Raw genomic sequence first — 72,089 nt, 5'->3', positions numbered from 1 at the left:
TTTTCTCACTAAATGAAATATGATACAGAATTAGCGAACTTTGTGCTCTGAAAAAAGAAAGCTAATTCCCTACCTAAGTAAATATCATCATCTCTGACCGACGTGTAGGGGTGCGAGTGTCAACCGGTGACGAGAACTGCTGCTGAGGTCCCAACTCAGCAACGTAGTCCGTGCTAGAGGAACTATGGCCCTCTTTATCCTCCTTCGGTCGGATTGCAGAAGATAGGGTGCTTTGACCCGAAGACAAACCAAAGTACCAGGGTAGCCAAAATGATGATCTGTCTGAGATTGAGAAATATCCTAGGGACAAAAGGTGGAAAGCACGAGTAATAACACGGAGGGAGGGATGACCAATTAAGAGAATGACTGAGGCCTTCACTCACCACGTAATCCAAAGTTATCCAACACTCACCATATGCTACTCTCGGAATGCACAATACACACAGCACCATATAAATATTAAAAGTAATGAAAATATTGAAAAGCAACTGTATCAAAGCCACGTACGCTTACCAAAATTGATGTTCTGGTACTAGTACCTAAGTGAAGCTCCTAGGACAGGCCCCCATTAAATGTGACAGGAAAGTGTAGGAGTGTAGTAAGTGTAGATGTTCGGCAGTCCTCCAATGGCTGGTGTCAATGCCTAGTCACACTTACAAAAAACAAGATAGACTGCTTGGCTGTTTATCTGTGGTAAAGTAAGGGAAGACACGCAAAACATATAGTATGAACAATGAAACTTTAATATAGAAAACAAATTAAAAACAAAGACAATCCCTTGGCTATGTACAGTGCAAACAAACAAGTCAAAACATATAACATAAATGAAGAATAGGGATGACGTTACTCTACAATAATATAAAGACAAAGTGATTAAACAGGTGCTGAGAATATAGTGCTAGCTGAGAAACATCCACCTGATAGCGTATATCAGTTAGTTGTTCACGGCTTGAGAGCACAAGGATATTCTGACTTCAATGGCTGGTTCAAGCCCAGACATCGACTTGTAGAGGGCGCTGAGGTGCAGAGGTGCAGGTGTGCAGTCGGCGAGTCACCAATCAGAAGCAGGCAAGCTGAGAATGGTAGTTTGCTGGTTGATGATGGAGCCGGCATGGAGGGAGTCTTGGGTACGTTTGCCTCCTGGTCAAAACGTTTTGTGCTACTGGTAGACGTATCTTGAAGGTAGCATCTTATTGTTGTATAATATATGTAACTTTATGTAGAGAAGAGCAGGCTCAAACTCTCTTGAAAGAGATTATCGTCACAATATATTTATATATATATCAAATCGTTTTGATATTATTATATATATATATAATAATATATATATTATATATATATATATATATATATATATATATATATATATATTAATATATATATATATATATATATATTAATATATATATATATATATATATATATATATATAATATATATATATATATATATATATAATATATATATATATATATATATATATATAATATATATATATATATATATATATATATATATATATATATATATATATATATATATATATATATATATATATATATATATATATATATATAATGTTGTTGAATATGACCGAAAAAGTAAGATTAATAATTCTAACACGATTTTTTTCAATATTTCTTATGTTTTTCTTCACTGTCGGTGGTAATGAAAATAACAATTCCCCAAAATTCATTTTTTATTAATGATCTGACGCCTGAATGCGTTTCGTAGTTCGTATTACATTTTCAAAGACTTAATTTACACACAAATTCATCGTACTTATACTCAATTGGATGAGGTGATATGGTACAAAAGTTTTAGGTGAGGTGACAAACACAAGACAGAACACGAAACAATGGGTATAAGTTAGATATGTGAACATAAGAATGGAAGTAACTGCAGAAGGCCTATTGGCCCATACTTCCTCTTGCTGCTTCCATATTGGTTCGGGGTCTTGAAGTGGGTAGAATATAGTTCTGCATTAATTGGCTGTTGATTGCTTGTGTTGACTTTTTGATGTGTAATGTCTCGCTGATGTCAAGCCGCCTGCTATCGCTGAACCTATCGATGATTTCTGTGTTGTTAAGATTTCTCTGGTGATGGTCTGGTTGTGAGAAGAGATTATATGTTCCTTGATGGAGCCCTGTTGTTTATGCATTGTTAGTCGCCTGGAAAAATACGTTGTTGTCTTGCCTATATACTGAGTTCTTTGGGGCTTACTGTCCCCAAATAGGCATTAGCCACATAGCGTTGTTGTTCAAACAAAATTCGTCAGTGAATCACTTATTCAGGAAGTGTTTGAACGTCAACAGTTGTTAGTCATGTGTAAACCGTTTAACTTTCATAAATACGGGATTTGGCGAGTGGATGGAATGGATTTTTGGCTTTTGTTTTTGAGGAAGGGCTGCTGAGAGACATAAGTACAGTTGGAAATGATCGACCGTCAAGTTTGAAGCAAAGTTTGCCTTCACTAGTTTCATCCTCGAAAAGGTCGTTGATATATTCTTTCCTTGGGGTAAAGTTTCCAAGCTGAGCAGGAGTTTCCTCTGTCAAACTGTCCCGAGGAAAGATTGCACTGATATAATCTGCTGGAGCCACCACCACTTGCATACGTGAATGAAGATTCCGTTTTATTTCCAATCCTTTTCCGCAAGAAATATTTTAACTTCAAGCTTTATTTGACCTTTCAGTCTCGTGTTCCGGTCAGTGAAGTGCTGGAGGCATATATCAGGATATTAACTCGCATATTCCCTGCACTGTAGGCTACCACAAGCCCATCATCACCCAGCAAAAATCAGTTATCAGAACTATTACAAACTCTGTCTTCAGACAACCCACACATCCTCTGTTCAAATCCCTAAACATCCTAAATATAAACTCACTTCTCGATTACAGGTAAACAAGTAAACAAAAACTTTATTCCTGAATTCAAATTGTGTATTGAAACTACTCTTCCTCTATAGAACCCATTAACATCACACTAGAAATAAATGTGTGTCTGACATTTCCAGACAGACAGACAGACTACATCTATAACATGCCATTCAAATTAAGTGACCCAATATATGGAATTCCCTTCCTAATTAACCAAACAAAAGCACACCCTATTGTTTATTCAAAAGTAAAATAATGAAGTACCTAACGTCATCACACAGAAATGTACTTTCCTATCAAGAGATGCAACTACATCAGCATAATTTCCTTTATCACCACTTTATATTCATATTGTAATTATCTGAATTGAAATTATATTATGTACCTATCGCTTCTTTCTAGTTTTAATTTCACTGCCAATTCTGTGTTCAACTTTAGGACCTGCAGGAAACGTAGTGCGTGTTGGTGTCTTTGCAGGAGTGTGCCCTTAATCACCGACCGTCTGTGTTCTCTCGACCCATTGTTCCTCCTTGTATATATATTGGGGAAATGTCCGACGCACCATCAGGCTCAAAGAAATGTTAAATAAGTTCCGGCTGCGTTGAGCGGCTTTACAGTGAGAGATAATTTTAAGTTGGCTTATTGTATTTCGCGGAAGTTTTGAATAATTCAAGAAAATAAACATATATATTTTTATATTCCGTGTTGTACATAATTCGGGTTTGATCTTATATAGGGTTATGAGTTGACCAGACCACACACTAGAAGGTGAAGGGACGACGACGTTTCGGTCCGTCCTGGACCATTCTCAAGTCGAATCCACTTGAGAATGGTCCAGGACGGACCGAAACGTCGTCGTCCCTTCACCTTCTAGTGTGTGGTCTGGTCAACTTACTTTAGCCACGTTATTGTGACTCATCGCCAACTTAGGGTTATGACGCAGGAGAGCTCCTAAGCACATTCACACAGTATGCACAGAGCTCCTAAACTCAACCAGTGAGGTGGTAGAGGGCAGCCCATCCTCCTGTTTAGATAGTACTTATTGTGACTATCGTTTATAGTCAGAATTCGTACGTTCTTAGCTTTTAGATAGTAGTATACTGACTAGTAAGGAATTCTTTTAAAATAAATAAAACTAAAGCACAAACTTAAATATTCCTAGGCCTAGCATAGCACACATGTACTGTATTAGGCCTCGGATATCGTGTATTACGCCTAGGGAGGTTAGGATACGTTAGTTTAATTTGTCAAAGAAACACAAGTACAAAAATAGTTTTCCGGTTTGTCCAACTCAATAGTGCCGATTTCTACTTTTTAATTTCGTTGTACGTCGGTATATATATAATCGTCTTCATCCTTACGACAAGTACTACCAAAACTGGAGGACGGGCTGTAGAGGTACTTGAAATCAAGGTAGAAAAATAAACCTAATTATTATTTTAATATATAAACCACGAGATGGACCGGTTGAGGAATTCACTCAGCAGATGCACAAAATAGAGAATTTCCTTGATAAGCCAGCAAACCCAGTACCTGTAGTCATTGCGCGAATTCGCCTTGGCTATAGACACATCTGGCAGGTTAGTGAGGCTGAGCCACTACCAGAATACTCAGATTGTAAACTCTGTGATAAACCTTTAATGCATTCACTAGAACACTATATTGATGAATGTGAAACCGCAAAGGACTTTAGACCTCCTGGCCTCTTGTACCACCAACTGTGTTACTATTTTATTAACTTAGGTGTTCTGGACGACATCCTAACAATTTACCCAAAATTTGCTTGTCCATTTTAAAAAATGAACAATTTTTATTTATATTACTTCTAAGCTGCTTCACTTATGAACCCATCCCTGCCCTTGTGTGGCAGTGTACAGTAGAAAGTTGTTTTCACATATCCATACATTAAAACATTGATTATAACCATGATATATATGTGCTTCAGCCTACAGTTTAGACCTATTGTCTTGTGTATGACTCTCTGTCCTGCGTGACAGTGAATACCAGCATTATCCTCACTTTAAAAAGACTATCAAAATCCTCTGATTAAGCAAAATTGTAATTAATTTTGTCAATAAAGATGTTAATAATAAATAATAACCAGATATTATATTCCTTGGTGACTTCAATCTACCCAGTTTAAGATAGAGACAGGACAGACAGAAGAAGACATTGTAGCAGGAAACCAACCTGGAAATAATCAACCACAGGTCAGAGAACTACTGAGATTCTGTGACAAATTCTCGCTCAACCAACAGATTACAGAACCAACTAGGAACGAAAACACACTAAACCTGATCTTCACAAACAATGACGAATTAATCAGACATATTACAATTTCAGATACTACATACTCAACCTACAAGCTCATTGAAATTCAGACTAATATTAATACCGTCAGTAAGCCCAATACGATCATGACACGAGAAGGGTTATTCAATCAATTCAGTTTCAACAATAAGAGGATTGACTGGGAAAAAATAAATATAGACCTTGTAAACATTCAATGGGAGACGGTCTTAAGCGACAAAACTCCCACACAAGGAATAGTCCAACTGACAGCTGAAGCATACAAGGTCTGCCTGAAGCAGTGTCTGTGAGGAGGGGCAGAAAGAGGACCACTCTAGAAAGAGAACGCAGACGACTGTACAGGAGAAGGGGAAAAAACACGGAAATACTTGAACAGACACGACTATTACAAGAAAATAAAAAAAATCTAAACAAGGAGATCTAAGAAATAGAGCAGACACTGAAGCCATCATACGAGTCTGAGGAAATGGAACTAGAACAGAAAGCTATGCAACAGATAAAGAAAAATAAAAAATATTTTTTCACTTTGCAAAATCAAAATAAGAAACGTCACCAGTATTGGACCTATACTTACAACTGAAGGTTCGTTCACAGAGGATAACAAAGAAATTAGTGAAATCCTTGAAGGTCAGCATGAGGCTATGTTTAGCACGCCAATAAACAACACGAAAGTTGAAGATCCAGACAGCTTTTGTCATAAATGACATGACGATATAAACATAAACTCTGAAGACTTTGAAACCGAAATTGACACCCTACCCACACACTCAGCCCCTGGGCCTGACTCATGGAGTTTACGATTCTTTATGAATATTGAAGTACCAGTAGCGCGCGCGCTCAGTGTAATATGGGGAAAGAGCCTGGATACAGGGGAGATACCAGCAGCACTTAAATCAGCACATATAGTTCCTCCGCGCAAGGAAGGTAGTAACGCTTTGGCAAAAAATTATTGCCAGTTTCACTATCATCTCCACTACCACCACCCCCCAACCCACCACTACAACAACAACCCAACTTACCAGTACCACCACACTCCAACCCACCACTAGCACCACCACCACACCCCCACCCACCACTAGCACCACCACCACACCCCCACCCACCACTAGCACCACCACCACACCCCCACCCACCACTACCACCACACCCCTCACCCACCACTACCACCACACCCCTCACCCACCACTACCACCACACCCCCCAGCCACCACTATCACCACACCTCCCACCCACCACTACCACCACACCCCTCACCCACAACTACCACCACACCCCTCACCCATCACTGCTTGATACCTGGTTGATGGGGTTCTGGGAGTTCTTCTACTCCCTAAGCCCGGCCCGAGGCCAGGCTTGACTTGTGAGAGTTTGGTCCACCAGGCTGTTGCTTGGAGCGGCCAGCAGGCCCGCATACCCACCACAGCCCGGTTGGTCCGGCACGTTTTTTTTTAAAACAGTCTAGTTTTCTCTTGAAGATGTCCATGGTTGTTCCGGCAATTTTTTTTATAGTCGCTGGGAGGACGTTGAACAGCCGCGGACCTCTGATGTTTATACAGTGTTCTCTGATTGTGCCTATGGCACCTCTGCTCTTAACTGGTTCTATTCTGCATTTTCTTCCATATCGTTCACTCCAGTATGTTGATATTTTACTGTGTAGATTTGGGATCTGGCCCTCAAGTATTTTCCATGTGTATATTATTTGGAATCTCTCTCGTCTCCTTTCTAGTGAGTTCATTTGGAGAGCTTTGAGACGATCCCAATAATTTAGGTGCTTTATGGCGTCTATGCGTGCCGTATATGTTCTCTGTATTCCCTCTATTTCAGCAATCTCTCCTGCTCTGAAGGGGGAAGTGAGTACCGAGCAGTACTCAAGACGGGACAATACAAGTGACTTGAAGAGTACAACCATTGTGATGGGATCCCTGGATTTGAAAGTTCTCGTAATTCATCCTATCATTTTTCTGGCTGCCGCAATACTTGCTTGGTTATGTTCCCTAAACGTTAGGTCGTCGGACATCATTATTCCCAAATCCTTGACATGCTGCTTTCCTACTATGGGCACATTTGTTTGTGTTTTGTACTCTGTATTATGTTTAAGGTTCTCATTTTTACCGTACCTGAGTACCTGGAATTTATCACTGTTAAACATGTTATTTTCTGCTGCCCAATCGAAAACTTTGTTGATATCTGCTTGTAGTTTTTTAATGTCTTCCGCAGAGGTAATTTTCATGCTGATTTTTGTGTCATCTGCAAATGATGACACAAAGCTGTGAATTGTATTTTTGTCTATATCTGATATGAGAATAAGGAAAAGCAGTGGTGCAAGGACTCTGCCTTGAGGTACAGAGCTTTTAACTGCGCTTGGGCTCGATTTTACTTGATTGTTACTCTTTGTGTTCTGTTCGACAGGATATTGAGTATCCAGCGTCCTACTTTACCAGTTATTCCCATTGACCTCATTTTGTGTGCTATCACACCATGGTCACATTTGTCGAATGCCTTTGCAAAGTCTGTGTATACTACATCTGCATTTTGCTTTTCTTCTAGAGCTTCTGTGATTTTGTCATAGTGATTGAGTAACTGTGACAAACAGGATCCTCCCGCTCTAAATCCATGTTGTCCTGGGTTGTGTAGTCCATTATTTTCCATAAAACTAGAAATTTGATTCCTAATCACTCATTCAAAAACTTTTATTATGTGAGATGTTAGTGCAACTGGTCTATAGTTTTTTGCCAAGGCTTTACTACCCCCTTGTGCAGCGGAGCTATATCTGCTGATTTAATTGCAGCTGGTATCTCCCCTGTATCCAGGTTCTTTTTCCACACTATGCTGAGTGCTCGCGCTTCTGGTACTTTACATTTCTTAATGAATATTGAATTCCACGAGTCCGGCCCAGGAGCTGAGTGCATAGGCATATTGTCAATTTCTTTCAAAGTCTTCCGAGTTCGTGTTAATATCCGTTATATTATCTGCAGCTTGAATGTCATTCATAAAGAAGCTGTCTGGGTCATCAACTTTCATGTTGTTTATTTGTTGTCCTCTGTGTACGTACCTTGAGTTGTAATTAACGGTCCAATACTGGTGGAGGTTTATGATTTTGATTTTGCGTATGTGAAAAAATGTTTCGAATTTTTCTTTATCTCTTGTATAGCTCTCTGTTCCAATTCCATTTCCTCAGACTCGTATGATTGCTTCAACGTTTGTTCTATTTCTTCGATCTCCCTGTTTTGGTTTATTTTTCTTTCTTGTGATAGTCGTGTCTGCCTAAGTATTTCCGTTATTTTTTTCCTTCTCCTGTACTGTCGTCTGCGTTCTCTTTCTAGAGTGGTCCTCTTTCTGCCCCTCCTCACAGGCACGTGCTTCAAGCAGACCTTGTATGCTTCAGCTGTCAGTTGAGCTATTACCTGTGTGGGAGTTTTGTCGCTTAAGACTGTCTCCCATTGAATGTTTACAAGGTCTATATTTATTTTTTCCCAGTCAATCCTCCTATTGTTGAAATTGAATTGATTGAATACCGCTTCTCGCTTGTTGGGTCTCTTAGACCAACTACCGTTTTTTACGCTAGTTCGCACTTCAATGAGCTTATGGTCTGAGTATGTAGTGTTTGAGATTATGTCTCTGATTAGCTCCTCATTGTTTGTGAATAACAAGTCTAATGTGTTTTCGTTCCTAGTTGGTTCTGTGATCTGTTGACTGAGCGAGAATTTGTCACAGAATCTCAAAAGTTCTCTGACCTGTGGTTAGTTATTTCCCGGGTCGTTCCCTGCTATGATATTTGTGTTTGTTATTCTCCATCTTAGACTTGGTAAATTGAAATCTCCAAGGAAGATAATATCTGGTGCTGGGTTTGCTAGATTATCACAGATATTCTCTACTTTGTGCATCTGCTCTGTGAATTCCTCAACCGTTGTATCTGGCGGTTTATATATTAGAATAATAATTAGGTTTATTTTTTCTGCCTTAATTCCAAGTACCTCTCCCACTTCATTAGTTGAGTTTAGTAGCTTTGTGTATACCTGATCCTCTTTAATATACCCTACTCCATTTGACCTATTTCCGCAATCACATCTATAAATTATCATTCTATATACCATTACCATTCACATCCATTACCACCACACCCCACCCATCACTCCCCTTCCCCCGCCACCCACATCCACCGCCACTCACCCATATGGAACAGATTAGTGTCATTAGAGATTCGTATGAATGTGGAGCAGGCGAAGGAAATTAGCATAGTGAATTTTAAAGAAAGCATGAATGAAGTCGTGAGAGGCAGTGTAGAAATGTAGGAAGATGCGTAAGAAGAGAGAAGACAGAGAGATAAGAACAGGGAGAGAAGAGGCAGAGAGATAAGAACGGAGAGAAGCAGGTTCTCTGGGAAGGCAGATTCAAGAACTACAGGAGAGGGTAGAACAAAATCAATAAGCTTTTATTACCTAAAGGTAATACTTGAGAGGAGTGACGAACTCCGCATTGCAACCTTGATAAAAGTAAAAGAACTGAAGGAAATATATTTCAAGGGCAGCAAGTGTGAATGGGTTACAGAAGAGAATAGAAACAGAGGAAGAGGAAGAGAAGGCAACACGGAAGTATGTAGAGAGGAGAGAATTAAACAACTAGAGAATGAACCTGAGACCTGAACCTGAGACTTGGAGAGTAAGACCAGATAAAAACCTTCACCGAGGCAGCAAAACGGTTCAGAGGGAAAGAAGATAATTAAGGTAAGAGTGTTAGATGCCTGTAAACTACCCAAGTGATGACATGTACTAGACAGGAGTTGGGGAGGGAGAGATCAGAGAGAGAGAGAGAGAGAGAGAGAGAGAGAGAGAGAGAGAGAGAGAGAGAGATCAGAGAGAGAGAGAGAGAGAGGGAGAGAGAGAGGGAGAGATCAGAGAGAGAGAGAGAGAGAGGGAGAGAGAGAGGGAGAGATCAGAGAGAGAGAGAGAGAGAGAGAGAGAGGGAGGAACAGGTGTAGATGATAAAGATGAGAGAGGGAGAGGGAGAGGGACCAGACGGCATCTACACCACACTGGGAGAGAGGGACCTAGGAGTGGACATAATCCCGACACTCATACAGCAGCCACACTCACACACCAGTCACACACACACACATCAGCCACACACACACACACACCAGCCACACACACACACACCAGCCACACACACACACACAGGAGCCACACACACACACACACAGGAGGCACACTCACACACAGGAGCCACACACTCACACACAGGAGCCACACACACACACACACACACACACACACACACACACACACACACACACACACACACACACACACACACACACACACACACACACAATCTTATATCTTGTAAAAGGTAGAGGGTAAATCTTGCCTTACAGGCTTGATAGAATTCTATGATCAGGTGACAAAGATTAAGCAAGAAAGAGAAGGATGGGCGGACTGCATTTTTTTGGACTGTCGGAAAGCCTTTGACACAGTACCCCATAAAAGGTTGATGCATAAGCTGGAGAAACAGGCAGGAGTAACTGGTAGGGCGCTCCAGTGGATAAGGGAGTACCTAAGCAATAGGAAGCAGAGAGTTATAGTGAGGGGTGAGACCTCAGAATGGCGTGAAGTCACGAGTGGAGTCCCACAGGGCTCTGTGCTTGGACCTATCCTGTTTCTGATATACGTAAATGATCTCCCAGAGGGTATAGACTCATTCCTCTCAATGTTTGCTGACGACGCCAAAATTATGAGAAGGATTAAGACAGAGGAGGACAGCTTGAGGCTTCAAGAAGACGTGGACAAGCTGCAGGAATGGTCGAACAAATGGATGTTAGAGTTTAACCCAAGCAAATGTAATGTAATGAAGATAGGGGTAGGAAGCAGGAGACCAGATACAAGGTATCACTTGGGAGATGAAATACTTCAAGAGTCAGAGAGAGAGAAAGACCTGGGGGTTGATATCACGCCAGACCTGTCCCCTGAAGCTCATATCAAGAGGATAACATCAGCAGCATATGCCAGGTTGGCTAACATAAGAATGGCCTTTAGAAACTTGTGTAAGGAATCTTTCAGAACATTATACACCACATATGTCAGACCAATCCTGGAGTATGTGGCTCCAGCATGGAGTCCATATCTAGTCAAGCATAAGACTAAACTGGAAAAGGTTCAAAGGTTTGCCACCAGACTAGTACCCGAGCTGAGAGGTATGAACTACGAGGAGAGACTACGGGAATTGAACCTCACTTCGTTGGAAGGCAGAAGAGTTAGGGGGGACATGATCACCACATTCAAGATTCTCAAGGGAATCGACAGGGTTGATAAAGACAGGCTATTTAACACAAGGGGCACACGCACTAGGGGACACAGGTGGAAACTGAGTGCCCAAATGAGCCACAGAGATATTAGAAAGAACTTTTTTAGTGTCAGAGTGGTTGACAAATGGAATGCATTAGGGGGTGATGTGGTGGAGGCTGACTCAATACACAATTTCAAGTGTAGATATGATAGAGCCCAATAGGCTCAGGAACATGTACACTGTTGATTGACGGTTGAGAGGCGGGACCAAAGAGCCAGAGCTCAACCCCCGCAAGCACAACTAGGTGAGTACAACTAGGTGAGTACACACACACAGGAGCCACACACACACACAGGAGCCACACACACTCACACAGGAGCCCCACACTCACACACAGGAACCACACTCACACACAGGAGCCACACTCACACACAGGAGTCACACACTCACACACAGGAGCCACACACACACACACAGGAGCCACACACACACACACAGGAGCCACACACACACAGGAGCCACACACACACAGGAGCCCCACACACACACACAGGAGCCACACACACACACACAGGAGCCACACACACACAGGAGCCACACACACACACACACACACACACAGGAGCCACACACACACACACACACACACACAGGAGCCACACACACACACACACACAGGAGCCACACACACACACACAGGAGCCACACACACACACACACACAGGAGCCACACACACACACACAGGAGCCACACACACACACACACACAGGAGCCACACACACACTCACACAGGAGCCACACACACTCACACAGGAGCCACACACACACACACACACACAGGAGCCACACACACACAGGAGCCACACACACACACACACACAGGAGCCATACACACACACAGGAGACACACACACTCACACAGGAGCCACACACATACACACACACACAGGAGCCACACTCATACACAGGAGCCACATACACACAGGAGCCACTCTCTCACACAGGAGCCACACACTCTCACACAGGAGCCACACATTCTCACACAGGAGCCACACACTCTCACACAGGAGCCACACACTCTCACACAGGAGCCACACACTCTCACACAGGAGCCACACACACACACAGGAGCCACACTCACACACACAGGAGCCACACACACACACAGGAGCCACACACACACAGAGGAGCCACACACACACACTGGAGCCACACACACACACACAGAAGCCACACACACACACACAGGAGCCACACACACACACAGGAGCCACACTCACACACAGGAGCCACACTCACACACAGAGGAGCCACACTCACACACAGGAGCCACACTCACACACAGGAGCCACACTCACACACAGGAGCCACACACACACACACAGGAGCCACACACACACAGGAGCCACACTCACACACAGGAGCCACACACACACAGGAGCCACTCTCTTTCACACAGGAGCCACACACACACACACACACAGGAGCCACACACACACACAGGAGCCACACACACACACACAGAGGAGCCACACACACACACAGGAGCCACACTCACACACAGGAGCCACAGTCTCACACACACAGGAGCCACACACACTCACACACAGGAGCCACACACACACACACACAGGAGCCACACACACACACACACACAGGAGCCACACTCACACACAGGAGTCACACACACACACACACACACAGGAGCCACACTCACACACAGGAGCCACACTCTCACACAGCAGCCACTCTCTCACACAGGAGCCACTCTCTCTCACACAGGAGCCACACACACTCACACACAGGAGCCACACACTCACACACAGGAGCCACTCTCACACACAGGAGCCACAGTCTCACACAGGAGCCACACACACACACAGGAGCCACACTCACACACAGGAGCCACACTCACACACAGGAGCCACACACTCACACACAGGAGCCACACACACACACACAGGAGCCACACACACACACACAGGAGCCACACACACACACACAGGAGCCACACTCACACACAGGAGCCACTGTCTCACACAGGAGCCACACACACACAGGAGCCACACACACACACAGGAGCCACACACACACACAGGAGCCACACACACACACAGGAGCCACACTCACACACAGGAGCCACACTCTCACACAGGAGCCACTCTCACACAGGAGCCACTCTCTCTCACACAGGAGCCACACACACTCACACACAGGAGCCACACACTCACACACAGGAGCCACACACTCACACACAGGAGCCACACACTCACACACAGGAGCCACACTCACACACAGGAGCCACAGTCTCACACAGGAGCCACACACACACACAGGAGCCACACTCACACACAGGAGCCACTCACACACAGGAGCCACACACACAGGAGCGACACTCACACACAGGAGCCACACTCACACACAGGAGCCACACTCACAAACAGGAGCCGCACTCACAAACAGGAGCCACACTAACACACAGGAGCCACACTCACAAACAGGAGCCACACTCACACACAGGAGCCACACACACACAGGAGCCACACACTCACACACAGGAGCCACACACACACACAGGAGCCACACACACACACAGGAGCCACACACACACACACACACAGGAGCCACACTCACACACAGGAGTGACACACACACACACAGGAGCCACACTCACACACAGGAGCCACACACACACACAGGAGCCACACTCACACACAGGAGCCACACTCTCACACAGGAGCCACTCTCTCTCACACAGGAGCCACTCTCTCTCACACAGGAGCCACACACACTCACACACAGGAGCCACACACTCACACACAGGAGCCACACTCACACACAGTTGCCACAGTCTCACACAGGAGCCACACACACACACAGGAGCCACACTCACACACAGGAGCCACACTCACACACAGGAGCCACACACACACAGGAGCCACACACACACACACAGGAGCCACACACACACACACAGGAGCCACACACACACACACAGGAGCCACACACACACACACAGGAGCCACACTCACACACAGGAGCCACACTCACACACAGGAGCCACACACACACACACACAGGAGCCACACTCACACACAGGAGCCACAGTCTCACACAGGAGCCACACACACACACAGGAGCCACACACACACACAGGAGCCACACACACACACACACTGGAGCCACACTCACACACAGGAGCCACACTCTCACACAGGAGCCACTCTCACACAGGAGCCACTCTCTCTCACACAGGAGCCACACACACTCACACACAGGAGCCACACACACACAGGAGCCACACTCTCACACACAGGAGCCACATTCACACACAAGAGCCACAGTCTCACACAGGAGCCACACACACACACAGGAGCCACACACACTCACACAGAGGAGCCACACACACTCACACACAGGAGCCACACTCACACACAGGAGCCACACTCACACACAGGAGCCACACTCACACACAGGAGCCACACTCACAAACAGGAGCCACACTCACACACAGGAGCCACACTCACAAACAGGAGCCACACTCACACACAGGAGCCACACACACACAGGAGCCACACACTCACACACAGGAGCCACACACACACACAGGAGCCACTCACACACAGGAGCCACACACTCACACACAGGAGCCACACACACACAGGAGCCACACACACAGGAGCCACACACACACAGGAGCCACACACACAGGAGCCACACACACACAGGAGCCACACACACAGGAGCCACACACACACAGGAGCCACACACACAGGAGCCACACACACACAGCAGCCACACACTCACACACATGAACCACACACACAGAGGAGCCACACACACACAGGAGCCACACTCTCACACAGGAGCCACACACACACACAGGAGCCACACACACAGGAGCCCCACACACACACACAGGAGCCACACACACACACACAGGAGCCACACACACACAGGAGCCACACACACACACACACACACACACAGGAGCCACACACACACACACACACACACACACAGGAGCCACACACACACAGGAGCCACACACACACACAGGAGCCACACACACACACACAGGAGCCACACACACACACACACACACACACACACACACACACAGGAGCCACACACACACACACAGGAGCCACACACACACACACACAGGAGCCACACACACACACACACACAGGAGCCACACACACACTCACACAGGAGCCACACACACTCACACAGGAGCCACACACACACACACACACAGGAGCCACACACACACACACACACACACACAGGAGCCACACTCATACACAGGAGCCACATACACACAGGAGCCACTCTCTCACACAGGAGCCACACACTCTCACACAGGAGCCACACATTCTCACACAGGAGCCACACACTCTCACACAGGAGCCACACACTCTCACACAGGAGCCACACTCACACACACAGGAGCCACACTCACACACACAGGAGCCACACTCACACACACAGGAGCCACACTCACACACACAGGAGCCACACACACACACACAGGAGCCACACACACACACTGGAGCCACACACACACACACAGGAGCCACACACACACACACACAGGAGCCACACACACACAGGAGCCACACTCACACACAGGAGCCACACTCACACACAGGAGCCACACTCACACACAGGAGCCACACACACACACACAGGAGCCACACACACACAGGAGCCACACTCACACACATGAGCCACACACACACAGGAGCCACTCTCTTTCACACAGGAGCCACACACACACACACACACAGGAGCCACACACACACACAGGAGCCACACACACACACACAGAGGAGCCACACACACACAGGAGCCACACTCACACACAGGAGCCACAGTCTCACACAGGAGCCACACACACACAGGAGCCACACACACACACACACACACACAGGAGCCACACACACACACACACAGGAGCCACACTCACACACAGGAGTCACACACACACACTCACACACAGGAGCCACACTCACACACAGGAGCCACACTCTCACACAGGAGCCACTCTCTCACACAGGAGCCACTCTCTCTCACACAGGAGCCACACACACTCACACACAGGAGCCACACACTCACACACAGGAGCCACTCTCACACACAGGAGCCACAGTCTCACACAGGAGCCACACACACACACAGGAGCCACACTCACACACAGGAGCCACACTCACACACAGGAGCCACACACTCACACACAGGAGCCACACACACACACACAGGAGCCACACACACACACACAGGAGCCACACACACACACACAGGAGCCACACACACACACACAGGAGCCACACTCACACACAGGAGCCACTGTCTCACACAGGAGCCACACACACACAGGAGCCACACACACACACAGGAGCCACACACACACACAGGAGCCACACACACACACAGGAGCCACACTCACACACAGGAGCCACACTCTCACACAGGAGCCACTCTCACACAGGAGCCACTCTCTCTCACACAGGAGCCACACACACTCACACACAGGAGCCACACACTCACACACAGGAGCCACACACTCACACACAGGAGCCACACACTTACACACAGGAGCCACACTCACACACAGGAGCCACAGTCTCACACAGGAGCCACACACACACACAGGAGCCACACTCACACACAGGAGCCACTCACACACAGGAGCCACACACACAGGAGCGACACTCACACACAGGAGCCACACTCACACACAGGAGCCACACTCACAAACAGGAGCCGTACTCACAAACAGGAGCCACACTCACACACAGGAGCCACACTCACAAACAGGAGCCACACTCACACACAGGAGCCACACACACACAGGAGCCACACACTCACACACAGGAGCCACACACACACACAGGAGCCACACACACACACAGGAGCCACACACACACACACACACAGGAGCCACACTCACACACAGGAGTGACACACACACACACACACAGGAGCCACACTCACACACAGGAGCCACACTCTCACACAGGAGCCACTCTCTCTCACACAGGAGCCACTCTCTCTCACACAGGAGCCACACACACTCACACACAGGAGCCACACACTCACACACAGGAGCCACACTCACACACAGGAGCCACAGTCTCACACAGGAGCCACACACACACACAGGAGCCACACTCACACACAGGAGCCACACTCACACACAGGAGCCACACACTCACACACAGGAGCCACACACACACACACAGGAGCCACACACACACACACAGGAGCCACACACACACACACAGGAGCCACACACACACACACAGGAGCCACACTCACACACAGGAGCCACACTCACACACAGGAGCCACACACACACACACAGGAGCCACACTCACACACAGGAGCCACAGTCTCACACAGAAGCCACACACACACACAGGAGCCACACACACACACAGGAGCCACACACACACACAGGAGCCACACACACACACACTGGAGCCACACTCACACACAGGAGCCACACTCTCACACAGGAGCCACTCTCTCACACAGGAGCCACTCTCTCTCACACAGGAGCCACACACACTCACACACAGGAGCCACACACACACAGGAGCCACACTCTCACACACAGGAGCCACACTCACACACAAGAGCCACACTCTCACACAGGAGCCACACACACACACAGGAGCCACACACACTCACACAGAGGAGCCACACACACTCACACAGAGGAGCCACACACACTCACACACAGGAGCCACACTCACACACAGGAGCCACACTCACACACAGGAGCCACACTCACAAACAGGAGCCACACTCACACACAGGAGCCACACTCACAAACAGGAGCCACACTCACACACAGGAGCCACACACACACAGGAGCCACACACTCACACACAGGAGCCACACACACACACAGGAGCCACACACCCACACACAGGAGCCACTCACACACAGGAGCCACACACTCACACACAGGAGCCACACACACACAGGAGCCACACACACAGGAGCCACACACACACAGGAGCCACACACACAGGAGCCACACACACACAGGAGCCACACACACAGGAGCCACACACACACAGCAGCCACACACTCACACACACAGCAGCCACACACACACATGAACCACACACACAGAGGAGCCACACACACACAGGAGCCACACTCTCACACAGGAGCCACACACACGCACAGGAGCCATACATACACACACACACACACACAGGAGCCACACACACACACACAGAAGCCACACACTCACACAGGAGCTACACACACACACAGGAGCCACACACACACACAGGAGCCACACTCACACACAGGAGCCACACTCTCAAACAGGAGCCACACACACACAGGAGCCACACACACACACACACACACACACAGAAGCCACACACACACACACACACACACAGAAGCCACACACACACACACACACAGGAGCCACACACGCACGGGAGCCACATACACAGGAGCCACACTCTCACACAGGAGCCACTCTCTCACACAGGAGTCACACTCACACACAGGAGCCACACACACACTCACACACAGGAGCCACACACACACAGGAGCCACACACTCACACACAGGAGCCACATACACACACACAGGAAGCACACTCTCGCACAGGAGCCCCACACACACACACACAGAAGTCACACTCACACACAGGAGCCACACACACACACAGGAGCCACACACACACACAGGAGTCACACTCACACACAGGAGCCACACACACACTCACACACAGGAGCCACACACACACACTCGCACACAGGAGCCACATACACACACACAGGAAGCACACTCTCACACAGGAGCCCCACACACACACACAGAAGTCACACTCACACACAGGAGCCACACACACACACAGGAGCCACACACACACACAGGAGCCCCACACTCACACAGGAGCCCCACACACACATACACACACACACAGAAGTCACACTCACACACAGGAGCCACACACACACACAGGAGCCACACACACACACAGGAGCCACACTCTCACACAGGAGCCACACACTCACACACAGGAGCCACACACACACACACAGGAGCCACACACACACACAGGAGTCACACACACACAGAGGAGTCACTCTCACACACAGGAGCCACACTCACACACAGGAGCCACACTCACACACAGGAGCCACATACACACACACAGGAGCCACACACACACACACAGGAGCCACACACACACACACAGGAGCCACACACACACACACAGGAGCCACACACACACACACAGGAGCCCCCCACACACACACAGGAGCCACACACACACACACAGGAGCCACACACACACACACAGCAGCCACACACACACACACAGGAGCCACACACACACACAGGAGCCACACATACACACAGGAGCCACACACACACACACAGGAGCCACACACACACACACACACAGCAGCCACACACACACACATGAGCCACACTCACACACAGGAGCCACACTCACACACAGGAGCTACACTCACACACAGGAATCACACACTCACACACAGGAGCCACACACACACACACAGGAGCCACACTCACACACACAGGAGCCACACACACACACACACACACAGGAGCCACACTCACACTCAGGAGCCACACTCACACACACACACAGGAGCCACATTCACACACACACACAGGAGCCACACTCACACACACAGGAGCCACACTCACACACACACACAGGAGCCACACTCTCACACAGGAGCCACACTATCACACACACAGGAACCACACACACACACACAGGAGCCACACACACACAAAGGAGCCACACACACACAGGAGCCACACACACACACAGGAGCCACACACACACACACTCACAGGAGCCACTTACACACACACAGCAGCCACACACACACACACACAGGAGCCACACACACACACACACAGGAGCCACACACCCACACACAGGAGCCACACTCTCACACAGGAGCCACACTCACACACAGGAGCCACACACACACACAGGAGCCACACACACACACACAGGAGCCGCACACACTCACACACAGGAGCCACACTCACACACAGGAGCCACACTCACACACAGGAGCCACACACACACACAGGAGCTACACACTCACACAGGAGCCTCACACACACACAGGAGCCTCACACACACACACAGGAGCCACACTCTTACACAGGAGCCACACTCTTACACAGGAGCCACACTCACACACAAGAGCCACACTCACACAGGAGCCACACTCACAGGAGCCACACTCACACACAGGAGCCACACTCACACAGGAGCCACACTCTCACACAGGAGCCACACTCACACAGGAGCCACACTCACACACAGGAGCGACACACACACACAGGAGCCACACTCTCAAACAGGAGCCACACACACACGGGAGCCACACACACACACACACACACAGGAGCCACACACACACAGGAGCCACACTTTCACACAGGAGTCACACTCACACACAGGAGCCACACACACACGGGAGCCACATACACACACAGGAGCCACACACACTCACACACAGGAGCCACACACACAGGAGCCACACTCACACACAGGAGCCACACTCACACACAGGAGCCACACTCACACACAGGAGCCACACTCACACACAGGAGTCACACACTCACACACAGGAGCCACACTCACACACAGGAGCCACACACACAGGAGCCACATAAACACAGACAGGAGCCACACTCACACACAGGAGCCACACACACAGGAGCCACATAAACACAGACAGAAGCCACACTCTCACACAGGAGCCACACACACACACAGGCGCCACACTCACACACAGGAGCCACACACACACACGGAAGTCACACTCACACACAGGAGCCACACACACACACAGGAGCCCCACACTCACACAGGAGCCCCACACACACACACAAAAGTCACACTCACACACAGGAGCCACACACACACACAGGAGCCACACACACACACAGGAGCCACACTCTCACACAGGAGCCCCACACACACACACACACACACACACACACAGGAGTCACACACACACACACACACACACACAGGAGTCACACACACACACAGGAGTCTCACTCACACACAGGAGCCACACTCACACACAGGAGCCACACTCACACACACAGGAGCCACACACACACACAGGAGCCACACACACACACACAGGAGCCACACACACACACACAGGAGCCACACACACACACAGGAGCCACACACACACACAGGAGCCACACACACACACAGGAGCCACACACACACACAGGAGCCACACACACACACACACACACACAGCAGCCACACACACATGAGCCACACTCACACACAGGAGCCACACACACACACAGGAGCCACGCACACACACACAGCAGCCACACACACACACCGGAGCCACACTCACACACAGGAGCCACACTCACACACAGGAGCCACACTCACACACAGGAATCACACACACACACAGGAGCCACACACACACACACAGGAGCCACACTCACACACAGGAGCCACACACACACACACAGGAGCCACACTCACACACACAGGAGCCACACTCACACACACAGGAGCCACACACACACACACACACACACAGGAGCCACACTCACACACAGGAGCCACATTCACACACACAGGAGCCACATTCACACACACACACAGGATCCACACTCACACACACACACAGGAGCCACACTCACACACACACACAGGTGCCATATTCACACACACACAAAGGAGCCACACTCACACACACACACAGGAGCCACACTCACACACACACACAGGTGCCACACTCTCACACAGGAGCCACACTATCACACACACAGGAGCCACACACACACACAGGAGCCACACACACACACACACAGGAGCCACACACCCACACACAGCAGCCACACACACACACACAGGAGCCACACTCTCACAAAGGAGCCACACTCACACACAGGAGCCACTCACACACAGGAGCCACACACACACAGGAGCCACACACACACACACAGGAGCCACACTCACACACAGGAGCCACACACACACAGGAGCCACACACTCACACAGGAGCCTCACACACACACAGGAGCCTCACACACACACAGGAGCCACACTCTTACACAGGAGCCACACACACAGGAGCCACACACTCACACAGGAGCCTCACACACACACAGGAGCCTCACACACACACAGGAGCCACACTCTTACACAGGAACCACACTCACACACAAGAGCCACACTCACACAGGAGCCACACTCATACAGGAGCCACACTCTCACACAGGAGCCACACTCACACACAGGAGCCACACTCACACACAGGAGCCACACTCACACACAGGAGCCACACTCACACACAGGAGCCACACTCACACACAGGAGCCACACTCACACAGGAGCCACACTCACACACAGGAGCCACACTCACACACAGGAGCCACACACTCACACAGGAGCCTCACACACACACAGGAGCCTCACACACACACAGGAGCCACACTCACACACAGGAGCCACACTCACACACAGGAACCACACTCACACACAGGAACCACACTCGTTATCTTCTTGAGGTTATCTTGAGATGATTTCGGGGCTTTAGTGTCCCCGTGGCCCGGTCCTCGACCAGGCCTCCACCCCCAGGAAGCAGCCCGTGACAGCTGACTAACACCCAGGTACCTATTTTACTGCTAGGTAACAGGGGCATAGGGTGAAAGAAACTCAGCCCATTGTTTCTCTCCGGCGCCCGGGATCGAACCCGGGACCACAGGATCACAAGTCCAGCGTGCTGTCCGCTCGGCCGACCGGCTCCCTACACAGGAGCCACACTCACACTGAGGGGATATGATCACAACGTGTAAGATAACGTTAGGGAGTACTCGTACCCAGTGTGGGGTGGACAACAACACCTCACCCACCAACACCACCACAACCACACCCCACCACCCACCACCACCCACCACCACCACCCACCACACCCCACCACCCACCACCACCACCACCCACCACACACCACCCACCACACCCCACCACCCACCACACCCCACCACCCACCACACCCCACCGCCCACCACCACCACCACCCACCACACCCCACCACCCACCACACCCCACCACCCACCACACCCCACCACCCACCACCACCACCACCCACCACACCCCACCGCCCACCACCACCCACCACACCCCACCGCCACCACCACCACCACACCCCACCACCCACCACCACCACCACCCACCACACCCCACCGCCCACCATCACCACCACCCACCACACCCCACCGCCCACCATCACCACCACCCACCACACCCCACCACCCACCACCACCACCCCTACCACCCCCCCCTACCACCCCCCCACCACTATTCTCACGGTAATCAGGTCGTGTAGGAACAAACTGCGGCTCTTGCTCGTTCTTTTCCACCCGTCTTCCTCTCTTGTCCCACCTTCCCTCACCCCCACCTTCCCTCACCCCCACCTTCCCTCACCCCCCACCTTCCCTCACCCCCCACCTTCCCTCACAACCACCTTCCCTCACCCCCCCACCTTCCCTCACCCCCACCTTCCCTCACCCCCACCTTCCCTCACCCCCACCTTCCCTCACCCCCACCTTCCCTCACCCCCACCTTCCCTCACCCCCACCTTCCCTCACCCCCCACCTTCCCTCACCCCCCACCTTCCCTCACAACCACCTTCCCTCACCCCCACCTTCCCTCACCACCACCTTCCCTCACCCCCACCTTCCCTCACCCCCACCTTCCCTCACCCCCCACCTTCCCTCACCCCCCACCTTCCCTCACAACCACCTTCCCTCACCCCCACCTTCCCTCACCCCCACCTTCCCTCACCCCCCACCTTCCCTCACCCCCACCTTCCCTCACCCCCACCTTCCCTCACCCCCACCTTCCCTCACCCCCACCTTCCCTCACCACCACCTTCCCTCACCCCCACCTTCCCTCACCCCCACCTTCCCTCAACCCCCACCTTCCCTCACCCCCACCTTCCCTCATCCCCCACCTTCCCTCATCCCCCACCTTCCCTCATCCCCCACCTTCCCTCGTCCCCCACCTTCCCTCACCCCCACCTTCCCTCACCCCCCACCTTCCCTCACCCCCCACCTTCCCTCACCCCCCACCTTCCCTCACCCCCCACCTTCCCTCACCCCCCACCTTCCCTCACCCCCCACCTTCCCTCACCCCCCACCTTCCCTCACCCCCCACCTTCCCTCACCCCCCACCTTCCCTCACCCCCCACCTTCCCTCACCCCCCACCTTCCCTCACCCCCCACCTTCCCTCACCCCCCACCTTCCCTCACCCCCCACCTTCCCTCACCCCCCACCTTCCCTCACCCCCACCTTCCCTCACCCCCACCTTCCCTCACCCCACCTTCCCTCACCCCCCACCTTCCCTCACCCCCACCTTCCCTCACCCCCACCTTCCCTCACCCCCCACCTTCCCTCACCCCCACCTTCCCTCACCCCCACCTTCCCTCACCCCCCACCTTCCCTCACCCCCCACCTTCCCTCACCCCCCACCTTCCCTCACCCCCCACCTTCCCTCACCCCCCACCTTCCCTCACCCCCACCTTCCCTCACCCCCCACCTTCCCTCACCCCCCACCTTCCCTCACCCCCCACCTTCCCTCACCCCCCACCTTCCCTCACCCCCCCACCTTCCCTCACCCCCCCACCTTCCCTCACCCCCCATCTTCCCTCACCCCCACCTTCCCTCACCCCCCACCTTCCCTCACCCCCCACCTTCCCTCACCCCCCATCTTCCCTCACCCCCACCTTTCCTTTCAACCCGTTTGCATTTCATGAATTATTGACGACGTATTGACTGAATTGTTGCTGTCGTTATTGATAGGTTCAGTATTCACCTAGTTGGCTAGTTTTTCACCTAGTTCACCTAGTTGGCTAGTTGTTCACCTAGTTGTTCACCTAGTTGGCTAGTTGTTCACCTAGTTGTTCACCTAGTTGGCTAGTTGTTCACCTAGTTGTTCACCTAGTTGGCTAGTTGTTCACCTAGGTGTGTTTGCGGGGGTTGAGCTCTGCTCTTTCGACCCGCCTCTCAACTGTCGATCAACTGTTATTAACTACTAATTTTCCCCTTACACCACACACACACACACACTCCAGGAAGCAGCCCGTGACAGCTGTCTAACTCCCAGGTACCTATTTACTGCTTGGTAACAGGGACATTAAGGTGAAAGAAACTCTGTCCATTGTTTCTCGCCGTCGCCCGGAATCGATCCCAGGACCACATGATCACTCGTCCAGCGTGATCCAGTTCACCCAGTTCACCAAGTTCACCCAGTTTACCTAGTTCACCCAGTTTACCTAGTTCACCCAGTTCACCTAGTTCACCCAGTTCACCTAGTTCACCCAGTTCACCTAGTTCACCCAGTTCACCCAGTTATCACCTAGTTCACCCAGTTCGCCCAGTTATCACCTAGTTCACCCAGTTCGCCCAGTTATCACCTAGTTCACCCAGTTCGCCCAGTTCACCTAGTTCACCCAGTTCGCCCAGTTCACCTAGTTCGCCCAGTTCGCCCAGTTCACCCAGTTCGCCCAGTTCGCCCAGTTCACCCAGTTCACCTAGTTCGCCCAGTTCACCCAGTTCGCCCAGTTCACCTAGTTCGCCCAATTCGCCCAGTTCACCTAGTTCGCCCAGTTCACCCAGTTCACCTTGCAGGTCGGGCGTCTGTTCCTAAGCCCCGGCCTTCATTTCTTCAGTGCAGTGACTCGTTTCAATCTTTTTCTTATATTTACATGTAAAGTTATGTATTGAATTGGTTTCGACGATTTCCTCATCTAGGCCTTGGGTCATTCCACGTGAATTCACCAAAGGCCTCCCACTCGACCCTTTCTAAATCTAATGAAATTTTGTAATAAAGTAGCCCTGGACCCCTAATGAAATTGTGCACAATATTAGAGCTCAATCTGCTTTGGTTATTAAATAATAGGTCCATGTTCAATGGGCTCTCATCCCGTTAATGCGTTCATATCGTATAAAGGGCCAACTTTGACCCTCTATCAAATCACGTGTAGTGCCCAGAGAGGTGTGAAATTTGGCATACCAGGACAACGTTCGGTGCGGAATACAGCAGTGTAATCAAAAATGTAGTTTGGGTGGCCATTCAGCTACCAATCCATGCTAAAATCACTGCCAAATTTTGTCGTGAGAAATTTGGATCCCAATTTTGAGACCACTTACTCATCACCTAAAGGTCTAAACGCCAAGATCTTTAGCAACGATGTATAACAAGCACAATTCGAGGAGTCACTTGCCAAGGAATCGGAGGCAAAGAGACAGAGAAGGAAAGTCGGTAGCCAGGAAGACAGACCAGAATCGGACTTTGTGCTCGGTGTGGGATGGACTGCCACTCTCGGATTCATCAGTCACACCAGACGCTGCACCAGGATTGACAACTAGGGCGCAACTCCATAGTCTCCTGACACTGAAGGATGCCTACTACTATAACAAGCACAATATTATGCAGTGATACAAGAGGAACTCTGTTGTATCTATATGTCCAGAGGTGGCCCACTTGAAAGTTAGCCAAAATATATTTTATGTGCAAAACTAGCCAACTTTCAAGGCAAAATGTCTCAATATGCGTCATTCCCAATTTGGTTTTGAATGACACCATTGGATAGAGCAGATTTTTCTGTACAAGAGTAATTTTTTTTTTACGTTGGGATCTGAATTCCTAGTTCAGCCAGAGAACTCTGAAAATTTCATACCATGGTGCGATATCGAAAAAATCTAATTATGATTCTCCATCTTTGTGCACTGATCATGACTGCTAGCAAATTGATATCCAAACTGATTGGAAAATTTGTAAGCTTCATTTGGTAGAACATTTTTGGGTGGGATTCAGAATTATTATTAAACAATCAGTGCTATTTTTGGTTCCTGTTCTATATTTATCTTTACATCTTTGTAGTATCGTGTCAGCAGGTCAAACATTGATGTTTACTTACTTGTGTTTTTACCTGCAATAAAGACACAAATAAATAAAAAGCAATATTAATATTAATGTATTACAGGTCTCACTTGAAATTACTGTATTCAGTTAGTTAAATAATTTGATTTGAATTCGATTACAGATACGTCATGAATCAGGATTACATTGGTTTATTGCCATGTGCTATTGCTAGCCATGAGCGTGGCTCTTCTGAATGTCACTTGACAACCTACACTCCCAACAAAGGCTTGAAGTTTCTAAAACAGTATAGTGCAGAAGATCAAACACTGATAGCAAGGCGAAGTGAACTGAACTTGGATGGAGAATCTCAAGTATGCCTCCATCACAAAGCTTTACTGTTGACGAAATTTGAATTTTTGCCATAAACTTGCTGCAATCCCTTCAAGAAGACATGCCATATAAAGCGAAAAAATTTGCGACCAATCACAATAGCTACTGCAGAGAAAATGTCAGATATGCTGAAAGTCAGTATTAGGCCTGGCCAAAAGTTGTGCACATCATGCAGAAAGGAATTCGACAGTGAGCAGGTAAGTGAGTCCAGCTCTGCTGACTCTGATGGTCCTGCTGATAATATGGAAATCTGTGAAAGTGTAAACACAAGTTTATCAGTATTAGGCATCTTACCTATTAAATATCAACGAGTAAGGGATAAGCATGGTTATGCAAAGCGTAAGATTAGCCAAGCACAGGAAATAATTGCCAAACAGATTGCTACAATTGGAAATATTGATAGCCAAAACCTGTTGGTACCAACCTCTAGCCAACAGTGCACAAATTGCCAAGACTTCAATAAACTCATTGAAGAAATGAATCTGAAGTTCCATGTAGCAAAGCGCCAAGAAAATATACAAACCCTAACCCTCGTGCCACAAAGCTGGCCTATCAAAAAGACAATGGAGCAATTCAAAGTTTCAGAATACAAGGGAAGCTAGGAAGCTGAAAGAAGAACGAGGAATATTAGCAATTCCTAAGAAAATGGAGGGCAAGTCAGTTCCTGAGGAAGTGAAGGAAAGGGTAGTACAGTTTTTTGAGGGTGAAGAATTTAATCGAATGTGTCCCGGAAAGAATGGAAAGAAAAAAAGCCATGATCAGTGCACAAAAAGATTGACAATCATAATTTGATTTTTTCGATATCGCACCAAGGTATGTCATTTTCAGAGTCCTCTGGCTGAACTTGGAATTCAGATCCCAACCTAAATAAAAGTTACTTTTGTACAGAAATTTTTTCTCTATCCAATGGTGTCATTCAAAACCAAATTGGGAATGACGCATATTGAAATATTTTGCCTTGAAAGTTGGCTAGTTGTGCACATAATTTTTTTTTTGGCCAACTTTCAAGTAGGCGACAACTAGACATATGGATACAACAGAGTTGCTATTGCATCACTGCATAATATTGTGCTTATTATACATCGTTGAAAAAAATCATGGCGTTTAGACCTTTTGGTGATAAGGAAGTAATCTCCAGATTGGGGTCCAAATTTCTCGCGACAAAATTTGGAAGTGATTTTAGCATGGATGGATAGCTGAAAGGCCACCCATACTGCTTTTTCGATTACACTACGTTATTCTACACTATATTTGACCTGGTATGTCACATCTCACACTCCTACAGGTAATAGAAGTGATTTAACAAAGGGTCAAAGTTGGTCATTTTTGTGGTACTTGCGCATTAACGGGACGAGAGCCCATTCAATATGGACCTGTTATTTAAGAACCAAAGCAGATTGAGCTTTAATATTTTGCAGTGTCATTGGGGGTCTAGGATTATCTTGCTACAAAATTTCATGGCATTTGGAGAGGGTCGAGTGGGAGCCATAGGTGACTTTTTGGTGATTTGAGATGGAATGACCCCCTTACCACATAGGGGGGCCTGACGACTGAGTGGACAGCGCTCGGGATTCGTAGTCCTAAAAACCGGGGATTGATCGCCGATGAAGGCGGAAACAAATGGGCAGTTTCTCTCACTCTGATACACCTGTTCACCTAGCAATAAATAGGTACCTGGGAGTTCGACAGCTGCTACAGGCTGCTTCCTGTGTACTTACCTAGTTGTGCTTGCGGAGGTTGAGCTATGGCTCTTTGGTCCAGCCTCTCAACTGTCAGTCAACTGATGTAACAGGTTCCTGCGCCTATTCGGCTCTTTCATATCTACATTTGAAACTGTGTATGGAGTCAGCCTCCACCACATCACTGCCTAATGCATTTCATTCGTTAACTACTGACACTGAAAAAAATCTTTCTAATGTCTCTGTGGCTCATTTGGTTACTAAGTTTCCACCTGTGTCCCCTTGTTCGTGTCCCACCCGTGCTAAAGACTGTCTTTGTCCACCCTATCAATTCCACTGAGAATTTTGTAGGTGGTTATCATGTCTCCCCATACTTTTCTGTTTTCTAAGGACGTGAGGTTCAGCTCCTTTAGCCTTTCCTCGTAGCTCATACCTCTCAGTTCCGGGACGAGTCTGGTGGCATACCCCTGAATTTTCTCTAACTTTGTCTTGTTTTTAACTAGGTATGGACTCCAGGCTGGAGCTGCATATTCCAGGATTGGTCCCAGGATAGGTGGTATACAGGGCCCTGAAAGTAGCGTAAATTGAGATGTAGACCGAGCGCCACACCTGCTTTAGGTGTGCAATTACACACCTAAAGCAGGTGAAGGCGGAGTATACATCTCCGGGGGTTTGGGGGGAAGGGTCCCGCGGCGCGTGTGTGTGGTGCCGCGCGGGTTTTGTGTGTCGCAGAGGAAAGCTGGGCGCGGCAGGTGTGTCTCTCGTGGGGTGGGGGGGGGGGGGTGTGTCTCTGGAATAAAAATGTAAGTATAGAAGCGTGTTGAGTAGTTGTAAGGTAAATATGTGTGAGTATGTAATGTAGAGTTAAGCATGTGGATATATATCTATATAAATAAAAATGGAAATGTTCGTTTGCGCATAACCGCTAATCTCTGAAAGTTCTTCACCAATTGCTTTGAAATTTTCACACAACGTTACATTCGAATAGGCGCGTCTTTTTATATATGTACTATATACATGCCTCACCTGGGACAGGAAAAAACATTTTTTTTTTTTTTTTTTTTTAAAGCACCATCTGTTGGGCGTAAGAGCAAAACACGCTGTAATCTCCAAAAGCTTTACACCGATTGCTTTGAAATTTTGACACAACGTTTGCATTCGAATAGGCGCATGATTTTATATACCTACTATATAGATGCCACCCCTGTGACAGGTAAAAACATGCGTTTTTGAAAAACGGCGCCATCTGTTGCACATAATAGCAACATGCACGCTATACTAAATATGTCACGAATTCCATTTCGATGTTTCCAATTGCATTGATAATTGTTTTTCATAGATTTCGATTTATTATATTTTTTATGTAATTATTTTGTGTGATATTGTTGGAATTGAGCTGTGTTGTTTACCATACTGTTCATTTCGCAAGTATAAGTATAGAGGCCACACCTGTGCCAGGTAAAACTGTGCTTTTCTTGAAAAACAGTGCCATCTGTTGCATGTAGGTGGTTATCTTGAGGTTATCTTGAGATGATTTCGGGGCTTTTAATGTCCCCGCGGCCCGGTCCTCGACCAGGCCTCCACCCCCAGGAAGCAGCCCGTGACAGCTGACTAACACCCAGGTACTTATTTTACTGCTAGGTAACAGGGGCATAGGGTGAAAGAAACTCTGCCCATTGTTTCTCGCCGGCGCCTGGGATCGAACCCAGGACCACAGGATCACAAGTCCCGCGTGCTGTCCGCTCGGCCGACCGGCCGACCGGCTCCTAGGTGCAACACACATGCTATACTAAATATGCTACAATTCCATTTCAGTGTTTCTGATTGCATTGATAAATTGAAATTTCATAGATTTTGATTTATTTTCATTTTGATTTAATTATTTTGAGTGAATTGCATTGGAATTGAGCTGTGTTGTTTACCATACCGTTCATTTCGTGAGTATATATATATTTTTTTTTTATATTTTCATTTCATTTTTTTAACTGTTTTCTTATATTTCAGTGATGGGAACATCAGATCACTTCAAGTTACCAATTTTCTGATGGGAACATCAGACCATTTGGGAAGGCATCGGACGAGGGAGTGGGGAATGGTGGGGATGACGAGGGGACGGAAGTGAGAGATGGTGGTGAAGACGAGGGGACAAGGGAGGGGGTAATGGTGGGGGAAGGACGGGGGGATGGAGGAGTTTGGGATGGTGGGGGACGAGGGGATGGGGGAAAGGAGAATTTTGGGGAGGACAAAGAGACAGGGGAGTGGGGAATGGTTGGGAGGCTGAGGAGATGGGTGAGGGGGGAATGGTGGGGAGAACTGGGGGACAGGGAAGGTTACTGTGGCTCAGCAATGCACACGCGTTGCTGTGCCACAGCAACGCATGGCCAGCTACTGCTAGTAGTTAAATAAAGTATGCAGGATCGAGAAGGCTATGTTGAGGACGGAGTAGGGGGGGGGGTGGCCACCATGGGAAGGCATACCTACGAGGCCCTCGCTCATTTATTTATTTATTTGTTAGTGTTTCATTTTTTTTTCTTAGGAGTCGGAGATCGTTTCCCCTGTTTTTACTGTGCTGGAGGTATTGCGAACTTTGAACTCTCAGATGATCCCTGGACACTTCATGCACGATATTATCCCCAGTGTACGTACCTCAATCTTATGAAAGACCGCGCTTTCATTAAGAGAGCGGTCCCATTTTCCCCTCCTCGGGTAACAAAGCCCGTAGATGACACTTTGATTATTGACCTCATGCAAGGACTTGGATATTTCAACGGGATGGTTAATACAATCAGCTTCCCATTCACTACTATGAGAGCAGCGCTAAGCGAATATGTAAAGTTCTCAAAGGATTTATTACCGCTCATTGGAGAAACTAACTGTGCAGAGCTGGTGATGTGTTTTTTAGACAAACTGGATGAAGGTGAAAGACCGCTCCTTGATGTAAAAGATGAATCCCGCTTAGAACTGTTAATGAGTCAGGGGGTTATCTCATCCCGTCCTATTCCTACAGTCGTGGAGGTAGACGAGAGTGTGGGCGCACCCGCAGAAGATAATAGAACAGTGTCTGCATGATGGCCTCGTTACGTTATGAGGTGTAAAACTCACACTAGCATTGATTTGATTTGTTATAAGAAGATTGAAGACTAGTATACGACAAGGTTCGTTACTCTTAAAAATTACTTGGGGAAAGAACGATGTTTGCACATTTTTTAATTATTATTATAAACTGTCGTTGTAAATGTCTTAGTGTTTAATAAAATAATAAAATTATATATAAAATGGGTTTACACACTTAACTACTTGTTTGTTCTGAATACCGAGACATGCATGCAAGTGCCAAACCTCAGAGGGGGTGTGAAGTGAACGTGGGGGGGCTTGGGCTGGAGCGCCCGCTTCTCTGATGTAAACACACTAGTAGCCTAGAGGATGTATACTGTATACTCCAGATATATGAGTAACCGCTCTCAACCACCACGTGTTGAACTCCTACAACTCAGAAGAAGAGATCTCTTATGACTGATAAGGTGGCTGACAGGCAACTATGAAAGCTGAGGTGGCGAGAGGAACAGTTACACTCACCTACTTCTTTACTGTAAAAAAAACCTAATAAAAACAAAATGTGGAACTGCCTACCCGACATCCCTATTTTTTAAACTAACACAAATAAACAGAATGTGTGTGCTCCTACCTTATTATTATTATTATTATTATTATTATTATTATTATTATTATTATTATTATTATTATTATTCTACTCAATGGTATAAAAACACCTTTTTTCTTACACCTTTTCCTTTACCTTTTCTGTCTTTTTCAACATACCACAGACATATTGCTTAAAACACGAGTGTAACCTGATCACGTTCATTTAACGACACCATTTTCCATTTGTGGCTGTAATGCTTGTGGCTGTATAGCACTTGTGGCTATACAGCGCTTGTGGCTATACAGCACTTGTGGCTATACAGCACTTGTGGCTATACAGCGCTTGTGGCTATACAGCGCTTGTGGCTATACAGCGCTTGTGGCTATAACGCTTCTGGCTATAATATACAGCGCTTGTGGCAATATAGCACTTGTGGCTATACAATGCTTGTGGCTATACAGCGCTTGTGGCTATATAGCACTTGTGGCTATACAACGCTTGTGGCTATATAGCACTTGTGGCTATACAACGCTTGTGGCTATATAGCACTTGTGGCTATACAACGCTTGTGGCTATACAACGCTTGTGGCTATACAACGCTTGTGGCTATATAGCACTTGTGGCTATACAACGCTTGTGGCTATACAGCGCTTGTGGCTATATAGCACTTGTGGCTATACAACGCTTGTGGCTATATAGCACTTGTGGCTATACAGCGCTTGTGGCTATATAGCACTTGTGGCTATACAGCGCTTGTGGCTATATAGCACTTGTGGCTATACAACGCTTGTGGCTATATAGCACTTGTGGCTATACAACGCTTGTGGCTATACAACGCTTGTGGCTATACAACGCTTGTGGCTATACAACGCTTGTGGCTATACAGCGCTTGTGGTTATACAGCGCTTGTGGCCATATAGTGTGTGTGGCCATATAGTGCTTGTGACTATATACCGCTTGTGGCTATATACCGCTTGTGGCTATATAGCACTTGTGGCCATATAGTGCTTGTGGCCATATAGTGCTTGTGGCCATATAGTGCTTGTGGCCATATAGTGCTTGTGGCCATATAGCGCTTGTGGCCATATAGTGCTTGTGGCCATATAGCACTTGTGGCCATATAGTGCTTGTGGCCATATAGTGCGTGTGGCTATATAGTGCTTGTGACTATATACCGCTTGTGGCTATATAGCACTTGTGGTCATATAATGCTCGTGGCCATATAGTGCTTGTGGCCATATAGTGCTTGTGGCCATATAGTGCTTGTGGCTATATAGTGCTTGTGGCCGTATAGTGCTTGTGGCCATATAGTGCTTGTGGCCATATAGCGCTTGTGGCCATATAGTGCTTGTGGCCATATAGTGCTTGTGGCTATATAGCGCTTGTGGCTATATAGCACTTCTGGCCATGTAGTGCTTGTGGCCGTATAGTGCTTGTGGCCATATAGTGCTTGTGGCCATATAGTGCTTGTGGCCATATAGTGCTTGTGGCCATATAGCACTTGTGGCCATATAGCGCTTGTGGCCATATAGTGCTTGTGGCCATATAGTGCTTGTGGCTATATATACCGCTTGTGGCCATATAGCACTTGTGGCCATGTAGTGCTTGTGGCCGTATAGTGCTTGTGGCCGTATAGTGCTTGTGGCCATATAGTGCTTGTGGCCATATAGTGCTTGTGGCCATATAGTGCTTGTGGCCATATAGCACTTGTGGCCATATAGCGCTTGTGGCCATATAGTGCTTGTGGCCATATAGTGCTTGTGGCCATATAGCGCTTGTGGCCATATAGTGCTTGTGGCCATATAGCGCTTGTGGCCATATAGCGCTTGTGGCCATATAACGCTTGTGGCCATATAGTGCTTGTGGCCATATAGCGCTTGTGGCCATATAACGCTTGTGGCCATATAACGCTTGTGGCCATATAGTGCTTGTGGCCATATAGTGCTTGTGGCCATATAGTGCTTGTGGCTATATAACGCTTGTGGCTATATAACGCTTGTGGCCATATAGCGCTTGTGGCCATATAGTGCTTGTGGCCATATAGTGCTTGTGGCTATATAACGCTTGTGGCAATATAGTGCTTGTGGCCATATATTGCTTGTGGCCATATAGTGCTTCTGGCCATATAGTGCTTGTGGCTATATAACGCTTGTGGCCATATAGTGCTTGTGGCCATATATTGCTTGTGGCCATATAGTGCTTCTGGCCATATAGTGCTTGTGGCCATATAGTGCTTGTGGCTATATAACGCTTGTGGCAATATAGTGCTTGTGGCCATATATTGCTTGTGGCCATATAGTGCTTGTGGCCATATAGTGCTTGTGGCCATATAGCGCTTGTGGCCATATAGCGCTTGTGGCTATATAGTGCTTGTGGCCATATATTGCTTGTGGCTATATAGTGCTTGTGGCCATATAGTGCTTGTGGCCATATAGTGCTTGTGGCCATATATTGCTTGTGGCTATATAGTGCTTGTGGCCATATAGTGCTTGTGGCCATATAGTGCTTGTAGCCATATAGCGCTTGTGGTCATATAGTGCTTTTGGCCATATAGTGCTTGTGGCCATATATTGCTTGTGGCCATATATTGCTTGTGGCTATATAGTGCTTGTGGCCATATAGTGCTTGTGGCCATATAGTGCTTGTGGCTATATAACGCTTGTGGCCATATAGTGCTTGTGGCTATATAACGTTTGTGGCCATATAGTGCTTGTGGCTATATAACGCTTGTGGCCATATAGTGCTTGTGGCTATATAGTGCTTGTGGCCATATAGTGCTTGTGGCCATATAACGCTTGTGGCCATATAGTGCTTGTGGCTATATAGAGCTTGTGGCCATATAACGCTTGTGGCCATATAGTGCTTGTGGCCATATAGTGCTTGTGGCTATATAGTGCTTGTGGCCATATAGTGCTTGTGGCCATATAGTGCTTGTGGCCATATAGTGCTTGTGGCCATATAGTGCTTGTGGCCATATAGTGCTTGTGGCCATATAGCGCTTGTGGCCATATAGTGCTTGTGGCCATATAGCGCTTGTGGCCATATAGTGCTTGTGGCCATATAACGCTTGTGGCCATATAGTGCTTGTGGCTATATAACGCTTGTGGCCATATAGTGCTTGTGGCCATATAGTGCTTGTGGCTATATAGTGCTTGTGGCTATATAACGCTTGTGGCCATATAGTGCTTGTGGCTATATAGTGCTTGTGGCCATATAGTGCTTGTGGCCATATAGTGCTTGTGGCCATATAGTGCTTGTGGCCATATAGTGCTTGTGGCCATATAGTGCTTGTGGCCATATAGTGCTTGTGGCCATATAACGCTTGTGGCAATATAGTGCTTGTGGCCATATAGTGCTTGTGGCTATATAGTGCTTGTGGCCATATAACGCTTGTGGCCATATAGTGCTTGTGGCCATATAGTGCTTGTGGCTATATAGTGCTTGTGGCCATATAACGCTTGTGGCCATATAGTGCTTGTGGCCATATAGTGCTTGTGGCTATATAGTGCTTGTGGCCATATAGTGCTTGTGGCTATATAGTGCTTGTGGCCATATGGCGCTTGTGGCCATATGGCGCTTGTGGCCATATAGTGCTTGTGGCCATATAGTGCTTGTGGCCATATAGCGCTTGTGGCCATATAGCGCTTGTGGCCATATAGTGCTTGTGGCCATATAGTGCTTGTGGCCATATAGCGCTTGTGGCCATATAGCGCTTGTGGCCATATAGTGCTTGTGGCCATATAGTGCTTGTGGCCATATAGCGCTTGTGGCCATATAGTGCTTGTGGCCATATAGTGCTTGTGGCCATATAGTGCTTGTGGCCATATAGCGCTTGTGGCCATATAGTGCTTGTGGCCAAATAGTGCTTGTGGCCATATAGCGCTTGTGGCCATATAGTGCTTGTGGCCATATATTGCTTGTGGCCATATAGTGCTTGTGGCCATATAGTGCTTGTGGCTATATAGTGCTTGTGGCCATATAGTGCGTGTGGCCATATAGTGCTTGTGGCCATATAGTGCTTGTGGCCATATAGCGCTTGTGGCCATATAGTGCTTGTGGCCATATAGCGCTTGTGGCCATATAGCGCTTGTGGCCATATAGTGCTTGTGGCCATATAGCGCTTGTGGCCATATAGTGCTTGTGGCCATTTAGCGCTTGTGGCCATATAGCGCTTGTGGCCATATAGTGCTTGTGGCCGTATAGTGCTTGTGGCCATATAGTGCTTGAGGCCATATAGCGCTTGTGGCCATATAGTGCTTGTGGCCATATAGTGCTTGAGGCCATATAGCGCTTGTGGCCATATAGTGCTTGTGGCCATATAGCGCTTGTGGCCATATAGTAACTTCCGCTCATCCTTGGCCTTGGATGCATATTGCTTCTCTGCTGTTCTCTGAATTCCTGTTTATTCGTTCGCTCTTGTATATATGTCGTTGTTTTCCTCTGTTCAGTGTTCCATGTATTTTGTCCATGCTCTTGACAGCTTTATTCCTTATGGGTGGGATAAATCTTTCAGCTTCTTTGAATTGACAAGTTATGACGTCTATTATGCCTGCCAGGCATTCTGGACTTCACAAGTTATGAAGTCTATAATTTGTAATGTATTTTCCCGTAGTTTGTTCTTCCAGGGTGTTCTTTTTAAGAATTCTCTGACCTTGTGGTGCTTGTCTTGTGTTCCTCTGTCTTCTTCCTGCTTGCCACAGCCTTCATAATAACTACACGGTCAAATGCCAGTACACACGTGGTCACTTGTCCCTATTGGGATTTCATTCTAAATGTTCCTATGTCCATTTCGCTTTGGGTGAAGACTAGGTTCAATCTTCCAAGTCAGTCTCCCCCTTTTTTTCCTGTTTCCTCTCTAACATGTTGTATTAGGAAGTTTCTTTCTGCAAATTCTACCAGTTTTTGTTTCCATGTTCCATCCCTTCCCGGTCCCTTCTCTTGGATATATTGAGTCCATGTTAATCTGCCGAGGATTGAAATCTCCCATTACAGTAACTTTGCTCTAAATCTAAGCAAAGATTCAGCCACACTCTGTATAATATTTATGGAGGCTCTATTCTCTTGTATTCTTGTATGTGTTCTCTGGGATTCTCTAGAAGTTTGTAAGTCACTGTCATAACTAATTGTTCCCTTCCTCTACAGTAATTGGTGAGCCGGTGGCTGTTACTGGGATCCTTCTCAAGACTTCTCTTATAAACCTACGGTTTCTTTTGAGCAGCTGTGCCACTCGCCCTCCTGCTGTGTTGTTGTTCTTGCTGTCTGGTGTTGTCTGGGGAATATTGTATTAGTGATTATTTCACTTGTTTTTCGTGTTTATTATTGCTGCCTCGTCATCCTTTCTTTCAGTTCGTGTGTGTTCGTGTCCTTGTGTGCGTTTACTGTTTGTGCCTGAAGGGTCGAGCTGCGAGCTCTTGGACCCCGCCTTTCTAATTCTCGGTTGTCCATTTTACCGATTCCCAACATATTTTCCTCTATCATATCTATTACATATCACCTACATATCTACTACATACCAAGGATGTAGCCCGCAGCAGCTGTGTAACTCCTAGATTAGCTATTTACTGCTACGTGTACTTTCATCATGTGAAAAACTCTCCGCATTGCTCCAGCTTCGACCTCAAATCTCTCCCGGGGGGCCGGAGTCATGAAGCAGTTACGCAAGTACTTACGAACGTGTACATCTTTCCTCAATCTTTGACGGCTTTGGTTACATTTATTAAACAGTGTACAAGCATACAAATTTACCAATCAACTGTTGTTTTTGTTATAAACAGCCTCCTGGTGCTTCGGAGCTCATTAACTGTTTAGTAATTGTAAACAAAGCCGCCAAAGATTGAGGAAAGATGTACAGGTTCGTAAGTGCTTGCGTAACTGGTTCGTGAATCTGGCTCCGGGTCTTTGGCCTAGGCCCCCAGCGCTCAGCTCCTGGTGACTGTGCGTGTGTGTGTACTCATCTAACTCATCCTGGAGGCTCGAGATATATGCGGGATATCCTATCCTATGAAATATCTTATGAAATATATATCCTATTTCCCTATCATATCTACTTTTAAAATTATGAGTAGAGTTTTCTTTTACAACCTGCTCTTATAGTTCACTACATTTTCCCCCATTACTCTAACACTAAATGAAAATTTTCTAATATCTCTGACTCGTCTGAGTTTCCAGCCTCCACCTATAACTCCTTGTTCTATTGGTATTCAGTGTGAACATTTCGTTTATTTCTACTGTCAATCCCCCTGAGTCCTTTATGCATCGCTATCATATCTCCCCTCTCCCTCATTTTTTCTAGCATCGTTAGGTTCAGTTCCTTCAGTCTCTCTTCATACCCCAATCCCTCTCAATTCTGGGACGATCCTCATCGCAAACTTCTGAACCTTTTCCAGTTTTCTTATGTGTTTCTCCAGGTGGGGGGCTGCGTGATGGGGTGGCATATTCCAAGACTGGTCTGACGTAGGCAGTGTAAAAGTGTTCTAAATGCCGCCCTACTCAGGTTTCTGAATGATGTTCTAACTTTTTTTAGCATAGAGTATGCTGCTGTCGTTATCCTATTGATAACGTCCTCTTGGAGGATTCTTTTATCCTTATCTGTCATAACTCGTCTCATCAATTTTGCGTCATCTGCAAACATCAACATATATGACTCAACTCCTGAAGACATGTCGTTTACATACATTAGAAATAGAACTGGTCCCATCACCAATCCTTGAGGTACTCCACTTGTTACTGTTCGCTCCTGCCTGTTAGGTAATTCCTTAGTCAAGTTAGAGCTTTCTGCTTACTACCACCTGCTTCTAAGTTTAGAACAGCAATCTCCTGTGTGGTACTGTATCAAAGGCTTTTTGGCAGTCCAGAAATAGTGCAATCTGCACATCCTTCTCTGTCCTGCCTTATTCTTGTTACTCTATCATAGAATTCCAGAAAGTTAAGCATGATTTCCCTTTTCTGAACCCATGTTGGTGTTTATGTACCTAATTATCTCAATGTGTAACCAGTCTTAACTTGATTATTTTTTAAAGTACTTTGTAGAGAATGCTTGTCAGTGATATTAGTCTGTATTTGAATGCCTCTTCTCAATATCCTTTCTTGAAAATTGGTACCACATATACCTTCTTCCAGCATCTGGGCAACTCTCCCTTCTTAAGTGACTCATTATAGATTCTTATCAGAGGTTCGCTGAGGTCCTGTGCTGCTTCTTTTAGTATCCACGGTGATATATTGTCTGGTCCAACTGCTTTAACTTCATCCAGTGTTGTTTACTGTTTCATTACCTCCTCTGCTGTCACCTCTATATCTGATAGTCTCTCAACTAGGGTCATTTCCTCTTCTAACGATAGGAGCTGCTCAGGCTCGGTTGTGAACACTCCATGGAAACTGGCATTCAGTGCTTCACAGATTTCCTTGTCGCTTTCTGTAAATGCTCCCCCCCCAGTTTTCCATAGTATTGTCACTTGGCCGTTCACTGACATTTTTTCTTCTTATATAACTATGTAGTAATTTAAGTTGTTTTCTTCCTTTCATAGCAATATATCGTTCTCATAATTTATTTTCGATGCCCTCCTTATGTTAATGTAATCGTTCCTAGCTCAGTTGCACACAATCCTGTTGTCCTCTGTCCTTTGTCCTCTGCACTTCCTCCACTCCCGCCTGCTGGCCATTTTTGCACCTAGACACTGTCTATTAAACCATGGGTTATTATATTCCCTCTTACTTTTTTCCTTTACTGTTGGTATAAATCTCTCCTTAGCCTCCTTGCATTTCCATATGACTAGGTCCATTGTATCTTGGACTGTTGTTCCTCAAGTTCTTCCCACTGCACTTTTCTCAGATATTCTCTTATCCTCCTGTAATCCACCTTTTTATAGTCTACTCTCCTTTCCCAGACCTCATGTCCTGTGGTCACAAGTTTAAGTTCGATGTGTATTCACCTAGTTGTGCTTGCCGGGGTTGAACTCTGCTGTTTCGTCCCGTCTCTCAACTATCAAACAACGATCATTTTTTTTTCACACACACACAAACACACACACACACATGGGGGCCTGGTAGCCTGGTGGATAGCGCGCAGGACTTGTAATTCTGTGACGCGGGTTCGATTCCTGCACGAGGCAGAAATAAATGGGCAAAGTTTCTTTCACCCTGAATGCCCCTGTTACCTAGCAGTAAATAGGTACCTGGGAGTTAGTCAGCTGTCACGGGCTGCTTCCTGGTGTGTGTGTGTGTGTGTGTGTGTGTGTGTGTGTGTGTGTGTGTGTGTGTGTGTGTGTGTGTGTGTGTGTGTGCGTGTGTGGTGTGGAAAAAAAAGGTAGTTAGTAAACAGTTGATTGACAGTTGAGAGGTGGGCTGAAAGAGCAAAGCACACACACACACACACACACACCAGACCCAGGAAGCAGCCCGTAACAGCTGTCTAACTCCCAGGTACCTATTTACTGCTAGGTAACATGTGCATCAGGGTGAAAGAAACTCTGCCTATCTGCTTCCGCCGGCGCCGGGAATCGAACTCCGGACCGCAGGACTACTTATCCAGCGTGCTGTCCACTTAGCCACAGGCCCCCCATAATGTGTGTGTGTGTGTACTCACCTGGTTGTATTCACCTAGTTGTACTTGCCGGGATTGAACTCTGGCTCTTTGGTCCCGCCTTTCAACTATCAATCAACTGGTGTACTGGATTCCTGAGCCTACACTGGTTTCAATCTACATTTGAAACTGTGTATGGAGTCAGCCTCCACCACTTCACTGCTTAATGCATTCGATTTGTTAACTACTCTGACACTGAAAAAACTCCTTCTAATGTCTTGTGGCTCATTTGGGTACAAAGTTTCCACCTGTGTCCCCTTGTTCGTGTTCCACCCGCGCTGAAGAGTTTGTCTTTCTCCAAGAGGTTATCATGTCTCCTCTTACTCTTCTGTTTTCCAGGGACGTGAGGTTCAGCTCCCTTAGCCTTTCCTCGTAGCTCATACCTCTCAGTTCCGGGACGAGCCTGGTGGCATACTACTGAATCTTCTCTAACTTTGTGTTGTGTTGAACTAGGTATGAACTCCAGGCTGGAGCTACTTATTCCAGGATTGGTCTGACATAAAAGGTATACAGGTCTCTGAACGATTCCTTACACAAGTTTCTAAAGTCAATTCTTATGTTGGCCAGTCTAACATATGCCGCTGATGATATCCTTTTGATATGGGTCTCTGGGGACAGGTTCGATGTGATATCAACCTCCAGATCTTTCTCTCTATTTGACTCTTGCAGGATTTCACCTCCCAGATGGTACCTTGTGTTCAGCCTCCTGCTCCCTTCGCCTAATTTCATTACTTTACACTTTCCTGAGTTGAACTTAGTAGCCATTTTCTAGACCATTCCTCCAGTTGGTCCAGGTCGTCCAGATCGCCCGTGTGTACTCACCCATTTGTACATGCCGGATCGAGCATTGACTCTTGGATCCCGCCTTTCTAGCCATCGGTTGTTTACAGCAATGACTCCTGTCCCATTTCCCTATCATATCTAGTTTTAAAATTATGAATAGAGTTTGCTTCCACAACCTGCTCCTTAAGTGCATTCCATTTTTCCACTACTCTCACGCTAAAAGAATACTTCCCAATATCTCTGTGACTCATCTGAGTTTCCAGCTTCCACCCATGTCCCCTCGTTCTGTTTCTATTACGTGTGAACATTTCATCTATTTCCACTTTGTCAATTGCCTTACTTAGGTTTCTGAATTATGTTCTAACTGTTGTCAGTGTAAAGTACCCTGCTGTCGTTATCCTATTTATATGTGCCTCAGGAGTTAGATTAGGTGTTACGTCCACGCCCAGGTCTCTTTCTCGAATCGTCATAGGTAGGCAGTTCCCCTTCATTGTGTACTGTCCCTTTGGTCTCCTATCACCTGATCCCATTTCCATAATTTTACATTTACTCGTGTTGAACTCCAGTAGCCATTTCTTTGACCATCTCTGCAACCTGTCCAGGTCCTCCAGGAGGATCCTACAATCCTAATCTGTCACAACTCTTCTCATTAGTTTTGCGTCATTTGCGAACATTGACATGTAAGATTCCACTCCTGTAAACATATCATTAATGTAAATTAGAAATAGAATTGGTCCCAGCACCATTCCTTGAGGTACTCCACTCATTACTGTTCGCCAGTCCGACTTCACGCCCCTTACCATTACTCTCTGGCTCCTTCATGTTAGGTAGTTCCTTAACCTTGCTAGGGCTTTTCCACTTACTCCTGTCTGCCGCTCAAGTTTGAACAGCAGTCTCATGTGCGGTACTGTATCAAAGGCCTTTTGGCAGTCTAGAAATATGCAGTCTGCCCAACCTTCTCTGTTCTGCCTTATCCTCGTTATTTTATCATAGAATTCCAAAAGGTTTGTTAGGCACGATTTCCCTTTCCAGAACCCATGTTGGTGTTTGTTTACAAACCCAATGTTCTCCAGGTGTGCAACCAGTCTTAGCCTAATTATTCTTTCAAGTATTTTGCAGGGGATGTTTGTCAGAGATACGGGTCTATAGTTAAGTGTTTCTTCCCTATCTCCTTTCTTGAAAATCGGTACATTTGCCTTCTTCCAGCAACTGGGCAATTCTCCCGACATAAGCAACTCATTATAGATCATTGCCAGAGGCACGCTGAGGGCCTGCGCTGCCTCTTTTAGTATCCACAGTGATACTTTGTCTGGTCCAACCCCTTTAGTTGTATCCAGTGTTGTCAATTGTTTCATTACCTCCTCTGCTGTTACCTCTATATCTGATAGTCTTTCGTCTAAGTTAATCTCTTCTAACAATTGGAGCTGCTCAAGCTCGGTCGTGAACACTCCATGGAAACTTGCATTCAATTCATCCCAGATTTCCTTGTCACTTTCTGTATATGCCCCTTCTGTTTTCCTTAGTATTGTCACTTGGTCATTTACCGACATCTTCCTTCTTATATGGCTGTGTAGTAATTTAGGTTCCTTTTTCGGTTTGATAGCTATATCATTCTCAAAATTTCTTCCCGATACTCGTTAATGTAATCGTTCCTAGCTCTGTTACATCTAATCCTGTTGTCCTCTGTCCTTTGTCTTCTGTACTTCCTCCACTCCCTCCTGCTTCTCACCTTTGCTTCCTGACACTGTCTATTTAACCATGGGTTATTATATTCACTCCTGCTTTTTTCCTTTACTGTTGGAATAAATCTCTCTTCAGCCTCTTTGCATTTCCATATGACTTGGTTCATCATATCTTGCACTGTTTGTCCTCCAATTTCTTCCTCTCACTGCACTTCTCCCAGGTAGTCCCTTATCCTTCTGTAGTCCCATTTCCTGTAATCAACTCTCCTTTCCCAGACCTCTTGTCTGGGGAAAGGTCGCAATTTTGAGCTCCATCATGTAGTCAAAGCCTAGGATACAATGGTCACTGGCTCCTAGTGGTATTTCATGTTCCAAATTCTCGATGTCTTCTACATTCTGGGTGAAGATCAGGTCTAATAGGCCTGGCGTATCCCCTCCTCTTTCCCTAGTGTCTTTCTTCACATTTTGTGTTAGGAAATAACTGTCTATAACGTCTACTAACTTCGCTCCCCACGTTTCCTCCCCGCCATTGGGATTCCTTGTTTCCCAATTTATCTCTCCGTGATTTAGGTCCCCCATGACCAGCAACTTCGCTCTCATTCTATGCGCTATTGTTGCTGCCCTCTGCAGTTCATCTATACATGCCTTGTTGCTGTCATCATACTCCTGCCATCATACCCCTGCCTGGGCCTTCTACTGTCTGGTGGGGGATTGTAGATTATCAAGATCACAATCTTGATAATCCCATCCGCTGTCAGCATTCCATGTATGAAGCTTGTGCTTTCATATGGTACCCCGATTTTCTAGGCCATCAAACTTCCATTTCTGCTTTATTAGGAGTGCCACTCCCCCTCCCTGTCTCTGTGTTCTTTCTTTTCTTATCACCTGGTACCTCCTATGGAAAAGATTGCATCTGAGATCATGCCATTTATTTTAGTTTCCACTATTGCTACTATGTCTGGGTCTGCCTCACTAACTCTTTTATCTCTTCTGCTTTATTGGATACCCCATCAGCATTGGTGTACCAAACCTTGAGAGACTTCTTGGAAATTCTGGTGCCAGAGTTCACCCTTTCTCTAGGGGTCTGGAAGGTGTCTAGGGGGAGAATGGGGGGCTGGGGGGGGTGCCTGGGAGGTGCTGAGGGGGTGCCTGGGAGGCGAATGGGTCTGGGCATCTAGGGGGCTAGAATGGGCATAGTGGGTCTGAAAATTAGGGAGGGTCTGAATGGCATAGGGGGGTTTAAAAGTAGAGTGAGACTGAGAGTCAGATAGTGGTTGGGAGATTGAGGGAGCAGAAGGATAGTGGGGGCAGAGGGCTGAGGGGAGAGTGGAGCATGGGTGCTGGGAGTGGAAGAGAGGGTGAATTAGTCAAGAGGGAATCAGGGGTAGGTGGGGGTTTTGGGGTAGAAGAGGGGAAGAGGGAGATGGGGGAAGGTGTTAGAGGGTCACAAGGTGAGGGGGGTTATATGGAAGATGGGGGTGTAGAGTAGGGGTGAAGGATGGGTGGGGTCTGGGGGTGAGGGGCAGTGGGAGCTATGATGGAGCAGATGGAATTGAAGGCACTGGGGGTAGAAGGGGCACGGGGAGTTGGAGGGGGCAGTAGGGGAGGAGGGGTGCAAAGGTGGGTTTGGGGAGGATATGGCTTGGCCCGATATTGTCACTGAAGGTTGTGATGTAGCAGGTTGACCTGAGTGCCAGTGTGGAAGGGGCAGGGGAGTTGTTGGGGGTTGAAGCAGGGGGGGAGGTATAGGAGGGCAGATTTGAGGAGGGTGGGACTTGGGAGGTGAGGCTACTTGGGAGGCTAGGGATTTTGGTGTCGTGCTGGCCATTTCGCCTTGCGGGCTATTTGTTCATCTTTCGTCATATACCTCTCAATAAACACATTATAATGGGCTTCGCTGCCTCTGAGTGTTTGTTCGTCATTATGTACTCCACTGCCTCTTCATTAGAGAATTGTACCAGAACAGGTCTATTCTTGGTACTATTGTAAGGTCCAACCCGGCGGCTGAGTTTTACCTCGTTTTCTGCCATCTCGGCCCCTAATACATCTCAATATCTCATCCAATCATATTTTTCCATCTCAGTCCTTTCTTGTCTTGATGTTGCCCCAGATTCGAATAATCCTTGGAGTATAATTGTCCGCCTTCTCAGTGATTCACTCTCATGCTGGAAGCCCCTTCCCTGGATGCCCCCCATCCCTCCCACACTAATTACTCCATCCCTCACTAATCCACTGTCCCTAGCCATGCTGTTAATCCTTCCTAATTCATTTGCGAGCCGAGCACATTCCCTTTCCCATTCCTCTCTGCTCTTCCTAATCTCTTCCAGAATATAGAGCATGAGCTCTTGTTTCTGTCTCTCAGCCTCGTCCTGTATTTGCTGAAATATCTCGCTTTTAATCCCTTGGGTTAGATCCTCCATCCAAACGCTCCTCCTTTCTACAAATGGCCCTATTAACTTTTAACTTGTCTACAAGTCTATCCTCTTCCTCGTCCCTGCTGGTGGTTGGTCGTGAGGCCTTCCCTGATTTCGTCATTGCAGTAAACAACCTAGCCAACAGGTGCTCCAAATACCTTGCACGATCTGCTACACAAAATGTTAGCAAGTACTCCACTCGGGGCATCTGTTAAGATTGCGGCCGGTGTGAGGTCCCCGTTGGTCACAGATTGATGCTGGTGAGGTCACGTCCACCGCGAGGTCTGTTCCACATGCACACACACACACACACTATTCTGTGCGTGTGTGTGTGTGTACTCACCTAGTTGTACTCACCTAGTTGTGTTTGCGGGGGTTGAGCTCTGGCTCTTTGGTCCCGCCTCTCAACCGTTAATCAACAGGTGTACAGATTCCTGAGCCTACTGGGCTCTATCATATCTACACTTGAAACTGTGTATGGAGTCAGCCTCCACCACATCACTGCCTAATGCATTTCATTTGTCAACCACTCTGACACTAAAAAAGTTCTTTCTAATATCTCTGTGGCTCATTTGGGTACTCAGTTTCCACCTGTGTCCCCTTGTGCGTGTGCCCCTTGTCTTAAATAGCCTGTCTTTATCAACCCTGTCGATTCCCTTGAGAATCTTGAATGTGGTGATCATGTTCCCCCCTAACTCTTTTGTCTTCAAACGAAGTGAGGTTTAATTCCCGTAGTCTCTCCTCGTAGCTCATACCTCTCAGCTCGGATACTAGTATGGTGGCAAACCTTTGAACCTTTTCCAGTTTAGTCTTATGCTTGACTAGATATGGACTCCATGCTGGAGCCGCATACTCCAGGATTGGTCTGACATATGTGGTATATAATGTTCTGAAAGATTCCTTACACAAGTTTCTAAAGGCCGTTCTTATGTTAGCCAACCTGGCATATGCTGCTGATGTTATCCTCTTGATATGAGCTTCAGGGGACAGGTCTGGCGTGATATCAACCCCTAGGTCTTTCACACACACACAATCTGTGTGTGTGTGTGTGTGTGTGTGTGTGTGTGTGTGTGTGTGCGTGTGTGTGTGTGTGTGTGTGTTTGTGTGTGTGTGTGTGTGTGTGTGTGTGTGTGTGTGTGTGTGTGTGTGTGTGTGTATGCGTGTGTGTTCATCTATTTATTTTTATTTGTGACTACTGGATCGAGCTTTAACTCATGGACACGACCTTCCTGGCCTCCGGTTGTTTCTTGACCTATTCTCTATACTCCTGACCTATTTCTCTATTATATTTACTTCTAAAATTTTGAATGATGTTCGCTTCTATAACCTGCTTTTTTAGTTCAGTTCATTTTCACACTACTCTTGTTCTAATGTATAACTTTCTAACATCTGTATGGCTCACTTGTTTCTCATTCACACCAATGCCTTTTAAAAGCACCCTTCCCTTTGTTCTATTAGTATTCATTGAGAGCATTTCCTATTTCTCCACTTTTTCAGTCGGCTTGGTATTTTGTGTGTCTTTATCATATCTCCTCTTTTTCTATCAATGGCAGGTCTAGTTCTTTCAATCTTTCTTTATACCTCATTCAACCTCCCCCCCCCCATCCATGGCAATTTTGGGACGAGCCTCGTTGCAAGCTTCTGAACGTTTTTAAATTTTCTTGTGTTTCCTAGATGGAGGCTCCACGATGGGGCAGCATACTTTAAGACTGGACTCACGTACGTTGTGTACAGAAATATAAATGGCTCCTTATGATACTTAAATGATGTTCTGACTTTTGCTAGTGTAGGATATGTTGCTATTATATATAGGTCTCTGGAGTTAGGCTTAGTGTTATCACCACTTCCAGGTATTTTTTTTTTTACCTGGAAGACCTTACCCCAGGTCTTGGGGTAGGGTCTCCTAGGAGGGTTTCTAGACACCTAGTCTCCTTGTATGGTCTCCTAGTAGGGTCTCCTGGGAGGGTCCCCCTTGTCAAACTAGTTGCTGGATTACAAGTCTGACTGAGAGTGTATGTGGCCTTGTACCACCCATGTGCTTACCTGCATGATGATCTGTGTTCCACCATTTCCCTTCACTTGGAAGTTGAATTTGCCGAGGAAACTGTGGCTGCTTAGGCTAACACATTTCTTTGGTGTCGGATACGGGTAAAATAGTAGGCTCAGTGTGGGCCATTCCTCCTCTCTGTTAGCTTTCGTGGCGGGTGTGTACGTTGGAACGTGAGGGTCTCCCTAAATTCTGTATAGCATTCTCTGATTCTTAAAAGATTTTCAACATCTGAGACGTGAGTGAGCAGGGCCATGTTTGTAAGTCGTTATCCTTCCTTACACTTGAAGGAGCATGGTGATGACTCCACGTCTCTTGCTGTGCTGAGCCTTGACTCCTGGGAAAGATCACATAGGAGAACGAACTGAGATATAGGACTGGAAAGAACAGGGAACACGTTCTCTTTCATAACTGCAAGTGAGCTGACAATGGATTCTTCCCAACTGTTAAAGACAGAATAAATATGAACATCAAAAGATGGTTTGACAGATGAGCTTTGAAGTCAGATCAACAAGCTAGAGTGAGGAGAAAGGAGAACACAGTGTGGAGAACTTCATATACTCCAAAACAACTAGAAGTACTGCAGCAAAATCAGGAGGGAGACAATGCTATAATAATATATCAGCAAAAAAACAAAGGAACCGCAGAATCATAATGAAAACATTATCTCATCCGAAAGAAAATAACTGAATGATGGGAAAGTCAGGCTGCAAAGAGGCCAAACAGAACCAGATAAGGGACAAATGACTGACATCAGAGTGGCTGTGAGAGTAAGACAACATGCTGAAGATCTGGAAACAAAACGCAGCAGGACCACTTAAAATCTCACCACAGGTGCGAGTAAGCAGCCCAAATAAGTAGCCAACAGGAGCGAGCCACCAACGTGAAAGCCTCTTCAACAAACTGGAAGATCAAACAGGGATAACTGGAAGTCGCTGAACATGGTGAGAGTTTACCTGTGTAACAGGACACAGAGAGGGTCGCCTGAGGTGTAGTGGTGAGCCCGTTCACCTCAGACCCAAGAGGACCAAGCTGCGACTCATAGACTGGATGGGTCAACTTGGCATCATTCACCACATTCACCTTGTTCATCCAGTAGTAGCTAAGGACTTTGATTTAAAATAATTAGTGGGTCGTTTTCTGGTTCAAAACACGGCATTTAATAACATAATGGGTTCAAGTATCTGGCTCTAGACATAATGGACTTCAACGTAGACAAGTGTAAGGTGATGAGAATGGAGGCAGGACTCACCAAGGACAGTACGCTATAAACGATCGATTCCTTCCGAAAAGGTATACAAAGTATTTTCCAAGAATAGACATGATAGTAACCCCTAACATAGACAGCACACATCAAGAGATTAACATCAGTGACACATGCATGACTGGTTAACCTCCAAGTCTCGTTTAGAAATGCAGACATTGAAGATTTGAGAACCTTGTACTTGACTGACGCCTGACAGCGCCTGACAGCGCTTCGAATTCTTAGGGCTGAGGTTCCGGGTTCGATCCCCGGTGGAGGCAGAGACAAATGGGTAAAATGTTTCTTTCACCCTGATCGCCTGTTACCTAGCAGTAAATTGGTACTTGGGAGTTAGACAGCTGCTACGGGCTGCTTCCTGGGGGGGGGGGGGGGTGTAAAAAAAGAGGTCTGGTCGAGGATCGGGCCGCGAGGACGCTAAGCCCCGAAATCATCTCAAGATAACCTCAAGATTGACTTGTGTAAGACAAGTACTGGAGCATACAGCCCCCCACTGTGACGACTCGCTGAAGGAACGGGAAAGACGGAAGCAATTCAGAGGTGTGTAAGAGGAGTGATCGGTCCTGGAGCCATGATGGTTACGTTATAAGGACAGAACATGGACCAATAACTACTCACAGCACTGTAGAAAAGAACAGAAAATGGACATAATTGTGACATGTGAGATAGCGTAGTTCACAGAGAAGTTAAAAATAGGACGCATAGAAAAGGGAATGAGAGAAGAGGCGGCGCTAGCTACAGACGCGACGCAGATGAGTGACAGGAATGTAGGGAAGCACTTCATTAGTTTGAAAGTAGTTAGTAGATGGAATGAAAATAAAATTGGAGCTAACTCTATCCTCAAGGTAACTCCAAAGGATACGTGATCAACCAGGCTGTGATTCATACGTCAGGCTGCGAACAGCCGCGTTAAACAGCTTTGTTGACCAGTCCAGCAACCAAGAGGTCTGGTCGAAGACCGGGCCGCGGGGACGCTAAGCCCCCTGAATCATCTCAAGGTAAGAGCAAGGTATGGTCTTGAAAATTGAATTGAAAATTGCAATGTGGACAAGACTGGACTCTATGATGGGAGGTCCACTATCAACGGGACTCACGATCAACGGGACTCACGATCAACGGGACTCACGATCAAGGGAAACCGGCACTTCTCATTATATATAATGTCTTCGGTGTCAGGCAACGAATTAAATGGGATTAACTGGAAAGTGAGTTGGATGCAGATTTCTTAGACAGCTTCATACGCAGTTATGACAGTGCCGAAATGTTCCGAATCTTTTATACCGTTCGAGTAAATATTCAGAGTGGCAACATATGACGCTCGGTCTCATAGTGCATTTACACTATGTGTGAATGCCCAAATATTCAGAATTATGAATGAGAGAAGTTTACAATAAAGAGCAATGAGCTACCACCGACGTCCTTACTCTAGACACTGCTACAGCAAGGCCAGCAGTCAAGACCACTTAAAGCTCGCAAGGTCAAGAGGATTTTTGCAATTTTCAAGAGGAAACTAGATTTATTCCTCCAAGGAGTGCCGGACCAACCGGGCTGTGGTGGGTATGTGGGCCTGCGGGCCGCTCCAAGCAACAGCCTAGTGGACCAAACAGCGACAGACTGCTTGCTGAGTGACAGACTGCTTGCTGAACGACAGACTGCTTGCTGAACGACAGACTGCTTGCTGAACGACAGACTGCTTGCTGAATGACAGACTGCTTGCTGAACGACAGACTGCTTCCTGAGCGACAGACTGCTTGCTGAGCGACAGACTGCTTGCTGAGCGACAGACTGCTTGCTGAGCGACAGACTGCTTGCTGAGCGACAGACTGCTTGCTGAGCGACAGACTGCTTCCTGAGCGACAGACTGCTTGCTGAGCGACAGACTGCTTGCTGAGCGACAGACTGCTTGCTGAACGACAGCTCCTAAATCTGTTTAGATGTGAAAGTTCTGGGGATTAGATTTGAAATTTTCATAAAACATGCCGGTGAAACAAACCTCGCTATGTTGAAACAAACCTCGCTATGTTGAAACAAACTTCGCTATGTTGCAAGCTTTTTCAGCAGATAAGACCAGCACATCTTTCCTCAGAGCAGATTAAAAGGTCGTAAACAATTTAGAGGGTTTCAGAGAAAGGTTTTGGCTCCTCCACACATTCAAAAGACATTTGTTGCTCCTAAAAATCCACTTAAAGTTTAGATAAAAATAAATCCAATGAATTTATCAACTAAAGCTAACTAACTTGTTAATTAATGATGAACTCACAAAGGAACTCAAAGGTTCACACTATTAACCTGTTCAAATTATATATATTGTTTATAATCAACCAGTTCTATTGAATAAGAATTTGCCGTTGGCGTTAATATCGCTTTTCTATGATGAAGTTCCTCAAGCCGGGTCTTGGGTGTATACAGTCAGGGCTTGCATGACGACACGGCGAGGCCCCTCCCCCGCCTCCACCCAACACTGCCCACTACTACGCTCTCTCTCTCTCTGAGAGAATACTTCTACTTAATACTATGTTGTGTGCCAAACATTTGAAAAAAAATTATCCCACCAACACTATTCAAAATTAACCGAGATCCATTGTAAACAACTCTGTCTCTTCCGTCATAAACGAGCTCCTTACAGTGTGTGGCTCAGTTGTTGTGGCAATAATATTATGAAATGGAATGTCTCTCTTAATCCTGATAATACTTTACTTTTTCTCCATTATATATACACTATATACACCCATAAGGTTACGACAAACCTATAACAAATGATATGCATGACACTAGAAGCTATTGACAGTCATCTTGAGTGTGTCGAGCCAACCCTGACTGGTGGTCCTGCGCGACTCAGGACAGGCAGAGCTGGTTGTGCATGTGTGGTATATAAGGAAAATGTAAAGATGTATAGAGTCCTAAATTTGCTTGTTCAGATTAAGGAATGAAGAACGAGATTTCACACTACACTACACATTTTTAAATATGTAGTGTAAAAATGAATGCAAATGTTACATATTTACAAATCACAAAACAAGATTTAGTTTTTAAGCTGCCTCTCTTATGACTCCGTCCCTGTCCTGTGTGGCAGTGAACAGTAGAAAGTTGCATTAACAAGTTAATACATTAATGGTGTATAATATCTGATGTAGCTGATTATAACTTCATGAATTATGTTCGCTTAAAACTACAATTTTGACCCATTGCTTATATATGATCTTTTCTCCTGTGTGGTAGTGAAAATAAGCAGCATCCTCACTGTAATATAACCTTACCGAATTACTCCGATTAGACAAAATTGTATATTAATTTTATTACTAAAAATGTTAATATCAACAACTAAAGTCCTCGTATGATAACCATGAGACTTTAACTACCTCTAATAAAGGGCCACCGACTACTGCTCTGGAGCAAATATTTACCAAATTTGGAATGGTTATGTAAAGCAATTTTAATGGTAATGGTTAAAACCTTGAGATATGTAATAGATAAATCACATATAGTGATTTTATATATATATATATATATATATATATATATATATATATATATATATATATATATATATATATAAATGGCCGAAAAAGTAAGATTAATAACACTAACACGAATTTTCTCAATATTTCTTATGTTTCTTTTCACTGTAGATGGTAATTGAAAAATCAATTCTCCAAAATTCATTTTTATTTCTAGTCTGACGCGACACTTGAACGCGTTTCGTAATAACTTATCACATTTTCATAGACTTTAGTTTACACACACACAACTATAACCTGCAAACACTAAACAGAGTCCTACTATGCTATAATTTAAACAGCTTTCATTTTATATACCTGCATTTGGGTGAGGTGAAAACACAAGACAGAACACGAAACAATGGGTATAATATTGGGTAAGTTTAAAGGGAAGAATGGAAGTAACTGCAAAGGGCCTATTGGCCCATATTTCTTGATGCTTCTATATTGGAGCGGAGTCTTGAAGTGGGCAGAATATAGTTGTGCATTAATTGGCTGTTGATTGTTGGTGTTGACTCCCTGATGTGTAGTGCCTCGCAGATATCAAGCCGCCTGCTATCGCTGTATCTATCGATGATTTCTGTGTTTTTTGTTAAGACTTCTTTGGTGATGGTCTGGTTGTGGGAAGAGATTATATGTTCTTTAATGGAGCCCTGTTGCTTATGCATCGTTAATTGCCTGGAAAGAGATGTTGTTGTCTTGCCAATATACTGAGTTCTTTGAGGCTTACAGTCCCCAAGAGGGCATTTGAAGGCATAGACGACATTGGTCTCTTTTAAAGCGTTCTGCTTTGTGTCTGGAGAGTTTCTCATGAGTAGGCTGGCCGTTTTTCTGGTTTTATAGTAAATCGTCAGTTGTATCTTCTTATTTTTGTCTGTAGGGATAACGTTCCTATTAACAATATCTTTCAGGACCCTTTCCTCCGTTTTATGGGCTGTGGAAAAGAAGTTCCTGTAAAATAGTCTAATAGGGGGTACAGGTGTTGTGTTAGTTGTCTCTCCAGAGGTTGCATGGCGTTTCACCTTCATTCTTGTGATGTCTTCAACGAAACCATTGTTAGAAGCCGTTGTTGACTAGGACCTGCCTTACCCTACAGAGTTCTTCATGGACTTGCTTCCATCCTGAGCTGTGGCTGAGAGCACAGTCGACATAAGCGTTAACAACACTCCTCTTGTACCTGTCTGGGCAGTCACTGTTGGCATTGAGGCACATTCCTATGTTTGTTTCCTTAGTGTAGACTGCAGTGTGGAAACCTCCGCTCCTTTCCATGACTGTTACATCTAGAAAGGGCAGCTTACCATCCTTCTCCATCTCGTAAGTGAAACGCAACACAGAATTCCGCTCAAATGCCTCCTTCAGCTCCTGCAGATGTCTGACATCAGGTACCTGTGTAAAAATGTCGTCAACATACCTGCAGTATATGACCGGTTTCAAGTTCATGTCGACTAAGACCTTTTGTTCGATGGTACCCATGTAGAAGTTTGCAAACAGGACACCTAGGGGAGAACCCATGGCGACCCCATCTACTTGCTTATACATGTGCCCATCCGGGCTCAAGAGGGGTTACTCTTTAGTACAAGCTTGGAATAGTACTGCAAGCTCGTATGTGTCGGTGTGTCTAATCTCCCACATGTGTGTGTCGGCGTGTCCACACTCCCACGTGTGTGTCGGTGTGTCTACACTCCCACGTGTGTGTGTCGGTGTGTCTACACTCCCACATGTGTGTGTCGGCGTGTCCACACTCCCACATGTGTGAGTCGGTGTGTCTACACTCCCACATGTGTGTGTCGGCGTGTCTACACTCCCACATGTGTGTGTCGGCGTGTCCACACTCCCACGTGTGTGTGTCGGTGTGTCTACACTCCCACATGTGTGTGTCGGCGTGTCTACACTCCCACATGTGTGTGTCGGCGTGTTCACACTCCCACATGTGTGTGTCGGTGTGTCCACACTCCCACATGTGTGTGTCGGTGTGTCGGTGTGTCTACACTCCCACATGTGTGTGTGTCGGCGTGTCCACACTCCCACATGTGTGTGTCGGTGTGTCTACACTCCCACATGTGTGTGTCGGTGTGTCTACACTCCCACATGTGTGTGTCGGCGTGTCTACACTCCCACATGTGTGTGTCGGCGTGTTCACACTCCCACATGTGTGTGTCGGTGTGTCCACACTCCCACATGTGTGTGTCGGCGCTTAGGGTCATAAGGGTCAGAGTACAATGATCAGCAGTAGATAATGGCGGCCTTCAGCAGTAGATAATGGCGGCCTTCAGCAGTAGATAATGGTGACCTTCAACAGTAGATAATGGTGACCTTCAACAGTAGATAATGGCGGCCTTCAGCAGTAGATAATGGCGGCCTTCAGCAGTAGATAATGGTGACCTTCAACAGTAGATAATGGTGACCTTCAACAGTAGATAATGGCGACCTTCAGCAGTAGATAATGGCGACCTTCAGCAGTAGATAATGGTGACCTTCAACAGTAGATAATGGCGACCTTCAGCAGTAGATAATGGCGACCTTCAGCAGTAGATAATGGTGACCTTCAACAGTAGATAATGGCGACCTTCAGCAGTAGATAATGGCGACCTTCAGCAGTAGATAATGGTGACCTTCAGCAGTAGATAATGGCGGCCTTCAGCAGTAGATAATGGATACTTTCAGCAGTAGATAATGGTGACCTTCAGCAGTAGATAATGGCGACCTTCAGCAGTAGATAATGGTGACCTTCAGCAGTAGATAATGGTGACCTTCATCAGTAGATAATGGCGGCCTTCAGCAGTAGATAATGGCGGCCTTCAGCAGTAGATAATGGCGGCCTTCAGCAGTAGATAATGGTGACCTTCAACAGTAGATAATGGTGACCTTCAACAGTAGATAATGGCGGCCTTCAGCAGTAGATAATGGTGACCTTCATCAGTAGATAATGGCGGCCTTCAGCAGTAGGTAATGGCGACCTTCAGCAGTAGATAATGGCGACCTTCAGCAGTAGATAATGGCGGCCTTCAGCAGTAGATAATGGATACTTTCAGCAGTAGATAATGGTGACCTTCAGCAGTAGATAATGGCGACCTTCAGCAGTAGATAATGGTGACCTTCAGCAGTAGATAATGGTGACCTTCATCAGTAGATAATGGCGGCCTTCAGCAGTAGATAATGGCGACCTTCAGCAGTAGATAATGGCGGCCTTCAGCAGTAGATAATGGCGGCCTTCAGCAGTAGATAATGGATACTTTCAGCAGTAGATAATGGTGACCTTCAGCAGTAGATAATGGCGACCTTCAGCAGTAGATAATGGTGACCTTCAGCAGTAGATAATGGTGACCTTCATCAGTAGATAATGGCGGCCTTCAGCAGTAGATAATGGCGACCTTCAGCAGTAGATAATGGCGGCCTTCAGCAGTAGATAATGGCGGCCTTCAGCAGTAGATAATGGATACTTTCAGCAGTAGATAATGGTGACCTTCAGCAGTAGATAATGGCGACCTTCAGCAGTAGATAATGGCGACCTTCAGCAGTAGATAATGGTGACCTTCATCAGTAGATAATGGCGGCCTTCAGCAGTAGATAATGGTGACTTTCATCAGTAGATAATGGCGGCCTTCAGCAGTAGATAATGGATACTTTCAGCAGTAGATAATGGCGACCTTCAGCAGTAGATAATGGTGACCTTCAGCAGTAGATAATGGCGGCATCCAGCAGTAGATAATGGCGGCCTCCAGCAGTAGATAATGGTGACCTTCAGCAGTAGATAATGGCGGCATCCAGCAGTAGATAATGGCGGCCTCCAGCTGTAGATAATGGTGACCTTCAGCAGTAGATAATGGCGGCCTCCAGCAGTAGATAATGGCGGCCTCCAGCAGTAGATAATGGTGAACTTCAGCAGTAGATAATGGCGGCCTCCAGCAGTAGATAATGGCGGCCTCCAGCAATAGATAATGGCGACATTCAGCAGTAGATAATGGTGACCTTCAGCAGTAGATAATGGTGACCTTACTGTCCTGGATGTTAAAATATGGTAGCCAGTGGTTGTGAGCGAGGCCGCGGCCGTCACCCCACTTGACGCGCCACAATTACTGTGAAAACATCGTCTCTTCAGTAATTACCTAAGGGCCAACTGGCCTTTAGGACGTGTTCTGGACGCACTCAACTCCGATATGCGGTACACGCAGCCGTGTGGGGCTCGCCAGCTCAGGCTCACGCACGGCTCACGCACGGCTCACGCACGGCTCACGCACGGCTCACGCACGGCTCGCGCACGACTCACGCACGACTCACGCACGACTCACGCACGACTCACGCACGGCTCACGCACGGCTCACGCACGGCTCACGCACGACTCACGCACGACTCACGCACGGCTCGCGCACGACTCACGCACGGCTCGCGCACGGCTCACGCACGACTCACGCACGGCTCGCGCACGACTCACGCACGGCTCGCGCACGGCTCACGCACGGCTCACGCACGGCTCACGCACGGCTCATGCACGACTCACGCACGACTCACGCACGGCTCACGCACGGCTCACGCACGGCTCACGCGCGGCTCACGCGCGGCTCACGCAAGGCTCACGCAAGGCTCACGCACGGCTCACGCACGGCTCACGCACGGCTCACGCGCGGCTCACGCGCGGCTCACGCACGGCTCACGCACGGCTCACGCGCGGCTCACGCGCGGCTCACGCACGGCTCACGCACGGCTCACGCGCGGCTCACGCGCGGCTCACGCACGGCTCACACACGGCTCACGCACGGCTCACGCACGGCTCACGCACGGCTCACGCACGGCTCACGCACGGCTCCAGCCTCACACAACCTCCTCACCAATACTCAGGCTCAGGCTTTCAAATGAGCTGATGTTTTTACAGGAACATTTGTACAGGAATATTAAGGGTAAACCAAAATAACTTTAGTCTAGATTTAATAAAATAAAACTTATTTTCGGTAATAAACATATAAGGATGATAATGAGAAAAATAATTGGCTATATTTAACTTATAATTCAACTAATTATTTATATTATTTTACGTTGCAGTCATCAAATGTAGTTTTATTCCCACCATGCAGTCATGCAGAGGCGCCTCGGTGAACTCCCCTAGTTGTGCTTGCGGGGGTTGTGCTCTGGCTCTTTGGTCCCGCCTCTCAACTGTCAATCAACAGGTGTACAGGTTCCTGAGCCTACTGGGCTCTATCATATCTACATTTGAAACTGTGTATGGAGTCAGCCTCCACCACATCACTGCTTAATGCATTCCATTTATTAATTACTCTGACACTGAGAAAATTGTCTCTAATGTCTATGCGGCTTATTTGAGTACTAAGTTCCCACCTGTGTCCCCTTGTTGGTGTTCCACCCGTGCTAAAGTTTTTGCCATTGTCCATTCTGTAAATTCCTAAGATAATTCTGGAGGTGGTGATCATGTCTTCCATAAGTCATCTGTCTTCCAGGGACACGAGGTTTAATTCCCGTAGTCTTTCCTACCAACTCATACCTCTCAGTTCTGGGACTAGTCTGGTGACATACATCTGAATCTTTTTTAAATTTAACTTGTGTTTAACTAGGAATGGCTTCCAGGTAAGAGTTGCATACTCCAGGATTGGTCTGACATGTGTGGTATACAAGGTTCTGAATGATTCCTTGCACAAGTTTCTAAAGGCAACTCTTAAGTTGGCCAATTTAGCATGCGCTGCTAATATCATGTGAGCCTCAAGGGACAGGTTCGGTGTGATATCAACCCTCAGAGCTTTCTCTCTAATTGACTCTTGCAGAAATTCACCTCCATGATGGTACCTTGTGTTCAGCCCCCTGCTCCCTTCACCTAATTTCATTACATCTACTTGAGCTAAACTTTGATAGCCATTTTCTAGACCATTCCTTCAGTTTGTCAAACTCATCTTGTAGTCTCTGTCTATCTTCATCAGTCTTGATTCTCATAATTTTAACATAATGAGCAAACATCAAGAGAACAACCCGCTCTCGCACTTGCTTTCAGTCAATATTGGCTTATTTAATAAGTGCATATGTGACATACTAATTGATTGTGAATATTTTAGTTTACCTTGAAAAGCTTCATAGAAAACACCGACCTCGCCTAACCTTCTTAGTATGTTAAGATAAGCATCTTATTGCTTCTTATTTACAATTATTACTTAACCTATACCGTTGATAGGTTAAGTAATAATTGTAAATAAGAAGCAATAAGATGCTTATCTTAACATACTAAGAAGGTTAGGTGAGGTCGGTGTTTTCTATGAAGCTTTTCAAGGTAAACTAAAATATTCACAATCAATTAGTATGTCACATATGCACTTATTAAATAAGCCAATATTGCCCGGAGGCAAGTGAGAGAACGGGTTGAAGAGAAATGGGTCGATACCCTCTGGAAAATTGTTTCCATATATCAGAAACAGGATCCATCACCTAGCATGGTATACAAGTTAGGGAATCTGGCCTGCAGTTCTGCGCCTCTTCCCTGTCACTCCTTTTTATACATTGAGACTACATTAGCTTGCAACTTTCTTGCCTAATTTGTGTTGCTTGGTCATAGAAGTCTATTAAGCCACGATTTACCATCTCTGAACCCATGCTGGTGGTGCGTTACAAAGCTGTTTCCCTCCAGAAGCTCTACGAGCCTTTTCCTCACGATCTTCTCCATCACCTTGCATAGTATACAAGTTAGGGAAACTGGCCTGTAGTTCAGTGCCTCTTGCTGTCACCCTTCTTGTATATTGGGACTACATTAGCTGTCTTCCAACTTTCCGGAAGGTCTCCTGTTTCCAGTGACCTGTTATACACCATAGAGAGTTGTACACATAGTGATTCTGCACCTTCCTGTAGTATCCATGGTGAGAGTGTTAGGTCCAACAGCCTTTGTCACATCCAGCTCCAACAGATTTCTTTTGACTTCATCTCTGATAAGCTCAAATTCCTCCAAGGTTGCTTGGTTTACCGCCGCCTCTTTTTGTACAAGAGCTTTTCTACTTTTTTTCTACTTTTAGGCTGGGATAAACCTATCTGCAGCTTCCTGGCACTTCTGGGTGACGTAGTCCATCATATCTTATACAGAATTTTCTGAGTTCAGTTTCCCATGGTATTCCCATTAGGAATTTCATTATCTCATCGAAGTTTCCTCTTTGGTAAGGCGACCTTTTCCTCTGTGATCCCGTCCTTGGATTGGTTAGCCCTACTTCTACCAGATACTCATATGTCAATACGTTGTGGTCACACATTGCTAATTTGACTTATGTTTGACTCATTCAGGGTGAATATCAGGTCGAGTCTAGCTAATTCATCGTTGCCTTTCATTCTTGTGGGTCCCTTGACATGTTGGCTTAGAACGTTTCTTGTTTCCACTTTCAATAGTTCAGCTCTCCATGTATCTGCATCTCCATGTGGTTTTCCATTTTCCCAGTCTATCTTCCCGTGGTGGTGGTGTGTACTCACCTAGTTGTATTCACCTAGTTGTGCTTGCGGGGGTTGAGCTCTGGCTCTTTGGTCCCGCCTCTCAACTGTCAATCAACTGATGAACAGAGTCCTGAACCTACTGGGCTCCTGTCATATCTACATTTGAAACTGTGTATGGAGTCAACCTCCACCACATCACTGCCTAATGCATTCCATCTGTTAACTACTGACACTGAAAAAGTTCTTTCTAGCGTCCCTGTGGCTCATTTGGGTACTCAGTTTCCACCTGTGTCCCCTTGTTGGTGTACCACCCATGGTAAACAGTTTATCTTTATCTACCCTGCCAATTCCTCTGAGAATTTTGTAGGTTGTAATCATGTCTCCCCCTTACTCTTCTGTCTTCCAGTATCGTGAGGTGCATTTCCCGCAGCCTTTCTTCGTAACTAATGCCTCTTAGTTCTGGGATTAGCCTAGTGGCATATCTCTGAACTTTTTCCAGCTTCGTCTTGTGCTTAACAAGGTACGGGCTCCATGCTGGGGCCGCATACTCCAGGATTGGTCTTACAGATGTGGTATACAAGGTTCTGAATGATTCCTTACACAGGTTCCTTAAAGCAGTTCTGATGTTAGCCAGCCTCGCATACGCCGCAGATGTTATTCTTTTTATGTGGGCTTCAGGAGACAGGTTTGGTGTGATATAAACTCCCAGATTGTTCTCTCTGTCCGTTTCATGAAGGACTTCATATCCTATTCTGTATCCTGTGTCTGGCCTCCTGTTTCCACTGCCTAGTTTCAGCACCTTTCATTTACTCGGGTTGAACTTTAGTAGCCATTTGTTGGACCATTCATTCAGTCTGTCTAGGTCATCTTGTAGCCTCATACTATCTTCCTCCGTCTTAATCCTCCTCATAATTTTTGCATCATCAGCAAACAATGAGAGGAATGCTTCTATACCTTCTGGGAGGTCATTTACATATATAAGAAACAGTATGGGTCCAAGGACTGAACCCTGCGGGACTCCACTACTGACGTCTCGCTAATCTGAGACCTCACCCCTGAGTGACTCGCTGTCTTCTGTTACTTAAGTACTCCCTTATCCAATGGAGTACCTTTCCTTTCACTCCTGCCTGCATCTCCAGCTTTCACACTAGTCTCTGGTGTGGCACTGTGTCAAAGGCTTTCTGGCAATCCAAAAATATGCAGTCTGCCCACCCCTCTCTTTCTTGCCTGATTCTTGTTGCCTGACCGTAGAATTCAATTAATCCTTTGAGGCATGACTTGCCATCGCTGAAACCATGTTGGTGTTGTGTCACAAAGTTTCTTCGCTCCTGATGTTCCACCTGCTTTTTTCACACTATTTTCAACCAATACCTTGTATGGTATGCAAGTTAGGAACACTGGCCTGTAGTTCAGTGCCTCCTGTCTGTCCCCCTTCTTGTATATCGGGACTACGTTTGCCGTCTTCCAAATTTTTGGCAGTTCACCTGTTACGAATGAGTTGTTATAAACCATGGAGAGTGGCAGGCACAGTGCTTCTGCTCCTTCCTTTAGTATCCATGGCGATATTCCGTCTGGGCCTATAGCCTTTGTCACATCCAACTCTAGCAAAAGCTTCCTTACATACCCCCTGGTAATCTCAAAAAGTTCCTCGCACACTTCTTTGTCGTTTGTAGTGAATCTGTCTGCCCCCATCCTCAGTTTCATTACCTGTTCCTTCACTGTTGTCTTTCTCCTGATGTGGCTGTGCAGCAATTTGGGTTGAGTCTTAGTCTTGCTTGCTATGTTGTTTTCATATTACCCTTCTGCCTCTCTTCTCACCCTGACGTATTCATTCCTGGCTCTCTGGTAACCTTCTCTGCTCTCAAGTGTCCTGTTATTTCTATAGTTTCTCCATGCTCTTCTACTTTGTTGCTTAGCTAGCTTACATCTCTTAACCCATGGGTTTCTCATCTGTATTTAATTTTTTTACCTTTTGGGCCGGTATAAACTTTTCTGCTGCCTCCTTGCACTTCTGCTTGATGTATTCCATCATGTCTTGGGCCGTCTTTCCCCTTAGCTCTGTTTCCCATGTTATATCTGTTAGGAATTTTCTCATCTCCTCATAGTTTTCCCATATGGAATGCTAGCCTTTTACTTTCAGTTCCCTTTCTCGAGTACTTTAGCCCTTCTTCGACCAGATACTCAAACGTCAGTACACTGTGATCGCTCATTCCTACTGGGGCCTCGAATTCAATTTTCCTTATTTTGGAGTCATTCAGAGTGAAGACTAGGTCGAGTCTCGCTGGTTCACCGTTTTCCCTCATTCTTGTGGGTTCCCTGACACGCTGGCTTAGAAAGTTTTTTGTTGCCACCTACAGTTGTTTAGCTCTCCATATTTCCTCTCTTTTATGCGGTTCCTTGTTCTCCCAGTCTATCCTTCCATGATTGAAATCCCCCATGATGAACAGATGGGATCGCATTATAAAGGTAGCAGAGGCTGCCTCTCAATTATATTGTTAACTGCCATGTTGTTTCTGTCATACTCTTGCCTGGGTCTAATGTCGTTTGGAGGAGGGTTATATAACCCTGCAACTACTACTACTCCCATCGTCATGATGCCTGTTATGTAGTCTCTAAACCCTTCACAGCCTGGGATTACCATCACCTTGAAACTCCATTCCTTTCTCATCAATAGGGTCACTCTGCCTTCTCCCCTACCCTCCCTTTCTTTCCTTATTACAGTGTAGTCCTGGGGGAACACCACATTCATTATGATTCCTGATAGTTTTGTTTCTGTGAGTCCAATTACATCTGGGTCTACTTCTTGTGCTCTTTCCCTAAGTTCACTTGCCTTGTTTGTAATCCCATCGATGTTCGAGTACATCACATTGAAGTTGACTCTTTTCTGTCCCTTCACAGTTTCTGTTGTTTCCACTGGAGTATGTAAACATGGAGGGTCTGGGATGGGGAGGAGGAAAGGGGGGAACCTGGGTCGTGAAGGGAGCTGAGGGTGAGGGGACCTGGGTTGTGGGGGGGGCTGGGAGGATCTGGTTTGGAGAGGGTAGGGGCCAAGGGAGGGCTTGGGGGGGGGGGGGTAGGGATGGGTTGGGGTGGGGGTAGGGGAGGAGGGAGGGCTTAGGTTGGTGGGGGAGCGTAAGGGCTGGGGCAGGTGTGTGTGTGTGTGTACTCACCTAGTAATGCTTGGGGGGTTGAGCCCTGGCTCTTTGGTCCCGCCTCTCAACTGTCAATCAACAGGTGTACAGATTCCTGATCCTATTGGGCTCTATCATATCTACACTTGAAACTGTGTATGGAGTCAGCCTCCACCACATCACTGCCTAATGCATTCCATTTGTCAACCACTCTGACACTAAAAAAGTTCTTTCTAATATCTCTGTGGCTCATTTGGGCACTCAGTTTCCACCTGTGTCCCCTTGTGCGTGTTCCCCTTGTGTTAAATAGACTGTCTTTATCTACCCTATCAATTCCCTTCAGAATCTTGAATGTGGTTATCATGTCCCCCCTAACTCTTCTGTCTTCCAACGAAGTGAGGTTTAATTCGTGTAGTCTCTCCTCGTAGCTCATACCTCTCAGCTCGGGTACTAGTCTGGTGGCAAACCTTTGAACCTTTTCCAGTTTAGTTTTATTCTTGACTAGATATGGACTCCATGCTGGGGCTGCATACTCCAGGATTGGCCTGACATATGTGGTATACAAAATTCTGAATGATTCTTTACACAAGTTTCTGAATGCCGTTCGTATGTTGGCCAGCCTGGCATATGCCGCTGATGTTATCCACTTGATATGTGCTGCAGGAGACAGGTCTGGCGTGATATCAACCCCCAAGTCTTTTTCCTTCTCTGACTCCTGAAGAATTTCCTCTCCCAGATGATACCTTGTATCTGGCCTCCTGCTCCCTACACCTATCTTCATTACATTACATTTGGTTGGGTTAAAATCTAACAACCATTTGTTCGACCATTCCTTCAGCTTGTCTAGGTCTTCTTGAAGCCTCAAACAGTCCTCTTCTGTTTTAATCCTTCTCATAATTTTAGCATCGTCCGCAAACATTGAGAGAAATGAATCGATACCCTCCGGGAGATCATTTACATATATCAGAAACAAGATAGGACCGAGTACAGAGCCCTGTGGGACTCCACTGGTGACTTCACGCAATCGGAGGTCTCACCCCTCACCGTAACTCTCTGCTTCCTATTGCTTAGATACTCCCTTATCCACTGGAGCACCTTACCAGCTACACCTGCCTGTCTCTCCAGCTTATGTACCAGCCTCTTATGCAGTACTGTGTCAAAGGCTTTCCGACAATCCAAGAAAATGCAGTCCGCCCAGCCCTCTCTTTCTTGCTTAATCTTTGTCAGCTGATCGTAGAACTCTATCAAGCCTGTAAGGCAAGATTTACCCTCCCTGAACCCATGTTGGCGATTTGTCACGAAGTCCCTTCTCTCCAGATGTGTTACCAGGTTTTTTCTCACGATCTTCTCCATCACCTTGCATGGTATACAAGTCAAGGACACTGGCCTGTAGTTCAGTGCCTCTTGCCTGTCGCCCTTTTTGTATATTGGGACCACATTCGCCGTCTTCCATATTTCTGGTAGGTCTCCCGTCTCCAGTGACTTACTATACACTATGGAGAGTGGCAAGCAAAGTGCCTCTGCACACTCTTTCAGTATCCATGGTGAGATCCCATCTGGACCAACAGCCTTTTTAACATCCAGATCCAGCAGGTGTCTCTTGACCTCCTCTCTCGTAATTTCGAACTCTTCCAAGGCCGCCTGGTTTACCTCCCTTTCTCCTAGCACAGTGACCTCACCTTGTTCTATTGTGAAGACCTCCTGGAACCTGTTGTTGAGTTCTTCACACACCTCTCTGTCATTCTCTGTATACCTGTCCTCGCCTGTTCGAAGTTTCAATACCTGTTCTTTCACTGTTGTTTTCTTTCTGATGTGACTGTGGAGTAGCTTTGGTTCGGTCTTGGCTTTGTTTGCTATATCATTTTCAAAATTTTTCTCTGCTTCTCTTCTCACCCTGACGTACTCATTCCTGGTTCTCTGGTATCTCTCTCTGCTTTCTGGTGTTCTGTTATTCCGGAAGTTCCTCCACGCCTTTTTGTTCAGTTTCTTCGCTTCCATACATGCCCTATTATACCATGGATTCTTCTGTTGCTTCTCGGATTTTTCCCTTTGGGCCGGGATGAACCTGTTTACTGCCTCCTGACACTTTTGGGTAACATAGTCCATCATACCCTGTACAGACTTATCTCTGAGGTCTGTGTCCCAAGGTATTTCACTTAGGAAACTTCTCATCTGTTCATAATTCCCATTTCGGTATGCCAGCCTTTTGATTCCTAGTTCTTTTTTGGGGGAGATAAGTCCTAGCTCTACCAGGTACTCAAAGTTCAATACACTGTGGTCACTCATTCCCAAGGACGCTTCAATCTTAACTTCCCTTATATCCCACTCATTTAGGGTAAATATCAAATCAAGCATTGCTGGTTCATCTTCTCCTCTCATTCTTGTTGGTTCTTTGATGTGCTGGCTTAGAAAGTTTCTTGTTGCCACGTCCAGCAGCTTAGCTCTCCATGTTTCTGGTCCTCCATGCGGGTCTCTGTTCTTCCAATCTATCTTCCCATGGTTGAAGTCTCCCATAATTAGTAGTCCAGATCCATTCCTGCTAGCAACAGAAGCTGCTCTTTCTATTATGTTAATGGTGGCCATGTTGTTTCTATCATATTCCTGTCTAGGTCTTCTGTCATTTGGTGGTGGATTATATATGACTACGACTATAATTTTTTTTCCTCCATTTGTTACGGTACCTGCTATGTAGTCACTGAAACCTTCACAGCCCTGAATATCCATCTCCTCAAAATCCCAGCCTTTTCTTACCAGCAGAGCTACACCACCCCTACCTCTTCCTTCCCTCTCTTTCCTCATAACATAATAGTCCTGTGGGAACACTGTGTTTGTTATCGTTTTCGTGAGCTTTATTTCTGTGAGGGCTATTATGTCTGGGTTTTCCTCTAGTACCCGTTCTCCAAGCTCATTTGCTTTATTTGTAATTCCATCTATGTTAGTGTACATCGCTTTGAGGCTAACTTTCTTCTGTCCCTTCTCAAATCGCCTCCTTGGTGAGTGTTCTGCTGGTGGGGGAGGCTGTTCCATGGGTGTGAGGACCTGTGAGGTGGATAACAGGGTCTCGGAAAGGGGGGGAGGGAGGACTTGGGAGGAAGGCAGGGGTAGAAGGGTGGGGATTGGTTGTGGGGGGAGGAAGATTTGGCTGAACATTTGAGTGGGGGCAGGGAGGGTTTGGGGTAGGGGGGGTTTCTATGCAGAGGAGGGTGGCAGGGTTGTCTTCCCTTCTGGTGTTACTGGGTAGCTGGTTGTGGGTTTCCCCCACGCCTCTGGGGGTGTTGTGTTGGGAGCTGTGACTTCCTGGTTTTCCCCTCTCGCCCTGCGCCTCTTCCTTGCTTCTGCCGCCACGGCTCTCTCCTCCCTTGTCATGTCTCTCTGGAGGAATACATTTTTTAATTTTCCCACGTTTTTCGGGGAGCTCTTCCTTGATAGGATCTTCTCCTTTGTGCTCTCATTTGCAAACACTATCTTTATCATTCGGTCTCGGTCTTTGTTGTACCAACCTAGCATGAAAACCTTCTCAATGCTATGCTCAGCCCCTTCCATGTCTAGTGCCTTTAGTACTTCATTCACTGCTGCTTTGTCCTTGTCATTCCACTCTGTCCTATTAGAGCCTTCCTGCTCTTTAATACCCACAGCAACCACTGATCTGTTCCTTTCCAGCAGTTGGCTAGTGGAGCGTGCCGCCTCCTGTGAGGTGGCTGCTTTCATGGCCACCTCCATCACTGTAGTCATTACTTCAGTTATTTTTTTGTAGTATTTCCGCAAATGTTGCTTTTATTGTGGCATTCTCATCCAAAAAACTATTACCACCTTCTCCCTGGATGGTTTTCTGAGTCTCAGCCTCGATACCATTCTCTTTGAGGGCTCTAATCTCCTCCTTTGCTGCTGTCAGCTCTCTTTTCAGGTTGCTTATTTCGTTCTTCATTTCCTGCATCATTTCTTGCATCTCACGTGTGTGTGTGTGTGTGTGTGTGTGTGTGTGTGTGTGTGTGTGTGTGTGTGTGTGTGTGTGTGTGTGTGTGTGTGTGTGCGCTTGGTGTGCATGTGAGTTGCGTTCCTCATCTGCCCTAATGTCGCACACGCATGTTGAACGGGCAAGGATCAGCTCGCATTGCGTTAGTGATGCACCGGAGGAAAATGCGACAGACACCCACTTCACTGAGGCACGCCCGCACGACTGTGTGGGTGAGCCACGCACCACCTGGACTAAAGGGCACAAGAAGGATCTCAGATATAATATCACAGAAACGAAATTGTCAGGCATCATAATTGTATTTTCAGGGGAAAGCGCCAAGCCAGTACGACTTTATAGCACTTGGAAGGTATCAGGATAAGGATTTGGGATGGGACGGCGGAAAGGAATGGTGCCCAACCACTTGGACGGTCGGGAATTGAACGCCGACCTACATGAAACGAGACCGTCGCTCTACCGTCCAGCCCAAGTGGTTGGACTCAGGCATCATAAGAAATACAGTGTTTCCACAGGACTTCTCTATAGTAAGGAAAGAGAGGGAAAAGAGAGAGAAGGAGGAGTAACCCTGCTGATAAGGAAGGACTGGAGTGTCGAAGAGATGGATCTCTCGGGTTGTGAAGGATTCACAGACTACGTAACAGAAACTATGACATTGCGACGGCTTAAGATAATAGAAGCAGTAAGTTGTAACCCTCCGTTAGATGCCAGAGACAGACAGGAGTTTGATAGGAACATCGTGGCAACCATCAATATAATAGAGAGCAGCTTCAGTTTCCTGCAGGAATGGATCCAGACTTATCCATTATCAACTTAGTTGCTTATCCAAGCAACTAAGCAACAGGTCAACTTCGGATTACCGTGAGGTGTTTTCGGGCTTAGCGACCCCGCGGCCCGGTCGTCGACCAGGACTCCTTATTGCTGGACTGGTCAACCAGGCTGTTGGACGCGGCTGCTCGCAGCCTGACGTATGAATCATAGCCTAGTTATTCAGGTATCCTTTGGAGGTGCTTATCCAGTTCTCTCTTGAACACTGTGAGGGGTCGGCCAGTTATGCCCCTTATGTGTAGTGGAAGCGTGTTGAACAGTCTCGGGCCTCTGATATTGATAGAGTTCTCTCTCAGAGTACCTGTTGCACCTCTGCTCTTCAATGGGGGTATTCTGCACATCCTTCCATGCCTTCAAGTCTCATGTAATGTTATTTCTGTGTGCAGGTTTGGGGCCAGCCCCTCTACTATTTTCCACATGTAAATTATTATGTATCTCTCCCGCCTGCGCTCACAAGAATACAGATTTAGGCATTTTAGTCGGTCCCAATAGTTTAGATGTTTTACTGAGTGGATTCTAGCAGTAAAGTATCTCTGCACGCTCTTCAGGTCAGCAATTTCTCCAGCTTTGAAAGGGGCTGTCATTGTGCAATAGTATTCCACATTAAAGTGCTAAAGTGGAATACTTAAAAAGCTGAAAATGACTACTAATGCTTAAATCAGGTAAGTGTAAAGTAATGAAATTAGATGAAGGGAACAGGAGGCTGAACACAAGATACCATCTGGGAGGTGAAATCCCACAAGAAAGATCGGGGGGGGGGGGGCGGGGAGTTGGGGTTGATATTACACCGAACTTGTCCCCCAGAAGCCCTCATCAAAATGATATAATCAGCGACATATGCTAGACTGGCTAACATAGAAACTACTTTAAGAAACTTGTGCAGGGAATCATTCAGACCTTTGTATACCACATTTGTCAGACCAATCCTGGAGTGTGCAGCTCCAGCCTAGAGTCCATACCTAGTTAAGCACAAGACTAGATTCAGAGGCATGCCACCAGACAATTCCCAGAACTGAGAGGTATGAGCTACGAGGAAAGGATACGGGAATTAAACCTAACGTCCCTGGAAGATATAAGAGTTGGGGAAGACATGATCACCACCTACAAAATTATCATAGTAATTGACAGGGCGGACAAAGATAACCTCTTATCATGGGTGGAGCACGAACAAAGGGACACAGGTGGAAACTGATTACCCAAATGAACCACAGAGACATTAGAAAGAATTTTTTTCAGTCAAGGTAGTTAACAAATTGAATGCATTAGGCATTGATGTAGTGGAGGCAGACTTCATACACAGTTACAATTGAAGATATGATAGAGCCCAATAGGCTCAGGAATCTGTACACCAGTTGACAGTTAAGAGGCGGGACCAAAGAGCCGACGCTCAATCCCCGCAAGCACAACTAGGTGAGTACACACACACACACCGACTTAAGAAATGTGTTTTCCTGAGTTTGAACTTTGTTAGGAAAGACTGGCTGAATACCTGGAGCCGGGACCAGCCGGGGCTTAAAGGTGAAGAGAAGAGATGCAACGGGAGGGAGGGAAGGAGGTAGGGAGGGAGCAGGGAAGAGGAGGAGACAGGGAAGGGGAGAGGAGAGAGGAGGAGGCAGGGAGGGAGGGGAGGGGAGTAGACGAGGCAGGGAGGGAGAGAGGGGAAAGGAGGACACAAGGAGGGGGAGAGGGGAGAGGAGGGGTGGAAGGAAGACAGAGAGAGAGAGAGAGAGAGAGAGAGAGAGAGAGAGAGAGAGAGGAAGGGATGGTATATAAACCAAACACCTGGTGCCCACATTCAGCTAGTAACACATTTTGTAAAATATACGACTTGGACTTTGAATTATAGGGAAATAAGGAGTATTTAACGTGGTGATATGAGGGAAGTTATCTAAATAGCCTGTGACATTAATTTATTTTCTGTCTCTTTCTCAGTTTCCCATTCTCTGCCACAGAGTAGTCAGACTTGCCACAGCAACAAAAGAAGGCGCCTAATGTCCTTTTGTTTACACTGATGACGGGGGAAGAGAAACAAAAAAGTGATGGAACTATAGAGATCATCTAGTTAAGAATAATATAACTGTATTTTCTTGTATGGGAGAGAAGGAGAATCTTCGTGACAGTTCACAGAGATCAACATCATCAATTTAGGATTTACAATAAGGGCGATCTAGACGTTACAGCAGGGAAACGGATCTTAAGTACTATTGGCGGACTCAGAAGAATATTTCGGATGGATGGTCCATGCTGGCAGGTAGATTCAATAGGAAGAACGTACACGTCACTCTTAAGCTGAATACGATCCCAAAGGATTCACACGTCACAGACGAGGAAAGAGATATCAGAAGCAGATATGAGGCCGCACTTCATAAACAAGATGAGTGACTGGTTCAAGGAATATCAAATATCAGATGGCATTGATACATATGTTGATGACCTTAAAAACGAAATTGAGCGTTATCTTAGAGTTCCGCGCCGTATGACTGGGCGAAGTAACCCTCAGAAGGAGAAAATAAAATGGCATGAGAACGATTACATAAAGATGTCCATCTTACATAAAGATGAAGATCTCAATGCAAATGTAAGGAGCATTAGTACCGGAGGCATCCCATTGACAGCAACCAAGAGTTGTTTAACACTGTGTGGCAAGTAGCCAGGGAAGAGAAGATTAAAGAGCGGGAAAAACAATGGCTTGACTTCATTAGCTGTATTGGAAGAGAAACATCTGCAAGACAAGTGTGGGCAAATATACAGATAGCTAATGGATTGGGGGGTGGGGGGTGGGGGGGGGGGGGTGGCGAAACCGGCCTGCGGCTCACAAAGATCCCCAGGGTTAAGGCTGAGGAACTAATACACAAGTGGAGTGATGCAGCATCCTCCTCCTCCCTCCCTGTAGAAATAAGCAGGGAACAGCTCCTGCGACATAATGACAGAAGAATAGGATAACAAGAGCGCTGTCTAATGATGAGTATGGACAACCAATCACAGCCCAAGAAGTAAGAGAAGCCATGAAAAAGAGTAAAATTACTCCACCTGGTGAGGATAGTTACCTTGAGGTGCTTCCGGGGCATAGCGTTCCCGCGGCCCGGTCGTCGACCAGGCCTCCAATGGCGTAGGATGGCGTCACCTACGACATACTCAATACACTATGTGAGGTGTCTGGTAATCCTCTACTTCACATGTTTAATAAATCATTCCTAAGTGGAGTGTTGCCCGCGCAATGGAAACACGCAATAATTGTTCCCATACTGAAGCCCAATGACCCTGGCAATTACAGACTTATCAGTCTCGTGTCATGCACGTGCAAGATGCTTGAAAGGATCATCCTAAACCGACTGTTGCACAAAATAGGCAGGTTA

General features: G+C 46.7%; 3 protein-coding genes across 3 annotated transcripts; all 3 read right to left on the bottom strand.

Annotated features, from left to right (window-relative positions):
* Positions 1 to 34,523: 34,523 nt before the first annotated feature.
* On the bottom strand, positions 34,524 to 35,090 carry LOC138352503 (uncharacterized). Its single transcript, XM_069305003.1, has one exon. It carries the CDS (start codon positions 35,088 to 35,090, stop codon positions 34,524 to 34,526), a length of 567 nt encoding a protein of 188 aa, XP_069161104.1.
* Positions 35,091 to 35,103: 13 nt separating this feature from the next.
* On the bottom strand, positions 35,104 to 35,481 carry LOC138352502 (uncharacterized). The gene has a single exon (XM_069305002.1). The coding sequence runs from the start codon at positions 35,479 to 35,481 to the stop codon at positions 35,104 to 35,106; it is 378 nt and encodes a 125-aa protein (XP_069161103.1).
* A 472-nt stretch (positions 35,482 to 35,953) lies between these two features.
* LOC138352500 (uncharacterized) lies at positions 35,954 to 36,484 on the bottom strand. The gene has a single exon (XM_069305001.1). The coding sequence runs from the start codon at positions 36,482 to 36,484 to the stop codon at positions 35,954 to 35,956; it is 531 nt and encodes a 176-aa protein (XP_069161102.1).
* Between the last annotated feature and the right edge of the window lie 35,605 nt (positions 36,485 to 72,089).

This window comes from Procambarus clarkii, chromosome 53, assembly GCF_040958095.1.
Source record: "Procambarus clarkii isolate CNS0578487 chromosome 53, FALCON_Pclarkii_2.0, whole genome shotgun sequence".
NCBI classification, from domain to species: Eukaryota; Metazoa; Arthropoda; class Malacostraca; order Decapoda; family Cambaridae; genus Procambarus; species Procambarus clarkii.
This window is presented reverse-complemented; position numbering and strand designations above follow the sequence as displayed.

Excerpts from the sequence above, each read along its gene's own strand:
- LOC138352503 (XM_069305003.1), bottom strand. The coding sequence starts at position 35,090 with ATGGCCACAAGCACTATATGGCCACAAGCACTATATGGCCACAAGCGT.
- LOC138352502 (XM_069305002.1), bottom strand. The coding sequence starts at position 35,481 with ATGGCCACAAGCGCTATATGGCCACAAGCACTATATGGCCACAAGCAC.
- LOC138352500 (XM_069305001.1), bottom strand. The coding sequence starts at position 36,484 with ATGGCCACAAGCACTATATTGCCACAAGCGTTATATGGCCACAAGCAC.